Source organism: Oryzias latipes, chromosome 15 (genome assembly GCF_053564925.1).
Source record: "Oryzias latipes strain Hd-rR chromosome 15, Olatipes_Hd-rR_3.1".
NCBI lineage: Eukaryota > Metazoa > Chordata > Actinopteri > Beloniformes > Adrianichthyidae > Oryzias > Oryzias latipes.
In genome coordinates this window covers 32655934-32727036 of record NC_136251.1, presented here as the reverse complement: position 1 = coordinate 32727036, position 71103 = coordinate 32655934, and the positions used below count along the sequence as shown (strand labels likewise).

At 45.9% G+C, this 71103-nt stretch overlaps 2 protein-coding genes and 3 long non-coding RNA genes across 13 annotated transcripts in view; 3 read left to right on the top strand and 2 right to left on the bottom strand.

Moving 5' to 3' along the window:
- LOC144984204 (uncharacterized) overlaps positions 1 to 4849 on the top strand; it is a 9525-nt gene extending 4676 nt beyond the window's left edge. Inside the window, exon 3 of the long non-coding RNA XR_013647939.1 lies at positions 1995 to 4849. This is a non-coding gene — a long non-coding RNA (uncharacterized LOC144984204). The remainder of the gene's footprint in view (positions 1 to 1994) is intronic.
- Positions 4850 to 31788: 26939 nt separating this feature from the next.
- On the bottom strand, positions 31789 to 33039 carry LOC144984203 (uncharacterized). The gene is made up of 4 exons (XR_013647938.1): positions 32748 to 33039; positions 32503 to 32635; positions 32247 to 32332; positions 31789 to 32163 (listed from the first exon to the last, which is right to left on the bottom strand). It is a non-coding gene; the product is annotated as an uncharacterized LOC144984203 (long non-coding RNA).
- Positions 33040 to 34607: 1568 nt separating this feature from the next.
- LOC105358620 (uncharacterized) lies at positions 34608 to 42191 on the top strand. Of its 9 annotated transcripts, none has more exons than XR_013647936.1 (13): positions 34608 to 34881; positions 34978 to 35165; positions 35364 to 36155; positions 36260 to 36364; positions 36621 to 36759; positions 36847 to 37002; positions 39297 to 39436; positions 39550 to 39764; positions 39846 to 39918; positions 40281 to 40472; positions 40572 to 40744; positions 40821 to 41340; positions 41416 to 42191. It is a non-coding gene; the product is annotated as an uncharacterized LOC105358620 (long non-coding RNA). The 9 variants fall into 9 exon arrangements; XR_013647933.1 differs by having other exon boundaries at positions 39846 to 40026; XR_013647932.1 differs by having other exon boundaries at positions 38751 to 39436; positions 39846 to 40026.
- Positions 42192 to 48798: 6607 nt separating this feature from the next.
- On the bottom strand, positions 48799 to 55978 carry ttl (tubulin tyrosine ligase). Its single transcript, XM_004084801.4, has 7 exons — positions 55056 to 55978; positions 54894 to 54972; positions 54574 to 54806; positions 54366 to 54501; positions 54026 to 54295; positions 50870 to 51013; positions 48799 to 50671 (listed from the first exon to the last, which is right to left on the bottom strand). Exons 1-7 carry the CDS (start codon positions 55222 to 55224, stop codon positions 50473 to 50475), a joined length of 1230 nt encoding a protein of 409 aa, XP_004084849.1. The 5' UTR covers positions 55225 to 55978; the 3' UTR covers positions 48799 to 50472.
- Positions 55979 to 56076: 98 nt separating this feature from the next.
- Positions 56077 to 66104, top strand: fignl1 (fidgetin-like 1). The gene is made up of 2 exons (XM_004084800.4): positions 56077 to 56250; positions 63897 to 66104. Exon 2 carries the CDS (start codon positions 63904 to 63906, stop codon positions 65809 to 65811), a length of 1908 nt encoding a protein of 635 aa, XP_004084848.1. The 5' UTR covers positions 56077 to 56250; positions 63897 to 63903; the 3' UTR covers positions 65812 to 66104.
- Positions 66105 to 71103: the final 4999 nt, after the last annotated feature.

The following is a 71103-nucleotide window of genomic DNA, read 5'->3' as shown; positions in this document are numbered from 1 at the left end:
TTTATTCTTTGTTATCTGGTCCTTCTGATGTCAAAGGCTCTGCCTCTGTGACTCTCACTCCCCAGCACCTGCAGTGCATCGAGCAGCTGAAATCTGCTCTTTCCTCTGTGCTCTCTTTGAAACTGCCTGACTACTCTGAACCTTTTCATTTATTTTGTGACATTAAGGACGGCCACATGACTGCCGTGCTTAGTCAGAAACATGGAGTGGCTTTTCGCCCTTTGTGTTATTATTCCAAAAAACTCGATAATGTTACTCTCGGTCTTCCTCCTTGTGTTCAATCTGTTGTTGCTGCTGCAGAAGCAGTTTTGGCCAGCGCTGAGATTGTTCTGTATCACCCCCTCACGCTGCATGTTCCACACGCAGTTTCTGCATTGTTGAATCAGAATCGCATTGCATTTTTGTCCCCAGCACGACATCTGCACTGTATGACGGTCCTGTTGTCACAACCGCACATCACTGTGCGCAGATGCACAATTTTGAACCCCGCCACTCTTCTGCCCACTTCTGAAGACGGTGAAGCACATGACTGTTTAGATTGTTCCCTAAAGATTTTTTTGCCTAGGATTGATTTAACAGATAAGCCCATTCCAAACTCATTGTGGCTGTTTACTGATGGTTCGTCTTTAAAAGACGACCTTGGGGTGACACATACGGCTTATGCTGTCACTACTCTGTCTGATGTCTTGCTGACGGACACACTACCATCCTCTCACTCTGCTCAGGCTGCTGAGTTGAAAGCCATGGTTGCAGCTTTACATTACGCCTCGGGTTTTCCTGTCACAATTTATACTGACAGCAAGTATGTCTTTAATGCCTGCCACACACACACTGCTATGTGGCATTTACGACAGTTTTCAACCTCTTCTGGTGCCCCTGTAAAACATTCTGCTCTGTTGAAAGACCTTTGTCATGCCCTCACCCTCCCATCAGCCCTCGCTATCGTTCATTGCCCCGCCCATACAGGCAAAAAGGATTTAGTGTCCCTGGGAAACGCGCTAGCTGACTTATCTGCCCGTTCCCTAGCTCAGAATCTACCTGGCACGCCTGCCATGCTCTTGTTGTCAGACCCTGTTGATCACACAGTGCTATTACATCATCAGTCTCGTATGACTCCCTCTCCTGACATGTATGTTGCTCCTGACACTGGCCTCTTGATGCACAGACCCACGAACAAAATTGTTCTCCCTCCTACTTTGTATTCCTGGGCTGCATGTGTGTCACATGGTGCTTGCCACGTCACTACAAGCAAAATGACGGATGCAGTACAAAAAGTTTTTTACTGCCCTAATTTTCAGAAAACGGCTCAAAAACATGTCCGTGCATGATTCATTTGTTTACGTCATAACGTTCAGGGTGCTGTTAAAACGCGACGCGGCTCTTTTCCTCATCCCACTGAGCCTTTTCAACACATTCACATGGACTACATTGAGCTGAATAAATCCCATAACTTTAAGTATTGTCTGGTTATCGTCTGTGCGTTCAGTAAGTGGACGGAAATCCATCCCACTGCCTCAGCAACTGCAGACTTTACATGTAAGGTCCTGCAGTCCGCTATTTTTCCTCGTTTTGGTTTTCCTCAGATCATTTACTCTGATAATGGCACACATTTCACAGCGGAGTGTGTCAAAACACTGTTGACTTCTCTTGGCATTAAACATAAGTTGCATGCAGCCTATCACCCTCAGAGTGCGGGCCTTGTTGAACGACAAAATTCCACAATTAAGCAGTTGTTAGCGAAGGTTGTCGCTGACACGGAAAAATCTTGGCCTCTGTGTTTAGATGCGGTTAAATTAACCATAAACACCACCCAAAGCTCTGCGACAGGTCTGTCTCCCTTTGAATGTGTTTTTCACAAACCTTTTATTTTGCCTACCTTTTCTGCTTTTCTGCCTGATTCTCATGAAAACTCTGGTGATTTACATGATTATTTGAAGAAAGCTGTGAGTGCAAAAGAACAAATTGAGTCTGCCCAAGCCCTTTCCTCTCCACAGACTCTGAAGCCAGATCAGAAGATCTCTGTCGGTGACCTCATTTTTCTCAAGGCCGTTCAACGGACTGTTTGGTCACAACCCAGGTGGACAGGACCTTTCAAAGTTCTCCTCGCCACACCAACGGCAGTCCGCATTGCTGAGCAACCCTCCTGGATTCACGTAAGCCACTGTAAATTACTGAGAGCCTACGAGACTGACATTGTGAGACACTCCACTGACTAAACTCCCGCTGAGAGCCCTGACACTGCCCCTGGCTGAAGAGCGCCCTCTGGAGTGTCTCCCCTGACGTTGCTCTCCCCCAGCTACAGTGAGCTTTGAACCAGCTGACATGGGTCCGCCTCCCCCTCGTGTTTTCATCTGCCTGTGGTCTGCCCTGCTGCTCCTGTGCGCTCTCACCCTTTTTCTCTGGTACTATGAGACTGGTCCACAAACCCACTCCCACTCCGAACCGACAGTGATGCCAACGACGCCTGAATGGATTCCCAGAGTTAAGAGATTTTTAGTGGATCCCATTGATCATCAGGACAATTACTGGTTTCAGACGGTTAACCTCACAGCTTCTTCTTACAATGTCACTGATTGCTATGTTTGCTCTTTTGTTCCCCATCATGCACGTCACAATCCCACAATCACGCCCAGGCCTGTTTCTATGTTTAAGACGCTGATGTTTTTTGTTGAATTTACCTCTGCTTACTCTAGTATTGGTGTTAAAAGATTTTTTCCTGGTGTTAACATTTCTTTTTCTGACCAGTCCACATGGAGACAACCTGCCCACTTTTCCAACGCCACTAACAGCACAAATTTAAGGGGTTTGGCTCTCCACAGGTGGCCTGAATCTGCACCTTTCTGCATTAGGAGTAAATGTGATGCCCGTTCTACCCATTTTCTAGGCCGATCCCACTGTAAGGATGTTGTTGTCGTTCCTGGTTCAAACTTATCTGTTGCTTCTTTAGGTGGCATGCATTGGAGCTACGACGCCTCCATGCTTTCTAACCGCATCCCTCTCCTTGACACTTTGATCTTCAATTACACTGCTATAGGCATTCGCGCAGGTTTACGTACACCAGCTTTTATTCCAGCCGCACTCACTTACGTTCCAGGACCACAGGGTTTTCCCTGTCCTCCTGAGTATGTTTGGACATGCGGCCTAAACACCTATCTGTGGCTTCCTGCTGATTGGTGCGGCACCTGTTATCTGGCTGAAATTATTCCTGCGTCTCTCGTTTTTCAGAAGTCTGACCCAGACACTGCTTCGTCTATTGATCATCTGTCCAGGCGTCGTCGTGACACTGCCCATTACGAACGCCCCCCTGCTATTGGCACCGGTAAAACAGTTGCCATGGCGCTTTTCCCTTCCTACGGTGTTGTTGTTTTACGTAATGCAGTAAATGATTTATATTGGTCCCTTGATAATCTCACCGCGTCCCTTTTGCATCTGACAGAATTTCTTCATGAGGACCCCGAACGAAAGGCTATGACAACAATGATCTTACAGAACAGGATGGCGCTTGATTTCATTTTAGCTGAGCGTGGAGGTGTTTGTGCTTTAATCCATGATTACTGTTGTACTTTTATTCCCTCTACCTCCGCGAACCTCACTCACATCATCAACGAGGTCAAGACCCTCAAATCGCACATTTCTTCTCAGATGACTGACACTTATTGGTCCGATTCCCCGCTTACTTGGTTCACTTCTGGTCCCTGGTGGAGTGTGCTGATAAAACTAGTCACTCCGGTTCTCTGTGTCTTGCTTTTATTTTTCCTTCTCGTCACCTGTGTGTTTCCCTGCATCAGATCGATGGTTGACAAAGCCCTGTCAGGCCGTGCGACGTATGTCAACACCCTTTATCAACACTATGCCTATAATTCACCCGGCCCAAATCCATCCATGGTTGACACTGGTTTTTAAAGTGTTAATTTTTTTACCTTTTTTCTTTTCTTGTTGTTTTTCTTTTCTTAGATTTGCATTTCTTTGGTTTTTTATCTTTATTTCCTACTATAGTATGTAACTTTAATTAATGGTTTTGTGCCGAGGTTTGGACTGGTGATGCATGCGTATCCTTAGTGATGACTGCTGAGGGGCACAGAGTCGTTGATGAGTTTTGCCCTCCCTGACTGCTCACTGAATGTTTCACACAGATGGTATAAGTTTAGCCCTGGAGGTTTTCGCATCAACACTCATGTATCACCTACCACCTCTGATATACTCATTTATTCACGTTGATTTTAATGTTCTTGTGTATTTACCTGTATCTACACCTTTGTTTTCGATGCAGAGCCGATATGATGCCTATACTGAAATTCTTCATGAAGTGGTATATGGTTGATGATGAGAAGAGTTCTGCTGCCTTTCTGTGCACAATTTTGATAATTTTGATATGATAAACAGGGGGGTATGTTAGGAATGATTAGAAACAGAATAGTTAGAGACTCCCTTTTGCATTTTATTAAACTAACTTTTACCTTTTATTACATTAATGGCTTAACCTCGATTTACTATGTATTATCATCTCAAAATTATATTACACTCTAGACAGAGCACAACCAAGACTATTGTCTCGCAACATTCCTTTAACATCCTCCCTTTTTCATCTTTGTGGGTTCTGGCAAATGTCTGCAAGAGATCTGACACTTTAGGTGCTCTGACCTTCGAGCATCTAGCCTGCAACAGTCTGTGGGTGTGTTTTTCACACCATGATCCATCAAATGAGGTTCTGAATATGCAAATGCCAGGTATATATACCAAGCCCTTTTCTGAGTGTCTTTGTTCAGACTTTGAATGCACTTTGTTCATCTGTCTGTAACCCTGCGTACAAATCTGTGGTCTTTGTGCGGAGTAAATCTACAAAAGCTAAGTAACAGTCTCTGAGTCGTAATTCATTATTTCTGTGTGCAAGAAACTGACGGGTACGAACTAATACAAATACAGTCCTTTCTAGAAAATCCAGTTTCTTCACAGGTGCCATCCGTGGTGAGGCCAGTGGGAGCGTATAACCGAATGAAAGGCCTTTGCCTTTGCTGGATCCGACCAGAGAGACGCACCGAAGAGCAGATCAGAAGGGTCGTCATCATGGAGCAGCTGCTGCATGTGCTTTCATCCGACGTAGGGACATTAGTGAAGGAGCTCGAGCCAGAGGGGGCCCTGCTGATTCCTGGCTTATCCTGCAGTGCATCAACGTTGGACGAGGCGCCTCTGTGGAGCTTTCTGGTTGGGAAGGACGTAGTGCCAGCGCGGTGGCGGATTGCCGGTCCGGATTCCAGCACATCGTCAATCTCGCAGGAGGGGGATCTGCGAAATTGAGGATGTAAAGCAATCCGGACCGGCAATCCATTACGGCGCTGTCACCACGTCAATCCCCACCAGACAGCACCGCAGAATCCCCTCATTCGACATTGAGTCACGGCATGGAAAGCCGGGCACCAGCGAGGCCTCCCTCTTGCTCGTGCTCCTCCACCGACATCCGTACGTTGGATAAAATCACATACGGCAGCTGCTCCAGGATGACGACCCTTCTGATCTGCTCTTCGGTGCGTCACTCTGGTTGGATCCAGCAACGGCAAAGGCCCCTCAGTCGGCTACACGTCCCCGCCGGCCTCTCCCCGGATGGGACCCCAACAGAGCGAAAACCGCCGACAACAAGTCTCTGGCGACATCTCAAGCCTCACCCGGAGTGCTCCATTCATCCGTTTGTAGACGTGGGCCCGCCCCTTGTCCATCGCCGTGCAGGCCTCCGCACGCCTGGGTAGGCAGTAGTGGGACTGGGCGGTATGCCCATCTAGCCTGCGGCCATCTCCGTGTCCTGGCAGTCCGCCGCTTACCAGAAAGGGGCTGCAAGTTGGGGATAGATTCTTCCAAATGTTGAACTGCTGGAACGTTGCTGTCCTCCCGCTCTTGCCGTCCACGAAATGTGCAGCTCATCATGGACGCCAAATCGGACGCCGAAAAGTCACTTCCCGGGCCCTTGGCCCGGTCTGATGCACTGGGGGGTGGCACCCGATTCCACCCCCTCTTCCTCAGAGGATAAACCGCACCACGGATGAGATTAACTTGAGTGAGTTGGAAATGGAAAAGCTTCCATTTCCGACTCACCTCAGAAATGATGCTTCCTTTGTGCTCTTGCTGTCCATGTAGTCTGCTGCTCATCATGGACGGCGAATCGGACTCCAAAAAGTCACTTCCCGTGTCCCAGGCCAGGCTTGATGCACTGGATGAATAGAATAGAATAGAGTAGATTAGAACACAGCCACATTTAAGCTCTGCTTCAGCAAAAAAGTCATAATTCCATAACGAATTTTGGAAAAACTTAGAGAAGAACCTTCTAAAATTTGTCTTTTTTGCCCCGAATGTTTTTAGAAAAACATTTAGTAAACTAAAGAGAAAAACGAAAACATCAGCCCAGCGGCCAAAACAAGAAATAAAGAACTTACAGGTTGAAGATCTTCCTGAAGTAGTTTAGAAATTGACTCATTGGGAAGCGTTGCACTTCCAAACCTCCTTTGCTCTGCCATCTTTCAGGATTCTGACTGGACGTAGTGCTACACCAGTAACGTCTTTGTTCTGTTCTTTGTGTAATTGAGGTCCAGTTCATTTTCCTGACCAAGTGCCGGATTTCCAGCAAGGAATTCTGGGAAGTAAAGCAGAATTAGATTAGAGCCACATTCAAGCATTTCAACGCAAATTAAATTTGCCAGCAAACACAAAGCAAATTAAATTCGCAACGCAAATAAGATTCACAAAAGCAATGCAAATAAGCTTTTCAATGCAAACGCCACTCAAATGATATTCTAAATTAAAACACATTGAAAAAGATTTTCACCCCGAAAATGCATTGAAAATGAAATTTGCATTGAAAATACAATGAAAGTGCTCTTTTTCTGGAATAAAAAAATGAACGTTCTCACCTTGGCTCCTCTGCTTGCTTTATTTCCATGAAGGACCCGCCTGGTGTCAGATTTGGGATTACAGATGGCCAGCCACAAAAAGGTGGAGAAGCAGAGGTCTGGGGATGAGAAGGACACTACATCAAGCTCAGCCCCTCCGTTTTGCATTCCAGCCTCTGAGTTGGATCCGGGTGCCCCCCCCCCCCCCCAGTGCATCAGACCGGGCCAAGGGCCTGAGAAGTGATTTTCCGGGTCCTATTCGGCCTCCATGATGAGCAGCAGATTTCGTGGACGGCAAGAGCGGGAGGACAGCAACGTTTCAGCGATGCAACGTTTGGAGGCTTCTATCGCCTACATGCAGCCCCTTTCTGGTTGGCTGCGGACTTCCAAAACGCGGAGAAGGCCGGAGGCTGGATGGGCATACCGCCCGGTCCCACTGCTGTCTACCCAGGCATTGGAATCCTGCACGGCAAGGGACTAGAGGCGGGCCCACGTCTACAAACGGATGAATGGAGCCCTCCAGGTGAGGCTTGACATGTCGGCAGAGACTTGTTGTCGGCGCTCCCGCTCTGTTGGAGTGCCATCCGTGGTGAGGCCAGTGGGAGCGTATAACCGAATGAAAGGCCTTTGCCTTTGCTGGATCCGACCAGAGAGACGCACCGAAGAGCAGATCAGAAAGGTCGTCATCATGGAGCAGCTGCTGCATGTGCTTTCATCCGACGTAGGGACATTAGTGAAGGAGCTCGAGCCAGAGGGGGGCCCTGCTGATTCCTGGCTTGCCCTGCAGTGCATCAACGTTGGACGAGGCGCCTCTGTGGAGCTTTCTGGTTGGGAAGGACGTAGTGCCAGCGCGGTGGCGGATTGCCGGTCCGGATTCCAGCACATCGTCAATCTCGCAGGAGGGGGATCTGCGAAATTGAGGATGTAAAGCAATCCGGACCGGCAATCCATTACGGCGCTGTCACCACGTCAATCCCCACCAGACAGCACCGCAGAATCCCCTCATTCGACATTGAGTCACGGCATGGAAAGCCGGGCACCAGCGAGGCCTCCCTCTTGCTCGTGCTCCTCCACCGACATCCGTACGTTGGATAAAATCACATACGGCAGCTGCTCCAGGATGACGACCCTTCTGATCTGCTCTTCGGTGCGTCACTCTGGTCGGATCCAGCAACGGCAAAGGCCCCTCAGTCGGCTACACGTCCCCGCCGGCCTCTCCCCGGATGGGACCCCAACAGAGCGAAAACCGCCGACAACAAGTCTCTGGCGACATCTCAAGCCTCACCCGGAGTGCTCCATTCATCCGTTTGTAGACGTGGGCCCGGCCCTTGTCCATCGCCGTGCAGGCCTCCGCACGCCTGGGTAGGCAGTAGTGGGACTGGGCGGTATGCCCATCTAGCCTGCGGCCATCTCCGTGTCCTGGCAGTCCGCCGCTTACCAGAAAGGGGCTGCAAGTTGGGGATAGATTCTTCCAAATGTTGAACTGCTGGAACGTTGCTGTCCTCCCGCTCTTGCCGTCCACGAAATGTGCAGCTCATCATGGACGCCAAATCGGACGCCGAAAAGTCACTTCCCGGGCCCTTGGCCCGGTCTGATGCACTGGGGGGTGGCACCCGATTCCACCCCCTCTTCCTCAGAGGATAAACCGCACCACGGATGAGATTAACTTGAGTGAGTTGGAAATGGAAAAGCTTCCATTTCCGACTCACCTCAGAAATGATGCTTCCTTTGTGCTCTTGCTGTCCATGTAGTCTGCTGCTCATCATGGACGGCGAATCGGACTCCAAAAAGTCACTTCCCGTGTCCCAGGCCAGGCTTGATGCACTGGATGAATAGAATAGAATAGAGTAGATTAGAACACAGCCACATTTAAGCTCTGCTTCAGCAAAAAAGTCATAATTCCATAACGAATTTTGGAAAAACTTAGAGAAGAACCTTCTAAAATTTGTCTTTTTTGTCCCGAATGTTTTTAGAAAAACATTTAGTAAACTAAAGAGAAAAACGAAAACATCAGCCCAGCGGCCAAAACAAGAAATAAAGAACTTACAGGTTGAAGATCTTCCTGAAGTAGTTTAGAAATTGACTCATTGGGAAGCGTTGCACTTCCAAACCCCCTTTGCTCTGCCATCTTTCAGGATTCTGACTGGACGTAGTGCTACACCAGTAACGTCTTTGTTCTGTTCTTTGTGTAATTGAGGTCCAGTTCATTTTCTTGAACAAGTGCCGGATTTCCAGCAAGGAATTGTGGGAAGTAAAGCAGAATTAGATTAGAGCCACATTCAAGCATTTCAACGCAAATTAAATTTGCCAGCAAACACAAAGCAAATTAAATTCGCAACGCAAATAAGATTCACAAAAGCAATGCAAATAAGCTTTTCAATGCAAACGCCACTCAAATGATATTCTAAATTAAAACGCATTGAAAAAGATTTTCACCCCGAAAATGCATTGAAAATGAAATTTGCATTGAAAATACAATGAAAGTGCTCTTTTTCTGGAATAAAAAAATGAACGTTCTCACCTTGGCTCCTCTGCTTGCTTTATTTCCATGAAGAACCCGCCTGGTGTCAGATTTGGGATTACAGATGGCCAGCCACAAAAAGGTGGAGAAGCAGAGGTCTGGGGATGAGAAGGACACTACATCAAGCTCAGCCCCTCCGTTTTGCATTCCAGCCTCTGAGTTGGATCCGGGTGCCCCCCCCCCAGTGCATCAGACCGGGCCAAGGGCCTGAGAAGTGATTTTCCGGGTCCTATTCGGCCTCCATGATGAGCAGCAGATTTCGTGGACGGCAAGAGCGGGAGGACAGCAACGTTCCAGCAGTTCAACATTTGGAAGAATCTATCCCCAACTTGCAGCCCCTTTCTGGTAAGCGGCGGACTGCCAGGACACGGAGATGGCCGCAGGCTGGATGGGCATACCGCCCGGTCCCACTGCTGTCTACCCAGGCATTGGAATCCTGCACGGCAAGGGACTAGAGGCGGGCCCACGTCTACAAACGGATGAATGGAGCCCTCCAGGTGAGGCTTGACATGTCGCCAGAGACTTGTTGTCTGCGCTTCCGCTCTGTTGGGGTGCCATCCGTGGTGAGGCCAGTGGGAGCGTATAACCGAATGAAAGGCCTTTGCCTTTGCTGGATCCGACCAGAGAGACGCTCCGAAGAGCAGATCAGAAGGGTCGTCATCATGGAGCAGCTGCTGCATGTGCTTTCATCCGACGTAGGGACATTAGTGAAGGAGCTCGAGCCAGAGGGGGGCCCTGCTGATTCCTGGCTTGCCCTGCAGTGCATCAACGTTGGACGAGGCGCCTCTGTGGAGCTTTCTGGTTGGGAAGGACGTAGTGCCAGCGCGGTGGCGGATTGCCGGTCCGGATTCCAGCACATCGTCAATCTCGCAGGAGGGGGATCTGCGAAATTGAGGATGTAAAGCAATCCGGACCGGCAATCCATTACGGCGCTGTCACCACGTCAATCCCCACCAGACAGCACCGCAGAATCCCCTCATTCGACATTGAGTCACGGCATGGAAAGCCGGGCACCAGCGAGGCCTCCCTCTTGCTCGTGCTCCTCCACCGACATCCGTACGTTGGATAAAATCACATACGGCAGCTGCTCCAGGATGACGACCCTTCTGATCTGCTCTTCGGTGCGTCACTCTGGTCGGATCCAGCAACGGCAAAGGCCCCTCAGTCGGCTACACGTCCCCGCCGGCCTCTCCCCGGATGGGACCCCAACAGAGCGAAAACCGCCGACAACAAGTCTCTGGCGACATCTCAAGCCTCACCCGGAGTGCTCCATTCATCCGTTTGTAGACGTGGGCCCGGCCCTTGTCCATCGCCGTGCAGGCCTCCGCACGCCTGGGTAGGCAGTAGTGGGACTGGGCGGTATGCCCATCTAGCCTGCGGCCATCTCCGTGTCCTGGCAGTCCGCCGCTTACCAGAAAGGGGCTGCAAGTTGGGGATAGATTCTTCCAAATGTTGAACTGCTGGAACGTTGCTGTCCTCCCGCTCTTGCCGTCCACGAAATGTGCAGCTCATCATGGACGCCAAATCGGACGCCGAAAAGTCACTTCCCGGGCCCTTGGCCCGGTCTGATGCACTGGGGGGTGGCACCCGATTCCACCCCCTCTTCCTCAGAGGATAAACCGCACCACGGATGAGATTAACTTGAGTGAGTTGGAAATGGAAAAGCTTCCATTTCCGACTCACCTCAGAAATGATGCTTCCTTTGTGCTCTTGCTGTCCATGTAGTCTGCTGCTCATCATGGACGGCGAATCGGACTCCAAAAAGTCACTTCCCGTGTCCCAGGCCAGGCTTGATGCACTGGATGAATAGAATAGAATAGAGTAGATTAGAACACAGCCACATTTAAGCTCTGCTTCAGCAAAAAAGTCATAATTCCATAACGAATTTTGGAAAAACTTAGAGAAGAACCTTCTAAAATTTGTCTTTTTTGTCCCGAATGTTTTTAGAAAAACATTTAGTAAACTAAAGAGAAAAACGAAACCATCAGCCCAGCGGCCAAAACAAGAAATAAAGAACTTACAGGTTGAAGATCTTCCTGAAGTAGTTTAGAAATTGACTCATTGGGAAGCGTTGCACTTCCAAACCCCCTTTGCTCTGCCATCTTTCAGGATTCTGACTGGACGTAGTGCTACACCAGTAACGTCTTTGTTCTGTTCTTTGTGTAATTGAGGTCCAGTTCATTTTCTTGAACAAGTGCCGGATTTCCAGCAAGGAATTGTGGGAAGTAAAGCAGAATTAGATTAGAGCCACATTCAAGCATTTCAACGCAAATTAAATTTGCCAGCAAACACAAAGCAAATTAAATTCGCAACGCAAATAAGATTCACAAAAGCAATGCAAATAAGCTTTTCAATGCAAACGCCACTCAAATGATATTCTAAATTAAAACGCATTGAAAAAGATTTTCACCCCGAAAATGCATTGAAAATGAAATTTGCATTGAAAATACAATGAAAGTGCTTTTTTTCTGGAATAAAAAAATGAACGTTCTCACCTTGGCTCCTCTGCTTGCTTTATTTCCATGAAGAACCCGCCTGGTGTCAGATTTGGGATTACAGATGGCCAGCCACAAAAAGGTGGAGAAGCAGAGGTCTGGGGATGAGAAGGACACTACATCAAGCTCAGCCCCTCCGTTTTGCATTCCAGCCTCTGAGTTGGATCCGGGTGCCCCCCCCCCAGTGCATCAGACCGGGCCAAGGGCCTGAGAAGTGATTTTCCGGGTCCTATTCGGCCTCCATGATGAGCAGCAGATTTCGTGGACGGCAAGAGCGGGAGGACAGCAACGTTCCAGCAGTTCAACATTTGGAAGAATCTATCCCCAACTTGCAGCCCCTTTCTGGTAAGCGGCGGACTGCCAGGACACGGAGATGGCCGCAGGCTGGATGGGCATACCGCCCGGTCCCACTGCTGTCTACCCAGGCATTGGAATCCTGCACGGCAAGGGACTAGAGGCGGGCCCACGTCTACAAACGGATGAATGGAGCCCTCCAGGTGAGGCTTGACATGTCGCCAGAGACTTGTTGTCTGCGCTTCCGCTCTGTTGGGGTGCCATCCGTGGTGAGGCCAGTGGGAGCGTATAACCGAATGAAAGGCCTTTGCCTTTGCTGGATCCGACCAGAGAGACGCTCCGAAGAGCAGATCAGAAGGGTCGTCATCATGGAGCAGCTGCTGCATGTGCTTTCATCCGACGTAGGGACATTAGTGAAGGAGCTCGAGCCAGAGGGGGGCCCTGCTGATTCCTGGCTTGCCCTGCAGTGCATCAACGTTGGACGAGGCGCCTCTGTGGAGCTTTCTGGTTGGGAAGGACGTAGTGCCAGCGCGGTGGCGGATTGCCGGTCCGGATTCCAGCACATCGTCAATCTCGCAGGAGGGGGATCTGCGAAATTGAGGATGTAAAGCAATCCGGACCGGCAATCCATTACGGCGCTGTCACCACGTCAATCCCCACCAGACAGCACCGCAGAATCCCCTCATTCGACATTGAGTCACGGCATGGAAAGCCGGGCACCAGCGAGGCCTCCCTCTTGCTCGTGCTCCTCCACCGACATCCGTACGTTGGATAAAATCACATACGGCAGCTGCTCCAGGATGACGACCCTTCTGATCTGCTCTTCGGTGCTTCCCTCTGGTCGGATCCAGCAACGGCAAAGGCCCCTCAGTCGGCTACACGTCCCCGCCGGCCTCTCCCCGGATGGGACCCCAACAGAGCGAAAACCGCCGACAACAAGTCTCTGGCGACATCTCAAGCCTCACCCGGAGTGCTCCATTCATCCGTTTGTAGACGTGGGCCCGCCCCTTGTCCATCGCCGTGCAGGCCTCCGCACGCCTGGGTAGGCAGTAGTGGGACTGGGCGGTATGCCCATCTAGCCTGCGGCCATCTCCGTGTCCTGGCAGTCCGCCGCTTACCAGAAAGGGGCTGCAAGTTGGGGATAGATTCTTCCAAATGTTGAACTGCTGGAACGTTGCTGTCCTCCCGCTCTTGCCGTCCACGAAATGTGCAGCTCATCATGGACGCCAAATCGGACGCCGAAAAGTCACTTCCCGGGTCCTTGGCCCGGTCTGATGCACTGGGGGGTGGCACCCGATTCCACCCCCTCTTCCTCAGAGGATAAACCGCACCACGGATGAGATTAACTTGAGTGAGTTGGAAATGGAAAAGCTTCCATTTCCGTCTCACCTCAGAAATGATGCTTCCTTTGTGCTCTTGCTGTCCATGTAGTCTGTTGCTCATCATGGACGGCGAATCGGACTCCAAAAAGTCACTTCCCGTGTCCCAGGCCAGGCTTGATGCACTGGATGAATAGAATAGAATAGAGTAGATTAGAACACAGCCACATTTAAGCTCTGCTTCAGCAAAAAAGTCATAATTCCATAACGAATTTTGGAAAAACTTAGAGAAGAACCTTCTAAAATTTGTCTTTTTTGCCCCGAATGTTTTTAGAAAAACATTTAGTAAACTAAAGAGAAAAACAAAAACATCAGCCCAGCGGCCAAAACAAGAAATAAAGAACTTACAGATTGAAGATCTTCCTGAAGTAGTTTAGAAATTGACTCATTGGGAAGCGTTGCACTTCCAAACCCCCCTTGCTCTGCCATCTTTCAGGATTCTGACTGGACGTAGTGCTACACCAGTAACGTCTTTGTTCTGTTCTTTGTGTAATTGAGGTCCAGTTCATTTTCCTGACCAAGTGCCGGATTTCCAGCAAGGAATTCTGGGAAGTAAAGCAGAATTAGATTAGAGCCACATTCAAGCATTTCAACGCAAATTAAATTTGCCAGCAAACACAAAGCAAATTAAATTCGCAACGCAAATAAGATTCACAAAAGCAATGCAAATAAGCTTTTCAATGCAAACGCCACTCAAATGATATTCTAAATTAAAACGCATTGAAAAAGATTTTCACCCCGAAAATGCATTGAAAATGAAATTTGCATTGAAAATACAATGAAAGTGCTCTTTTTCTGGAATAAAAAAATGAACGTTCTCACCTTGGCTCCTCTGCTTGCTTTATTTCCATGAAGAACCCGCCTGGTGTCAGATTTGGGATTACAGATGGCCAGCCACAAAAAGGTGGAGAAGCAGAGGTCTGGGGATGAGAAGGACACTACATCAAGCTCAGCCCCTCCGTTTTGCATTCCAGCCTCTGAGTTGGATCCGGGTGCCCCCCCCCCAGTGCATCAGACCGGGCCAAGGGCCTGAGAAGTGATTTTCCGGGTCCTATTCGGCCTCCATGATGAGCAGCAGATTTCGTGGACGGCAAGAGCGGGAGGACAGCAACGTTTCAGCGATGCAACGTTTGGAGGCTTCTATCGCCTACATGCAGCCCCTTTCTGGTTGGCTGCGGACTTCCAAAACGCGGAGAAGGCCGGAGGCTGGATGGGCATACCGCCCGGTCCCACTGCTGTCTACCCAGGCATTGGAATCCTGCACGGCAAGGGACTAGAGGCGGGCCCACGTCTACAAACGGATGAATGGAGCCCTCCAGGTGAGGCTTGACATGTCGCCAGAGACTTGTTGTCTGCGCTTCCGCTCTGTTGGGGTGCCATCCGTGGTGAGGCCAGTGGGAGCGTATAACCGAATGAAAGGCCTTTGCCTTTGCTGGATCCGACCAGAGAGACGCTCCGAAGAGCAGATCAGAAGGGTCGTCATCATGGAGCAGCTGCTGCATGTGCTTTCATCCGACGTAGGGACATTAGTGAAGGAGCTCGAGCCAGAGGGGGGCCCTGCTGATTCCTGGCTTGCCCTGCAGTGCATCAACGTTGGACGAGGCGCCTCTGTGGAGCTTTCTGGTTGGGAAGGACGTAGTGCCAGCGCGGTGGCGGATTGCCGGTCCGGATTCCAGCACATCGTCAATCTCGCAGGAGGGGGATCTGCGAAATTGAGGATGTAAAGCAATCCGGACCGGCAATCCATTACGGCGCTGTCACCACGTCAATCCCCACCAGACAGCACCGCAGAATCCCCTCATTCGACATTGAGTCACGGCATGGAAAGCCGGGCACCAGCGAGGCCTCCCTCTTGCTCGTGCTCCTCCACCGACATCCGTACGTTGGATAAAATCACATACGGCAGCTGCTCCAGGATGACGACCCTTCTGATCTGCTCTTCGGTGCTTCCCTCTGGTCGGATCCAGCAACGGCAAAGGCCCCTCAGTCGGCTACACGTCCCCGCCGGCCTCTCCCCGGATGGGACCCCAACAGAGCGAAAACCGCCGACAACAAGTCTCTGGCGACATCTCAAGCCTCACCCGGAGTGCTCCATTCATCCGTTTGTAGACGTGGGCCCGCCCCTTGTCCATCGCCGTGCAGGCCTCCGCACGCCTGGGTAGGCAGTAGTGGGACTGGGCGGTATGCCCATCTAGCCTGCGGCCATCTCCGTGTCCTGGCAGTCCGCCGCTTACCAGAAAGGGGCTGCAAGTTGGGGATAGATTCTTCCAAATGTTGAACTGCTGGAACGTTGCTGTCCTCCCGCTCTTGCCGTCCACGAAATGTGCAGCTCATCATGGACGCCAAATCGGACGCCGAAAAGTCACTTCCCGGGCCCTTGGCCCGATCTGATGCACTGGGGGGTGGCACCCGATTCCACCCCCTCTTCCTCAGAGGATAAACCGCACCACGGATGAGATTAACTTGAGTGAGTTGGAAATGGAAAAGCTTCCATTTCCGACTCACCTCAGAAATGGAAAAGCTTCCATTTCCGACTCACCTCTGAAATGATGCTTCCTTTGTGCTCTTGCTGTCCATGTAGTCTGCTGCTCATCATGGACGGCGAATCGGACTCCAAAAAGTCACTTCCCCGTGTCCCAGGCCAGGCTTGATGCACTGGATGAATAGAATAGAATAGAGTAGATTAGAACACAGCCACATTTAAGCTCTGCTTCAGCAAAAAAGTCATAATTCCATAACGAATTTTGGAAAAACTTAGAGAAGAACCTTCTAAAATTTGTCTTTTTTGCCCCGAATGTTTTTAGAAAAACATTTAGTAAACTAAAGAGAAAAACAAAAACATCAGCCCAGCGGCCAAAACAAGAAATAAAGAACTTACAGGTTGAAGATCTTCCTGAAGTAGTTTAGAAATTGACTCATTGGGAAGCGTTGCACTTCCAAACCCCCTTTGCTCTGCCATCTTTCAGGATTCTGACTGGACGTAGTGCTACACCAGTAACGTCTTTGTTCTGTTCTTTGTGTAATTGACGTCCAGTTCATTTTCCTGAACAAGTGCCGGATTTCCAGCAAGGAATTCTGGGAAGTAAAGCAGAATTAGATTAGAGCCACATTCAAGCATTTCAACGCAAATTAAATTTGCCAGCAAACACAAAGCAAATTAAATTCGCAACGCAAATAAGATTCACAAAAGCAATGCAAATAAGCTTTTCAATGCAAACGCCACTCAAATGATATTCTAAATTAAAACGCATTGAAAAAGATTTTCACCCCGAAAATGCATTGAAAATGAAATTTGCATTGAAAATACAATGAAAGTGCTCTTTTTCTGGAATAAAAAAATGAACGTTCTCACCTTGGCTCCTCTGCTTGCTTTATTTCCATGAAGGACCCGCCTGGTGTCAGATTTGGGATTACAGATGGCCAGCCACAAAAAGGTGGAGAAGCAGAGGTCTGGGGATGAGAAGGACACTACATCAAGCTCAGCCCCTCCGTTTTGCATTCCAGCCTCTGAGTTGGATCCGGGTGCCCCCCCCCCCCCAAGTGCATCAGACCGGGCCAAGGGCCTGAGAAGTGATTTTCCGGGTCCTATTCGGCCTCCATGATGAGCAGCAGATTTCGTGGACGGCAAGAGCGGGAGGACAGCAACGTTTCAGCGATGCAACGTTTGGAGGCTTCTATCGCCTACATGCAGCCCCTTTCTGGTTGGCTGCGGACTTCCAAAACGCGGAGAAGGCCGGAGGCTGGATGGGCATACCGCCCGGTCCCACTGCTGTCTACCCAGGCATTGGAATCCTGCACGGCAAGGGACTAGAGGCGGGCCCACGTCTACAAACGGATGAATGGAGCCCTCCAGGTGAGGCTTGACATGTCGCCAGAGACTTGTTGTCGGCGCTTCCGCTCTGTTGGGGTGCCATCCGTGGTGAGGCCAGTGGGAGCGTATAACCGAATGAAAGGCCTTTGCCTTTGCTGGATCCGACCAGAGAGACGCACCGAAGAGCAGATCAGAAGGGTCGTCATCATGGAGCAGCTGCTGCATGTGCTTTCATCCGACGTAGGGACATTAGTGAAGGAGCTCGAGCCAGAGGGGGGCCCTGCTGATTCCTGGCTTGCCCTGCAGTGCATCAACGTTGGACGAGGCGCCTCTGTGGAGCTTTCTGGTTGGGAAGGACGTAGTGCCAGCGCGGTGGCGGATTGCCGGTCCGGATTCCAGCACATCGTCAATCTCGCAGGAGGGGGATCTGCGAAATTGAGGATGTAAAGCAATCCGGACCGGCAATCCATTACGGCGCTGTCACCACGTCAATCCCCACCAGACAGCACCGCAGAATCCCCTCATTCGACATTGAGTCACGGCATGGAAAGCCGGGCACCAGCGAGGCCTCCCTCTTGCTCGTGCTCCTCCACCGACATCCGTACGTTGGATAAAATCACATACGGCAGCTGCTCCAGGATGACGACCCTTCTGATCTGCTCTTCGGTTCGTCACTCTGGTCGGATCCAGCAACGGCAAAGGCCCCTCAGTCGGCTACACGTCCCCGCCGGCCTCTCCCCGGATGGGACCCCAACAGAGCGAAAACCGCCGACAACAAGTCTCTGGCGACATCTCAAGCCTCACCCGGAGTGCTCCATTCATCCGTTTGTAGACGTGGGCCCGCCCCTTGTCCATCGCCGTGCAGGCCTCCAACGCCTGGGTAGGCAGTAGTGGGACTGGGCGGTATGCCCATCTAGCCTGCGGCCATCTCCGTGTCCTGGCAGTCCGCCGCTTACCAGAAAGGGGCTGCAAGTTGGGGATAGATTCTTCCAAATGTTGAACTGCTGGAACGTTGCTGTCCTCCCGCTCTTGCCGTCCACGAAATGTGCAGCTCATCATGGACGCCAAATCGGACGCCGAAAAGTCACTTCCCGGGCCCTTGGCCCGGTCTGATGCACTGGGGGGGTGGCACCCGATTCCACCCCCTCTTCCTCAGAGGATAAACCGCACCACGGATGAGATTAACTTGAGTGAGTTGGAAATGGAAAAGCTTCCATTTCCGACTCACCTCAGAAATGATGCTTCCTTTGTGCTCTTGCTGTCCATGTAGTCTGCTGCTCATCATGGACGGCGAATCGGACTCCAAAAAGTCACTTCCCGTGTCCCAGGCCAGGCTTGATGCACTGGATGAATAGAATAGAATAGAGTAGATTAGAACACAGCCACATTTAAGCTCTGCTTCAGCAAAAAAGTCATAATTCCATAACGAATTTTGGAAAAACTTAGAGAAGAACCTTCTAAAATTTGTCTTTTTTGCCCCGAATGTTTTTAGAAAAACATTTAGTAAACTAAAGAGAAAAACAAAAACATCAGCCCAGCGGCCAAAACAAGAAATAAAGAACTTACAGATTGAAGATCTTCCTGAAGTAGTTTAGAAATTGACTCATTGGGAAGCGTTGCACTTCCAAACCCCCCTTGCTCTGCCATCTTTCAGGATTCTGACTGTACGTAGTGCTACACCAGTAACGTCTTTGTTCTGTTCTTTGTGTAATTGAGGTCCAGTTCATTTTCCTGACCAAGTGCCGGATTTCCAGCAAGGAATTCTGGGAAGTAAAGCAGAATTAGATTAGAGCCACATTCAAGCATTTCAACGCAAATTAAATTTGCCAGCAAACACAAAATAAATTAAATTCGCAACGCAAATAAGATTCACAAAAGCAATGCAAATAAGCTTTTCAATGCAAACGCCACTCAAATGATATTCTAAATTAAAACGCATTGAAAAAGATTTTCACCCCGAAAATGCATTGAAAATGAAATTTGCATTGAAAATACAATGAAAGTGCTCTTTTTCTGGAATAAAAAAATGAACGTTCTCACCTTGGCTCCTCTGCTTGCTTTATTTCCATGAAGGACCCGCCTGGTGTCAGATTTGGGATTACAGATGGCCAGCCACAAAAAGGTGGAGAAGCAGAGGTCTGGGGATGAGAAGGACACTACATCAAGCTCAGCCCCTCCGTTTTGCATTCCAGCCTCTGAGTTGGATCCGGGTGCCCCCCCCCCATTGCATCAGACCGGGCCAAGGGCCTGAGAAGTGATTTTCCGGGTCCTATTCGGCCTCCATGATGAGCAGCAGATTTCGTGGACGGCAAGAGCGGGAGGACAGCAACGTTTCAGCGATGCAACGTTTGGAGGCTTCTATCGCCTACATGCAGCACCTTTCTGGTTGGCTGCGGACTTCCAAAACGCGGAGAAGGCCGGAGGCTGGATGGGCATACCGCCCGGTCCCACTGCTGTCTACCCAGGCATTGGAATCCTGCACGGCAAGGGACTAGAGGCGGGCCCACGTCTACAAACGGATGAATGGAGCCCTCCAGGTGAGGCTTGACATGTCGCCAGAGACTTGTTGTCGGCGCTTCCGCTCTGTTGGGGTGCCATCCGTGGTGAGGCCAGTGGGAGCGTATAACCGAATGAAAGGCCTTTGCCTTTGCTGGATCCGACCAGAGAGACGCACCGAAGAGCAGATCAGAAGGGTCGTCATCATGGAGCAGCTGCTGCATGTGCTTTCATCCGACGTAGGGACATTAGTGAAGGAGCTCGAGCCAGAGGGGGGCCCTGCTGATTCCTGGCTTGCCCTGCAGTGCATCAACGTTGGACGAGGCGCCTCTGTGGAGCTTTCTGGTTGGGAAGGACGTAGTGCCAGCGCGGTGGCGGATTGCCGGTCCGGATTCCAGCACATCGTCAATCTCGCAGGAGGGGGATCTGCGAAATTGAGGATGTAAAGCAATCCGGACCGGCAATCCATTACGGCGCTGTCACCACGTCAATCCCCACCAGACAGCACCGCAGAATCCCCTCATTCGACATTGAGTCACGGCATGGAAAGCCGGGCACCAGCGAGGCCTCCCTCTTGCTCGTGCTCCTCCACCGACATCCGTACGTTGGATAAAATCACATACGGCAGCTGCTCCAGGATGACGACCCTTCTGATCTGCTCTTCGGTGCGTCACTCTGGTCGGATCCAGCAACGGCAAAGGCCCCTCAGTCGGCTACACGTCCCCGCCGGCCTCTCCCCGGATGGGACCCCAACAGAGCGAAAACCGCCGACAACAAGTCTCTGGCGACATCTCAAGCCTCACCCGGAGTGCTCCATTCATCCGTTTGTAGACGTGGGCCCGCCCCTTGTCCATCGCCGTGCAGGCCTCCAACGCCTGGGTAGGCAGTAGTGGGACTGGGCGGTATGCCCATCTAGCCTGCGGCCATCTCCGTGTCCTGGTAGTCCGCCGCTTACCAGAAAGGGGCTGCAAGTTGGGGATAGATTCTTCCAAATGTTGAACTGCTGGAACGTTGCTGTCCTCCCGCTCTTGCCGTCCACGAAATGTGCAGCTCATCATGGACGCCAAATCGGACGCCGAAAAGTCACTTCCCGGGCCCTTGGCCCGGTCTGATGCACTGGGGGGTGGCACCCGATTCCACCCCCTCTTCCTCAGAGGATAAACCGCACCACGGATGAGATTAACTTGAGTGAGTTGGAAATGGAAAAGCTTCCATTTCCGACTCACCTCAGAAATGATGCTTCCTTTGTGCTCTTGCTGTCCATGTAGTCTGCTGCTCATCATGGACGGAGAATCGGACTCCAAAAAGTCACTTCCCGTGTCCCAGGCCAGGCTTGATGCACTGGATGAATAGAATAGAATAGAGTAGATTAGAACACAGCCACATTTAAGCTCTGCTTCAGCAAAAAAGTCATAATTCCATAACGAATTTTGGAAAAACTTAGAGAAGAACCTTCTAAAATTTGTCTTTTTTGCCCCGAATGTTTTTAGAAAAACATTTAGTAAACTAAAGAGAAAAACAAAAACATCAGCCCAGCGGCCAAAACAAGAAATAAAGAACTTACAGATTGAAGATCTTCCTGAAGTAGTTTAGAAATTGACTCATTGGGAAGCGTTGCACTTCCAAACCCCCCTTGCTCTGCCATCTTTCAGGATTCTGACTGGACGTAGTGCTACACCAGTAACGTCTTTGTTCTGTTCTTTGTGTAATTGAGGTCCAGTTCATTTTCCTGATCAAGTGCCGGATTTCCAGCAAGGAATTCTGGGAAGTAAAGCAGAATTAGATTAGAGCCACATTCAAGCATTTCAACGCAAATTAAATTTGCCAGCAAACACAAAGCAAATTAAATTCGCAACGCAAATAAGATTCACAAAAGCAATGCAAATAAGCTTTTCAATGCAAACGCCACTCAAATGATATTCTAAATTAAAACGCATTGAAAAAGATTTTCACCCCGAAAATGCATTGAAAATGAAATTTGCATTGAAAATACAATGAAAGTGCTCTTTTTCTGGAATAAAAAAATGAACGTTCTCACCTTGGCTCCTCTGTTTGCTTTATTTCCATGAAGGACCCGCCTGGTGTCAGATTTGGGATTACAGATGGCCAGCCACAAAAAGGTGGAGAAGCAGAGGTCTGGGGATGAGAAGGACACTACATCAAGCTCAGCCCCTCCGTTTTGCATTCCAGCCTCTGAGTTGGATCCGGGTGCCCCCCCCCCCAGTGCATCAGACCGGGCCAAGGGCCTGAGAAGTGATTTTCCGGGTCATATTCGGCCTCCATGATGAGCAGCAGATTTCGTGGACGGCAAGAGCGGGAGGACAGCAACGTTTCAGCGATGCAACGTTTGGAGGCTTCTATCGCCTACATGCAGCCCCTTTCTGGTTGGCTGCGGACTTCCAAAACGCGGAGAAAGCCGGAGGCTGGATGGGCATACCGCCCGGTCCCACTGCTGTCTACCCAGGCATTGGAATCCTGCACGGCAAGGGACTAGAGGCGGGCCCACGTCTACAAACGGATGAATGGAGCCCTCCAGGTGAGGCTTGACATGTCGCCAGAGACTTGTTGTCGGCGCTTCCGCTCTGTTGGGGTGCCATCCGTGGTGAGGCCAGTGGGAGCGTATAACCGAATGAAAGGCCTTTGCCTTTGCTGGATCCGACCAGAGAGACGCACCGAAGAGCAGATCAGAAGGGTCGTCATCATGGAGCAGCTGCTGCATGTGCTTTCATCCGACGTAGGGACATTAGTGAAGGAGCTCGAGCCAGAGGGGGGCCCTGCTGATTCCTGGCTTGCCCTGCAGTGCATCAACGTTGGACGAGGCGCCTCTGTGGAGCTTTCTGGTTGGGAAGGACGTAGTGCCAGCGCGGTGGCGGATTGCCGGTCCGGATTCCAGCACATCGTCAATCTCGCAGGAGGGGGATCTGCGAGATTGAGGATGTAAAGCAATCCGGACCGGCAATCCATTACGGCGCTGTCACCACGTCAATCCCCACCAGACAGCACCGCAGAATCCCCTCATTCGACATTGAGTCACGGCATGGAAAGCCGGGCACCAGCGAGGCCTCCCTCTTGCTCGTGCTCCTCCACGGACATCCGTACGTTGGATAAAATCACATACGGCAGCTGCTCCAGGATGACGACCCTTCTGATCTGCTCTTCGGTGCGTCACTGTGGTCGGATCCAGCAACGGCAAAGGCCCCTCAGTCGGCTACACGTCCCCGCCGGCCTCTCCCCGGATGGGACCCCAACAGAGCGAAAACCGCCGACAACAAGTCTCTGGCGACATCCCAAGCCTCACCCGGAGTGCTCCATTCATCCGTTTGTAGACGTGGGCCCGCCCCTTGTCCATCGCCGTGCAGGCCTCCAACGCCTGGGTAGGCAGTAGTGGGACTGGGCGGTATGCCCATCTAGCCTGCGGCCATCTTCGTGTCCTGGCAGTCCGCCGCTTACCAGAAAGGGGCTGCAAGTTGGGGATAGATTCTTCCAAATGTTGAACTGCTGGAACGTTGCTGTCCTCCCGCTCTTGCCGTCCACGAAATGTGCAGCTCATCATGAACGCCAAATCGGACGCCGAAAAGTCACTTCCCGGGCCCTTGGCCCGGTCTGATGCACTGGGGGGTGGCACCTGATTCCACCCCCTCTTCCTCAGAGGATAAACCGCACCACGGATGAGATTAACTTGAGTGAGTTGGAAATGGAAAAGCTTCCATTTCCGACTCACCTCAGAAATGATGCTTCCTTTGTGCTCTTGCTGTCCATGTAGTCTGCTGCTCATCATGGACGGCGAATCGGACTCCAAAAAGTCACTTCCCGTGTCCCAGGCCAGGCTTGATGCACTGGATGAATAGAATAGAATAGAGTAGATTAGAACACAGCCACATTTAAGCTCTGCTTCAGCAAAAAAGTCATAATTCCATAACGAATTTTGGAAAAACTTAGAGAAGAACCTTCTAAAATTTGTCTTTTTTGCCCCGAATGTTTTTAGAAAAACATTTAGTAAACTAAAGAGAAAAACTAAAACATCAGCCCAGCGGTCAAAACAAGAAATAAAGAACTTACAGATTGAAGATCTTCCTGAAGTAGTTTAGAAATTGACTCATTGGGAAGCGTTGCACTTCCGAACCCCCCTTGCTCTGCCATCTTTCAGGATTCTGACTGGACGTAGTGCTACACCAGTAACGTCTTTGTTCTGTTCTTTGTGTAATTGAGGTCCAGTTCATTTTCCTGACCAAGTGCCGGATTTCCAGCAAGGAATTCTGGGAAGTAAAGCAGAATTAGATTAGAGCCACATTCAAGCATTTCAACGCAAATTAAATTTGCCAGCAAACACAAAGCAAATTAAATTCGCAACGCAAATAAGATTCACAAAAGCAATGCAAATAAGCTTTTCAATGCAAACGCCACTCAAATGATATTCTAAATTAAAACGCATTGAAAAAGATTTTCACCCCGAAAATGCATTGAAAATGAAATTTGCATTGAAAATACAATGAAAGTGCTCTTTTTCTGGAATAAAAAAATGAACGTTCTCACCTTGGCTCCTCTGCTTGCTTTATTTCCATGAAGGACCCGCCTGGTGTCAGATTTGGGATTACAGATGGCCAGCCACAAAAAGGTGGAGAAGCAGAGGTCTGGGGATGAGAAGGACACTACATCAAGCTCAGCCCCTCCGTTTTGCATTCTAGCCTCTGAGTTGGATCCGGGTGCCCCCACCCACAGTGCATCAGACCGGGCCAAGGGCCTGAGAAGTGATTTTCCGGGTCCTATTCGGCCTCCATGATGAGCAGCAGATTTCGTGGACGGCAAGAGCGGGAGGACAGCAACGTTTCAGCGATGCAACGTTTGGAGGCTTCTATCGCCTACATGCAGCCCCTTTCTGGTTGGCTGCGGACTTCCAAAACGCGGAGAAGGCCGGAGGCTGGATGGGCATACCGCCCGGTCCCACTGCTGTCTACCCAGGCATTGGAATCCTGCACGGCAAGGGACTAGAGGCGGGCCCACGTCTACAAACGGATGAATGGAGCCCTCCAGGTGAGGCTTGACATGTCGCCAGAGACTTGTTGTCGGCGCTTCCGCTCTGTTGGGGTGCCATCCGTGGTGAGGCCAGTGGGAGCGTATAACCGAATGAAAGGCCTTTGCCTTTGCTGGATCCGACCAGAGAGACGCACCGAAGAGCAGATCAGAAGGGTCGTCATCATGGAGCAGCTGCTGCATGTGCTTTCATCCGACGTAGGGACATTAGTGAAGGAGCTCGAGCCAGAGGGGGGCCCTGCTGATTCCTGGCTTGCCCTGCAGTGCATCAACGTTGGACGAGGCGCCTCTGTGGAGCTTTCTGGTTGGGAAGGACGTAGTGCCAGCGCGGTGGCGGATTGCCGGTCCGGATTCCAGCACATCGTCAATCTCGCAGGAGGGGGATCTGCGAAATTGAGGATGTAAAGCAATCCGGACCGGCAATCCATTACGGCGCTGTCACCACGTCAATCCCCACCAGACAGCACCGCAGAATCCCCTCATTCGACATTGAGTCACGGCATGGAAAGCCGGGCACCAGCGAGGCCTCCCTCTTGCTCGTGCTCCTCCACAGACATCCGTACGTTGGATAAAATCACATACGGCAGCTGCTCCAGGATGACGACCCTTCTGATCTGCTCTTCGGTGCGTCACTCTGGTCGGATCCAGCAATGGCAAAGGCCCCTCAGTCGGCTACACGTCCCCGCCGGCCTCTCCCCAGATGGGACCCCAACAGAGCGAAAACCGCAGACAACAAGTCTCTGGCGACATCTCAAGCCTCACCCGGAGTGCTCCATTCATCCGTTTGTAGACGTGGGCCCGCCCCTTGTCCATCGCCGTGCAGGCCTCCAACGCCTGGGTAGGCAGTAGTGGGACTGGGCGGTATGCCCATCTAGCCTGCGGCCATCTTCGTGTCCTGGCAGTCCGCCGCTTACCAGAAAGGTGCTGCAAGTTGGGGATAGATTCTTCCAAATGTTGAACTGCTGGAACGTTGCTGTCCTCCCGCTCTTGCCGTCCACGAAATGTGCAGCTCATCATGGACGCCAAATCGGACGCCGAAAAGTCACTTCCCGGGCCCTTGGCCCGGTCTGATGCACTGGGGGGTGGCACCCGATTCCACCCCCTCTTCCTCAGAGGATAAACCGCACCACGGATGAGATTAACTTGAGTGAGTTGGAAATGGAAAAGCTTCCATTTCCGACTCACCTCAGAAATGATGCTTCCTTTGTGCTCTTGCTGTCCATGTAGTCTGCTGCTCATCATGGACGGCGAATCGGACTCCAAAAAGTCACTTCCCGTGTCCCAGGCCAGGCTTGATGCACTGGATGAATAGAATAGAATAGAGTAGATTAGAACACAGCCACATTTAAGCTCTGCTTCAGCAAAAAAGTCATAATTCCATAACGAATTTTGGAAAAACTTAGAGAAGAACCTTTTAAAATTTGTCTTTTTTGCCCCGAATGTTTTTAGAAAAACATTTAGTAAACTAAAGAGAAAAACGAAAACATCAGCCCAGCGGCCAAAACAAGAAATAAAGAACTTACAGGTTGAAGATCTTCCTGAAGTAGTTTAGAAATTGACTCATTAGGAAGCGTTGCACTTCCAAACCCCCTTTGCTCTGCCATCTTTCAGGATTCTGACTGGACGTAGTGCTACACCAGTAACGTCTTTGTTCTGTTCTTTGTGTAATTGAGGTCCAGTTCATTTTCCTGAACAAGTGCCGGATTTCCAGCAAGGAATTCTGGGAAGTAAAGCAGAATTAGATTAGAGCCACATTCAAGCATTTCAACGCAAATTTAATTTGCCAGCAAACACAAAGCAAATTAAATTCGCAACGCAAATAAGATTCACAAAAGCAATGCAAATAAGCTTTTCAATGCAAACGCCACTCAAATGATATTCTAAATTAAAACGCATTGAAAAAGATTTTCACCCCGAAAATGCATTGAAAATGAAATTTGCATTGAAAATACAATGAAAGTGCTCTTTTTCTGGAATAAAAAAATGAACGTTCTCACCTTGGCTCCTCTGCTTGCTTTGTTTCCATGAAGGACCCGCCTGGTGTCTGATTTGGGATTACAGATGGCCAGCCACAAAAAGGTGGAGAAGCAGAGGTCTGGGGATGAGAAGGACACTACATCAAGCTCAGCCCCTCCGTTTTGCATTCCAGCCTCTGAGTTGGATCCGGGTGCCCCCCCCCCAGTGCATCAGACCGGGCCAAGGGCCTGAGAAGTGATTTTCCGGGTCCTATTCGGCCTCCATGATGAGCAGCAGATTTCGTGGACGGCAAGAGCGGGAGGACAGCAACGTTTCAGCGATGCAACGTTTGGAGGCTTCTATCGCCTACATGCAGCACCTTTCTGGTTGGCTGCGGACTTCCAAAACGCGGAGAAGGCCGGAGGCTGGATGGGCATACCGCCCGGTCCCACTGCTGTCTACCCAGGCATTGGAATCCTGCACGGCAAGGGACTAGAGGCGGGCCCACGTCTACAAACGGATGAATGGAGCCCTCCAAGTGAGGCTTGACATGTCGCCAGAGACTTGTTGTCGGCGCTTCCGCTCTGTTGGGGTGCCATCCGTGGTGAGGCCAGTGGGAGCGTATAACCGAATGAAAGGCCTTTGCCTTTGCTGGATCCGACCAGAGAGACGCACCGAAGAGCAGATCAGAAGGGTCGTCATCATGGAGCAGCTGCTGCATGTGCTTTCATCCGACGTAGGGACATTAGTGAAGGAGCTCGAGCCAGAGGGGGGCCCTGCTGATTCCTGGCTTGCCCTGCAGTGCATCAACGTTGGACGAGGCGCCTCTGTGGAGCTTTCTGGTTGGGAAGGACGTAGTGCCAGCGCGGTGGCAGATTGCCGGTCCGGATTCCAGCACATCGTCAATCTCGCAGGAGGGGGATCTGCGAAATTGAGGATGTAAAGCAATCCGGACCGGCAATCCATTACGGCGCTGTCACCACGTCAATCCCCACCAGACAGCACCGCAGAATCCCCTCATTCGACATTGAGTCACGGCATGGAAAGCCGGGCACCAGCGAGGCCTCCCTCTTGCTCGTGCTCCTCCACGGACATCCGTACGTTGGATAAAATCACATACGGCAGCTGCTCCAGGATGACGACCCTTCTGATCTGCTCTTCGGTGCGTCACTCTGGTTGGATCCAGCAACGGCAAAGGCCCCTCAGTCGGCTACACGTCCCCGCCGGCCTCTCCCCGGATGGGACCCCAACAGAGCGAAAACCGCCGACAACAAGTCTCTGGCGACATCTCAAGCCTCACCCGGAGTGCTCCATTCATCCGTTTGTAGACGTGGGCCCGCCCCTTGTCCATCGCCGTGCAGGCCTCCAACGCCTGGGTAGGCAGCAGTGGGACTGGGCGGTATGCCCATCTAGCCTCCGGCCATCTCCGTGTTCTGGCAGTCCGCCGCCAACCAGAAAGGTGCTGCAATTTGGGGATAGTTGCTTCCAGACGTTGAACCGCTGAAACGATGCTGTCCTACCGCTCTTGCTGTCCACGAAATCTGCTGCACATCATGGATGCCGAATCAGACACCGAAAAGTCACTTCCCAGGCCCTTGGTCAGGTCTGCTGCACTGGGGGGGGCACCCGATTCCACCCCCTCTTGGAGGATAAACCGCACGACGGAGCGACCCGAGCCTGAGTGAGTGGGAAAGGGAAAAGCTTCGATTTCCGACTCACCGCAGAAACCATTCTGTCCTCCCGCTCTTGCTGTCCACGTAGTCTGCTGCTCATCATGGACGGCGAATCGGATGCCAAAAAGTCACTTCCCTGGTCCCAGTCCAGGCTTGATGCACTGGCTGAATAGAATAGAGTAGATTAGAAACTCTGCTTCAGCAAAAAAAGTCATAACAAATTTTGGAAATATTTAGTGCAAAACAGACTAAAAATTTAGTCTTTTTTGCCCCAAACATGTTTAGGAAAACATTTAGTCAACTAAAGAGAAAGACGAAAACTTCGGCACAGCGGCCAAACCAAGAAATGGAGAACTTACAGGTTGAAGATCGTCCTGAAGTAGTGTAGAAGTTGACCCATTGAAGGAGCTGCACTTCCAAAACCGCCAAGCTCGGCCATCTTTCAGGTTCCTGATTGGACGTAGTGATACACCAGTAACCTCTGTGTTCAGTTCATTGTGTGCTTGGGGTCCAGTTCATTTTCCTGAACAGGTGCCGGATTTCCAGCAAGGAATTCTGGGATGTAAAGCAGAATTATATTACAGCCACATTCAAACATTTCAACGCAAATGAAATTTGCCAGCAAACACAAAGCAAATAAAATTCGCAACGCAAATAAGATTCACAAAAGCAATGCAAATAAGCTTTTTAATGCAACCGCCACGTAAATGATATTCTCAATTAAAACGCAATGAAAAAGATATTCACCCCGAAAATGCATTGAAAATGAAATTTGCATTGACAATACATTGAAAATAGAATTTATAATAAAAATGCATTGGATATGTAATTAAAATTTAATGAAAATGAAATTTTCTATGAAATTGCATTGAAAATGATATTTCCCATGAAAATACAATGAAAGTGCTCTTGTTCTGGAAAAAAAAATGAACGGTCTCACCTTGGCTCCTCTGCTTTCTTTTTTTCCACGAGGGACCCGCCTGGTGTCAGATTTGGGGTTGCAGATGGCCAGCCAAAAAAGGTGGAGAAGCAGAGGTCTGGGGATGAAAAGAACACTACAGTAAGCTCAGGCCCTCCGTTGTCGTCAATCTCGCAGGAGGGGGATCTGCTAGATTGACGATGTGCAGCTATCCGGGCTGGCAATCCACCACAGCGCTGTCACCAGGATTTCCAACTCACTGCATTTAACCTCTGCTTTAGCAAGAAAAGTTATAACTCCATAACAAATTTTGGAAATATTTAGAGCAAAACCCACTAAAAATTTAGTGGGTTTTGTACAAGTAAAGCAGAATTAGAATACAGCCATATTTAAGCTGTGCTCCAGCAAGAAAAATCATAACTGCATAAAGAATTTCAAAATTCAAAATACTTTTCTTTATATAGCACCTTTCATGTTCACCCTTGTGCAATCTTAGATGACCCCACCCTTACTTTGTTCTGTTATTCCTACCATCACAAAGGTGGATAATGGTGGAAAGATTTCATGTAATCCATGGACACCAGTGAAGATCACAAATCATTGAAGAAAAAAGGTTCAGAGCTCTGTCTAGTGGGTCTAGATGACCCAACTCCCAACGTTAAAGTGCTTAGGACAGCGCAAGGGTTACGAAAACAGCTCAAGGTGCTGTATATAAAAAACAAACAAGGATGCACCATTGCAAAAAAGTTTAAACAAAATAGTAAGCAGCTCCTAATAAAATACACAAAAACAAACACAAGTAAAAGAGGAATGATTTAAAAAAAACCTTAAGAGAGAACCTCCTGTTGGCCCGGAAGTCAGCATAGACAGACACCCTGCCAAGCGTGACAAACACTCTCAAACAGTCTGAAATGTAAGCGTGATCATTAAAAAAGTGAAAATAGAAAAACAGCTAAAATATAAAAACTTCAGATAAATTATTCATTTCCTGTACCGCTTCGTCCCTTTCGGGGTCACGGGGCTGTCTTAGCCTATCCCGGCTACTTGGGCGTAGGCAGGGGATGCCCTGGACAGGTCGCCAGTCTGTCGCAGGGTAGAACGTCCACAATCACACACCCGTGCACTCTCACATTCACACCTATGGACAATTTAGAGTTGCCAATTAACCTATGAAGCATGTTTTTGGACAGCGGGAGGAAGCCGGAGATCCCGGAGAGAACCCACGCACGCACGGGGAGAACATGCAAACTCCACACAGAAAGGTCCCCCATTGATGTATTTTTCATGTCCCCCAGCCGGGACTTGAACCAGGGGCCTTCTTGCTGTGAGGCAAGAGCGCTAACCACTGCACCACCGTGCAGCCCATCCAGATAAATTACTGCATAAAAATTAGGGAAGAAAATCGAAGCCCCGTGAAGCTCTCATGGGGCTTCATGTAAATGTGCCAGAAAAATGAATGAAGCATTTGGGGATTTGAAACCACACAGAACAGCGGCATCTGGTGGCGGACTGGATGTTTATCATCTACTCCACTAAGCTTGTTGCCCTTGTAACACTTCAGTGCGGAATTAAAATATAAAGATAATGTTTGAAGATTTGTGAGAAGTGCTTGTGTCACATTGTGAATGCCAACTATAAAGTGAGAATGAGTGCTTGTGAACCAGGGTCTATCTAGAATGACTGGGTGGGATAGATGTTTTATTTAAAACTGTATTTTCTCCACTGTGCTGGGCTTCTTCCCGTTTTGTATTTTTTGCTTACTATTTCGCCAGCCTTGGAGAAGATCCAACAAGAGGAGGAAGGTCTGTATTGAGGGTGGCCAGAGCTGCCCCCAGTGGCTCCCTCTTCTTAAACAGCCTTTCTAACATTAAATGTGCTGTTCCATCTCATTTCCACCACAGACAAGACGACAAGCACGTTTTAAGGAGAGAAGAAAACACAACAACAATAACTGCAAACAAATGTAAAATCTTAGTTAAAAGAAAATAGTAATCACCTCTTGTATTAATTTGTGCTCTGGTGTGGCCAGCTGTCGCTGTATCTCTGACAGCTTCTCCTTCGCTGTGGTGCTGGATTTAGCAAGACCAACAATCCTACGCCCCTTACTTCGGATGTCCTCTAGTTCAGGGGTTTTTCACCACCAAATGAAGCATATGTGCAAAACACATTATGTGCCGAAGTAGTAATATATTAGCACATGCAACCATGTTGGGAGCACAGTCTGTAACAAGGCCCGTCACCTGGAAAAAAGATTACAACACGTTCACAAATCGTGTACATTAGGTAGTGGGAGGCCATATTGATGAATGATCTTGTACTTTATTGAACTGGCACCAACCTTTCCTTTAATTCCCCATTCTTCCATGAGGAGATTTTTGGCCTAAGTCAAGTGAGCTGCAGTGTGGGTTTGGAGAAACTTAAGAACCCCCAAGACCAAAGAGGCCAGCTCCACCTAGAATGAACAAAACCAAACTGAGATACATAAATTAAAGCAGGGGATACCTACCTCCTCGGTGATAAAATGGCATGTTACAGCCAAGTAAGCATCCATGTTAATTGATGTCCATATGTCTGCTCTCAGGCTGACAGCAGAGGCCCTGCTGACCACAGCTAAGGCCTTCTCCTTTTAGGCTTTGTACTTTTCCTCCACCATTGTCCTCAAGGCCTTCCTATTAGGAATTATGTAGGAGTGGTCCATTAGGTTGACAAAAGCCTAATGGTGACAAATAAAATACAGCTTATTATGTACACAAAAGCATAAATAATGTAAATGCTATATAACATTAGCCACCTTACCTTGAAGCCCTTCTCTCCAACCATTGAAAATGGGTGTGCATCCATTACAATCATATCCACCAATGCAGAATGGTGGATTCTGGACACTGAAAAACATCCATCATATTAAGTTTAAAAAAATAAAAAATAAATCATACGAGTTGAGCATCAAACTCATGAACTGAGGTTGCACATGCCTCTAAATGTACCACTGAGCCATCTGTTTAACCCCCTGTAACATGTGCCATTTGTTATATATTTATATTATTATTCTTACCGACATGAGGAGGATTGAAGGTTTGGTTTGCCAACTGCGGAGTTTCAAAATGATGAACGGAGCGGAGAGGTTTCATCATGGAGGATGTACTGTCATTAAATGCCAATTCACGTTTGTGAATCAAACATTGCACCTAAAAAAGAAATGGAAAGAATAAAAATGATTCATTTAAACTGAAAGACATACCTATAAATCTAATGTAATCAGCAATGGCTACTAATAAAATAACGTTAATAGTGTATTACCTTCTTAGGAGAATTCTTAGGAAATATCCACCAATGCAGCATCAAGTTCTTGCTTTCTGGAAGCCTTTGTTTTCAACAATTGAAAATGTTTGTGCATCACAAACACTTTTTAACAAAGGTTAAAATATAAAAACAGTTAAAATATAAAAACTTAAGATAAGTTAATGCATAAAAAGCCTAAAACACCTGAAATATAAAAAGAACAAGTTGGTATGTTTAAACAAAGACTAAATAATTAGATAAATAATAATAATAACAACACACATCAAACAAATCAAAAATGAACTGAGTCCAAACCAGTGCACCTGCACCCAAACAAATTTATGAGCAGGTGTGTTGAGCACGTGACCATGCGCTCTTCGGGGACCAATCCGTTTGAAGTTTGGATAGCCACGCCTTCTTGCGCAAAAATACTCGCCAAAAAAGAAGTTCCGGTATAAGTCACATTATGTAATGTCCGTTGGTCAGATGACGTGTCAGTGATCTGGACAAATTATGATACTACCATTGAAAAATATTTTATGTGGTCCTTTCTAAACAAACAGAGCTCCGACGTGGAGCTAGATTATCTTCTAAACGTGCTCTTAGTATTATTTAGTGCATTTCCGCTACACAGTTCGTCCCAGTGGTTCCACCCTGTAACAACGTTGTAGTTACTGATAAATATTCCACAGCATCGGCGTGTGGATGTGATGGTCTAGCGATAAAAGCATTGGTTTGCGAATATAGAGGTTTGGGGATCGAATCCCGTGTGGAACTCTTTTTTAATGGAAGCCTGAAACTGTATATTTGTAAAACGGCAAGATATGCAATAAAGTTTGTTAAAAAAACGGTTTTTGCAGACCGAACTTTTTATTCATTGGCATTAAGACGTTTATTTTATATTGTAAGGACCCAGAGTTTGGACAGAGCTGCGGGCGCCCTCTTTATTATTCATTATGGGAGTGTCTAAACAAATGAGGCAATCACTCCCAGCTGCGTTGTTGGCTGAGCGTGAAGTCAGAGAAAGAGGAATTGTTTGAATTTGGAGAAATTTATCAAAGTTAAAAGTTGACACGGTAGTCCAGGTGCCACGCAGTGTAACAAGTGTTAGGTTAGTATACGTTTAATTCCGCCAAATCCATCGTAAGTTTGCACCAGAGTATTAATCGGTCTGAGGGTACTTGAACTCACCACAAGCACGCTAGCTGGTGCTAATGCGCATGCGCGCTCAGACTGCTGCAAGCTGTGTCCGAGGTAAGACGTGAATCTGCGTGTGTTCGCCCTAACTAGTTTTAGTTTTCTGTCAATTGTTTGTTAGTTTGTTGCAATCATAACTCACAAAGTCGGGAATTGTGTGGTGTCAATTTTACGTAGTTTGTGTGGTTTTATTTATTTTTTGTCGCTCTATATTTGCACATTTGCACTGTTTCGTGGGAGCTAGTTGAGGTTCGTGCCATTTTCTTTGATGTTTAAGTTAACTCTTCTTTATTTCTTTTTGTGCATTTTTCAATTGTTAAGGGGGGAAAAACACAGAAGAAACTCTGGACAGCATTGTGAATTTTTGTTTTCTGTTAACCAGGATTGAAAGACATTGACTCAGCAGCATCCAAGCGTGGTCTTCTATTCACTGGAACACAACGCAGAGCAGAAAACTCCAGCCAGTTCCAGCATCACAGCACCGCAGTGCAGCTACCAACCTGCTAACAGGTTCTGGGCCCAGGAGACGCCTGAGACCATGAAGTGTGTTTTCCACTTTAGTGAGGAAGTTGACACCATGAGCAGACGAACAGCTGATACAAGCCGCTGGTCTCCGCTTCTGTTCCATGGAGATGAGATGAACTATGGGAAACCAAGTTGTTGGATCACCTTTGACTACAGGGATGGAAAGACGCCATTCTGAATGACCCCGACGATGAGGATCCAGCTACAAATGCGGAGGCATGTGCTGAACTGATGACAAGATCCTGTCGCTGGTGACGCGTGAGGCAGCAGACGACGGCTGCAAGGCGCTACAGATCCACAATAAAGGAAAAGACCAATCAGATCCGAACCGGCGTCCAGCAGACTGCAGCTGTGAAGGCACTCTTAGGACTTGGCAAAAATATCCCTACTTCTTATCTTATTAAAAAACTCACATCACCAGCTAAGCACCGTGAGTATACATGCATATTTATTTGTTCTCAGAGCAATTCCACGTGCATCCATCCATTCAGCAATATGCTAAAAATGTCCATTTGCTCTTTTTTAGATCCTGTAGTGCCTCCTCCCAGAGGAGGAGAACCTCCAGCCAAACATTTGGCCCAAAGGCAGCTTTTGACTGCTGGGGATTAAGTTTGTCTGTGTGTGTTTCTTAGAGTAATATGTTTCTCATTTCCTCTAGACACTTCCATGACGAGGAGCTGCTTCTTGCTGCAGCACAATGTGAAGCACAGCTAAGTGCGTCTGTGTAGTAGTCTGGGCAATAAAGGATACAGTTTTTTTGAATCAAAAACACATTTAGAAGCATTTTAACAATAGTTTGTTTGCCAAAAAGCCTAGTTTAGAGTCTCATTTCTTTGATCCTCTCTCTGTTCTCCACTGTCATTTATGGAATTTATGAAATGGCCGCTGGAAGAGTCATTCTTGTTTCCTCAGAGGCCTGTCCTGGTCCCTCTCCATCTGTGGCAGCAGCAAAGTCAGCGCTGGAGCTTCCAGTCCACTGGAAAGAACAACTGCCTCGCTTCCAGCACCAGTGGATTGCAAAGATGGAAAGAACCGGCAAAGCAGATCTTGTGTCGCGGCTAAAGCTTTGGTGGCATCCTCCTGAGCCCGCTCTGGTTCACACTCAGCCTCCCGCCTCACCAGACATCTTCTTGTGGACGCCACAGAAAATGTGGTCATTTCTTTTTGTCCCCAAAAGTGATGTACGTGGACAGAGACTGCTGCAGCAGATGCGGCCAGTCTCTGGTGAAGACCCCATTTTCAGAGTGGGATGAGCTTGAGGTGCGCCTGGACATCTGGCATTTCATGCGGCAATTTGCTGCAGGTGTCACGACAGAGGCTCATCCGCTCTACGGGTCTGTCTGCGTGCATTTTTGAGTGGGATCCAGAAGATGTGGCTGCTCTTTGCTGTGCCAAGGAGGCCCTCAAAGAAAAGTGGCCATGTTTCTAGAAGGACAGTCAGTGCTCCACTCCACTGTGGGAGGAGGACCAGGGGAGTGGAGGAGACTGCAGCATTGATTGGAGCACTCATCCATCCACCGTGCAGATGGGAAGGACACCCTTGGACCACGAACGGATCCAACAGATTTGGAAGGAACAGCCAAACCACCATCCGAGGACGTCCCACTCTACGTGAAGACGGGAACACTAAAGAGAGGAGGCGTGGAGCTGTCTCGCTACAGGTGTCCCCGTGGGTCGACCTCCACCTGAACCGTTTTCTACCAGGTAATGTGTGCTGAACATCTGGATTCCTAACCTTTCTGTAAACATTTCTAACATTTCCTTTCATATGGTTCAGAGACTTTTGAAACCCTGTTTGTTTCACTCAGGAGCCAGTGACGCACATTTCCAGCCATATCTCCTTCAGGGTTTGATGCCTGAAATCTCTGGATGTGTCTGCTGAGCTCCTCATCAAACACACGGCTGAGTCTGAGGTGACTGATCAGAAGATTCAGACTGAAGAAACTTCCTTTGTAAAGTTGATAATTTACATTTGTAACATGTTACAAAAAAGTTTTTTCCTGAATCAAAAAATCCCACTTTAGGTTCAAAGTACATTTTGGGGCTTTTTTTAAATACCTAATGTAATTCTAACATTCTTGTTGTGTTTTTTAGCAGGAGTCAGTGACAGAAAAATGTTTAGACACACCTGAAATGTGAGTATTTGATAAATGTGTTTGTCTTTTCCAGTCATCATGAACCTGCAGCTGCTGGATTCTCAGTCGACTTTTCCAGAGTGAGGATGCAGGATTTGAACAATTGGTCTAGACGCTACACACAGACAGTCAGCACCATCCTCAGCAAACATTGTTCCAGCTCCAGAGGACAGGTACACTCTGCTGTTCTCTGTTCATCGATAGGAAATGATATTTGGAGGAGGTTTCTGTTTTTCATGTTGTGTGTTTCTGCCTCTAAGAATCTTCAAGGGGGGGCTCCATCTGCCAGGTGCTGCATCCCTTCCTCTTCCAACACGGTCCATGAAGACATGGAGGACAGTCTGGTGGGATGACCTGGACTGACCTGCACAGAGTCTGAACTGGATGGGTTAGTGGGGGACGACACTTCAGTTCATGTGAGTCAAGGCAGGTGAGCGTATACTTTTGGTACTATAGTGTACATGTGAGTACATCACAGAGATGCTCTGCAAAGTTCCTCAGCAGCTGGTGGCAGATAAATTCTGATGCTGCAGGTTTCCTGCTCTGCAGTGGCCTGGAGTGAGAAACCTGATGTAGTTTGTTGCTGCATGAAGGTCTTTGAGGATGCTTTATTGTCTAAAGTTCTGTCCTTGTTCTGAGGAGAACAAAGTAGCAGGATCTTCCAGAAATAATTTTAACAATTTTTATTTACAAGTATTTACAAATACATTTATATTAACAGATATAATTAATACGGAGCCCGTGTCCTGACATTAAGATATAAAAATATATCTTGTTCCCACAGATTATCTCGTTCGCACAAATACTATTGCGTTCCCTCAAAATACTATTGCGTTCCCTCAAAATACTATTGCGTTCCATCAAAATACTATTGCGTTCCCTCAAAATACTATTGCGTTCCCTCAAAATACTATTGCGTTCCATCAAAATACTATTCCGTTCCCTCGAAATGATTAACTCGTGCGAACGCAATAATTATGTCGTTCGAACGCAATAATTAATCCGTTCGAACGCAATAATTATTCACGTCATAAGTCATTCACGCGGATATGCTCTCTGTACGCCAGCAAAAGCCGCTTTCAGCGGTAACTTCCGTGTCTCTGTGACCCATATTCGTTCAAAAAAGGAACATGAAAAAAAAATGATCACTTTATTACTGTCTCAATGAATATAAGAAAAATATCAAAAGATTTATGATAACTAGGCTGCTTTGTCATTCGATAGCTCCTGCTAGGCTACTACTAGCGCCGCCGCAGAGCTCTTTGATGTATGCCGGCATTTGGGCAACTGGCTGGTCGGTTGACAGACAGCTGATATTGTAGTTCACATTCACACACTGGTGGTCGCTCCGCTGCCAAACACAGGCGCCCGCCTACCACCAGAGGCAAGGTGGGGTTCAGTGTCTTGCCCAAGGACACTTCGACTCATGGGCGTGCAAGGCGGGAATCGAACCTGTAATCTTATGATCATGGGTCGACCGCCCTACCGCTGCACCACGGCCGCCCGACTAATTATTGCATTCGAACGGATTAATTATTGCGTTCGAACGACATAATTATTGCGTTCGCACGACATAATTATTGCGTTCGCACGAGTTAATCATTTCGAGGGAACGGAATAGTATTTTGAGGGAACGCAATAGTATCTTGTGGGAACGGAATAGTATTTCGTGCGAACGAGATAATAATCTGTGGGAACAAGATATTAATCTGTGGGAACAAGATATATTTTTATATCTTAATGTCAGGACACGGGCTCCGTAATTTAAAGATTTACATATTTATTCGCTTTGTTCACTCTGAGTGTAGTACATTTTTTGTCCACTAGATGGTGCCAAAAGTGGTGAACAAAATAGCTGGTTCCCCCCAGTTAAAGAAAGTCCTCAATGCTCATTGAAATGACTTGAAACGTTCAAAAGTAACTTTAAAAAAAAAAAAAAAAATACAACCTAGCGTTGCAGCTAAAGTAACAATAAATTAAAATGTATTGAAAGTTAAATAATCACAATCAGCCATTAATTTTGAGTTGATTAACAGAATTATTTGAAAAACAAACTAATGAAATAGGGCTGGACCAAAATGATGGTACCCACAACCTTTTGAGGCAATCACTGCAATGAAACGGTTTCTGTATTTGTCAATGAGCCTTCTGCACCTGTCCACAGGTATTCTGGCCCCCTCCTCATCAGCAAACTGCTCCAGTTGTCTCAGGTTTGACGGTGTCTTCTCCAAATGGCATGTTTCAGCTCCTTCCACTGATGTTCAATGGGATTCAGATCTGGACTCATAGAATCCACTTCAGAATAGTCCAACACTTTTCTCTGAGCCATTCTTGGGGGTTTCTGGCTGTGTGTTTTGGATGGTTGTCCTGTTGGAAGACCCATGACCTGAGACTGAGACCAAGCTTTCTGACACTAGACAGCACATTTCTACCCAGAATGCCTTGATCATCTGGAGATTTCATTTGACCTTCATAACTTCCAGACAGCCTATTCCAGATGCAGCAAAGCAGCCCCAAACAGAACTGAGCCTCCTCCATGTTTCACAGTAGGGACAGTGTTCTTTTGGTTGGAGAGTCTACCAACATAGAGCTGATGTTTCTTACCAAAAAGCTCCAGTTTGGTCTCATCATTTTCCCAGAAGCTTTGTGGCTTGTCAACATGCATGTTTGCAAATTCCAGTCTGGCTTTTTTCTGATTTCCTTTCAACAGTGGTGTCCTCCTTGGTCGTCTCCCATGAAGTCCACTCTGGCTGAAACAACCATGAATGGTGCCATCTGACACTGATGTACCTTGATCTAGGAGTTCACCTTTAATGTCTTTGGAGGTTGTTCTGGGCTCTTTGGATACAGGTCCAACTATCTGTCTCCTCAGTTTGTCATCAATGTTCCTCTTCATCCAGGGAGGTTGGCTACTGTCCCGTGGGTCTTAAACTTCTGACTAATATGTGCCACTGTCGTTACAGGAACTTCCAGCTGCTTAGAGATGCGGAGCAGATGTGGCCTGTGACGTCTGCACTGGAAAAAACGACACGCCCTGAAGTCCTGTCTGACCTGCCTTGCTCCTTCCTGGGAGGAACACCTTCAGCCTCATTTGAAAGCAGCTGCATTGAAGAAACACAAGCTGGTGGAACCCTCCAAGAACCTGCAGGAGAACATCTGCTCCTCCAGTCATGATGAGGTGATGAGGATGTTCTGTCGCACTGATCACAATCTGTTCTCTCTGCTCTGTGGAAGAACATAACACTGTCTCATCTCACAGCTGCTTCAACAGCAGGTGGAGGAGAGTCGGGAGGTCTTCACTGAGATGATCCGTCTCATCCAGAAGAGAGGAGGTGAAGTGAAGAACAAGATCAGATTCCAACAGCTAACTGAAGTGAGGCGGGTCAAAGGTCTTCAGAAGGAGCTGCAGCAGGAGATGACTGAGCTGATGAGGAGATGCTGTGAGCGTCAGCAGAGACGGGATGACAAAGCAGTTATCTGTCACTTAAACCTGTGTTCTTTATGATGTGAATAAATCAAGTCAGCGTGGTATTTTGTCATTTTATCACTGAGTGAAGATGCCTGAATGCTTCCCATAACCTGCAATGATTGACATGTAATTGTGTGATAGTGATTGACAATTTTCACCTTTTGTAAGAATTCAAAACACTTTCTGTGTGAACATGACTTTTGAAACCCTGTTTGTTTCACTCAGGACGCACATTTCCAGCCATATCTCCTTGAGGGTTCGATGTGCTGGAATGATGAAGGGATGGAGGACGCTGTCAAAGGAAATTCCTCTTTCCGGTTATTTGAAACTACAATGAGAGAGGCCGTGGAGCAACTCAGCCAAGCAGAGCTTGGAAGCCCTGGGATGAGCGTTATCGTCCTCCTGGAGCATAAACAGGTAAGAAATATATACATTAGTTATTCTGCAATTGATCTATTTAGCTCCTAATGTCACGCCAGCACTAAGAGCTTTTTTTACTTTGTGTGGGTGCTCCAGACCCCTGAAGAGGAGGACAGGCTGCTGGAGTCGATGAGCAGGACTTCCAGGACACCATGGAGGACATCACTGTTAGATGACCCCCACCTTGATGTTGTTGCCAGCCCCTCATCTTCACCTCAGCCACAACCGCACCAACTGAGACTGAAAGCAGCCCTTCAGACGAGGCAGAGGTGAAACGTTTTAATCTGTTTATAGGACCGTCCTTTCATTTCAGTCTCATTCCTAACATTCTTTTGCATTTATTAGTGGGCTGTTGTTGGACCCGATGGCATAGCTGGCTGGGACAAAGTCCAGGATCTGGCTTCTTACTCGGTGGGACTCCGTAAGGCTCCTTACCTCACTGACCCCCAAGTTACAGAGGCCATTGGATCATGGACGGCTCTCCTGGATGTGGATAAAGAGCGAGTCAACTACCAGCCCCGGCACCAGCCTCAACTTACACACGGCCGCTTTAAGGCACCAAAACGCTCCGGGGTGACACCAGGAGTGGAAAGTGTCAAAAGGTGTCTCAGTGGACATTCTGGGGTCCAGCTCAGTGGCCAAGCACCAGCCGCTTGGTTCAATTCAGTTTTATTTGTATAGCCCAAATTCACAGCATGTTGAGGCTGTATGCATCAAGCTTAGCAGATTACATGAGACTCCCACCAAAAAGGTTGGAGGTGGTCCAAAACCCTCACGGATTACTACCATACCCAGGATTTAGTGCAGAGGCTGATGGATCCATGATCCAGCTGTTTGAGCTCAATCAGAGGAAACTCCTTCAGTGGTGAGCACAGCTCGTTATTTTCTTCTATTTCACAGACTTTTCCAACATTATCATAATACCTTTGATTCATTTCAGGTTTCAGCGGCGGCAGAAAAACCAAGAAATGAGGCCGAGGACACTCATTGACTCCACCCGAGCCAGTTGCTGTAGCTGCAAGCGACCTTCCAGCTCCAAGGGATAAAATGGATGAGGCACCACATCCACATCTGGGCCAAACTTCAAATGGATTCTCCCTCTAAATAGAGCAGGACAGGCTCCTGTTCTGAGACCTGCTGCTGCTGCTGACAGGATGAAGTGCCCCATCACACCTGCCAGCAGTGTAAGTGGAATGATTCCACCTGTGTCGGCACCTGGCTTACTGTTGGGGCCATCATTCTAAACCCAGGTGCCCACCGCTTATGCATTTCCTGGAGCCACAACATGCAGTGGCGGCTTCATTCCCCCTGCTTCACCTGCTGTCCCTGCGTCACGCTCCACACAAAGGAACAGGCAAAGACGGGCCTTAGAGGAAGAAAGCGGCCTCCACAAAAGGAAATGCATACGAGGAGTGAACTATAATACCTGCAGCAAATGTGGACAGCCCAAAAGAAAAGAATAGTCGCTCCAAAAATGCCACATTTAGCTCCAAGGCTTCAAATGGACGATCATTTGGATGGTTGGCAGAACAGCACAAAGGCAGATCAGCTCCTCCTCTTCAGTAATACCATCGTCATGTAGATATTACATTATTGTTGGATGTACATCTATTCTTTAGTTCTATTTTCTAAATTGTACTTTTGAAACGTGTGTGATTCATGGAAGTTTACTGTGTTCATTTTAATAACATTTGATGTATTAAATCAAAAAAATAAGCTTACAGTTTCCCAGAATTTGTTGTCAAGAAAAAAATGTTTTTAAATCAGTTATGTTTGATAAAGTAAACATGTCAAAGGCTTGTTTTTTTTGGAAAAATAACTCAGCATTCTTAGTGATTAGGGCTGCGCGATATGAGGAAAACTTGCGATATGCGATATTAGTGATCAATAATGCGATAATGATAAATTTGCGGTAAATAAACAAATAGAAAAATAAACAAAAACATCATTCCCATTTCATTGCAACAGTTTAAAAAATATACTCCAAATGACCCTCATCAACATGGGGGCCAAAAATCTACCATCATAGGCCTCCATCTGATTGGTCAACAATGGGAAGGCGTCCATCTGATTGGTCAAAGCATAAAGGGATTTATTTGATTCCTTAAATGCTTCAAGCTGCTTGAAGATTGTTTTAACACATTTTGGGTTTGCGATTTATTACAATTGGATATTGCGATAACGATAAATTTGCGGTATATTGTGCAGGCCTATTAGTGATCCAAACTTGGGTAGAGGGATCCCCGCCCTGGACAGGATTAGGTCCTCCACCAGGAGACAGTGCTGGATGCAGTCAGACGCTTTGAGGATGTTGGTCTTCTCCGGGCTGCTTTGAGGGTTAGCCGTGAGGTGTCTGCAGCCACAACACTTTCACCAGTGTGTACATCAGCTTGTCTTGCTCAGCTGGTGCATACCGTTTAGCCATTTTGACTTTCTGGATCTTCAACAAGATCGTCCCTCTTGGTCCTGCAGGACAGGGTGTTGTGTCCTGTCCAGCTGGTGTAACTTCTGCGGCTGCTTATCGTGTTCCTCCACGGCGTTCCAGGCTTCCACAACCTCTGCTCTGTGCTGAGGGACAGCTTGTTCTCTGTCATGCCAATCAGGAAGAAGATTCGCACTGCAGACATCCTCCTGTTGAAAGAACAAAAGTTAAAAACGTTTCAGAGACTTGCAGTCTGTTTAAATATTTAAAAAGAAGCTACTCACAAAGGCTGGAGGGTGGAGGTGTCGTGGCTGGTGATGTTGATGTGGGCTGGGGTGGCGTGGAGAACGTCACTGTGGTAGGCCTCATCCTCCACTTCTCCTCTTCCTGCTCCATCTTCCTGTCAATCAGCGGAGCAGAGTACGTCCTGTGCCTCCAAAAAGGGCATCTGCGCTCCTGTCAGAGTTCCACCGAGCAATGCGATGGTAAACCTGCCATGGACGTGCAGCACAGTGCGGCCCTGTGTGGTGACACCTCATTTTTAATAACATATCAAGCGCTGCTTCTGTGCATCCCAGAGTGTTCTTCCTGGAATCAGCACTTTGTGGAAACCCTCCAAGCTGTTGCTTCCTCAAAGTTATTTGTAAAAAGGCACATCCACACCACTGATGTTGGTAACACAAGACACGCACATGTCTGGTGGATCCTGAATGCAGTCCAGATGCCGCTGCTGGCAGGCCCACACCTCTACAAATACAGAAAGGAGTTCAGAAATAAGGCAGTTCAGTCAAAACACACTCTACACAAACAGGGACGATTGTGAATTGTTTTTTTTTCATTTTAGTTATGTTTTCAGGTTGTCAGTCAAAACAGCTGCTTTGAGTTAACAATCCTCAGTGGGTTCAGTTGTTTGGTACTCAGATTAAATGCTAACAAACATTCAACATTTAGCTGTATAGTAATTGGATAGTTCACTAAGAAAGCTTTCTGTTTACCTGGTGTCTTGAAGAGGCTCACTCCACTTTCTTTCAGACCAGCAGGACCTTTCGGCTCCTCGATCGCCCCCTGGATGAGCTGGAAGGTTTCCTGTGGTCCTAGAGTCACCCTCCGCACGTGGTGCTTCTGCTGACCCCTGGAGTCACCCGACAAAGACTTCAAGGCTTCCCCTTTAGCGACACAAAACATCCAGCACCCTAGAGAGGGTGTAGAGCTGTTATACTGTTCCACGACCAGGAAGGAAACCGAACTGTTGTTCCTGGATCTGAGGTTCGACTTTCGGACGGACTCTCTTCTCCAGTACTGTGGCGTAGACTTTCCCAGGGAGGCTGAGGAGTGTGATTCCCCGGTAGTTGGAACACAACTAAATCAAAAACAGATCTTCAAAAATGTTATCAATGTACTGTGAAAAGTAAGAGATTGGACTCCGGTATTCATAAACTTTGGCGTCACCTTGATAGGCAGGGTGCCCTGGTAGCACAGGTGTAAACCTGTTATGATGCACGTTTAAAAAAACACAAAAAAATCAAGTTAATTAAAAAAATAACAATTATTTTTTCCTGAATCTCATAATTTTTATCATCTGAAAGCTCAAAATCTGAATCTCTCTCAACTATCTGGTATAGAATCCTCTCTGCTTCACTTTTTCATCCAAAAATCATGTGCAGCCATTAAATACATTAAAATGGTCCCGGTGTCCTCTACAGTGGACATTCATTAAATGCCTGCTGTTTTAAAACCGAAAACATGAAACTTTTTTCAGATCTAAAAATATTGTTCCTAACATTTTTATGACCAAGAATATATATAATTATCATGGTAAAAAAAGGAATAAATACAGAATATTTGACTTGACTTTCACCTTACCATAAAAATAGGTAAATGGTATGGCAGACATCTTTGTAGTGGTAAAACTTAAAGTTCCCAGCATTCAAACTCATCACATGAAACATCAATGGAAAGCCCAGGATGTCCTCTACAGAGTAGAATAGGATTTGGAAAGGTATCTTTTAATTCCTTAGAAATATACAGGTAAACAAAATGTCCATTATAGAATACATAAATGACTGGGCCGGGTCTCAGGAGGATATGTTACCCTTAGGAAACATAATCAGGAAACACAGCATTAATTTTCATTGTTATGCCGACGATACGCAGTTGTATTTATCTATGAAACCTGACCAGAATGACGATGTAGAGAAACTGAACGCCTACATCAGTGACATCAAGACCTGGATGAAAATTAATGACCTCCTCCTGAACCCAGAAAAAACTGAGGTCATTATACTAGGTCCTAAAAACCTCAGAGATGCTCTGTCTGCTCAGATAGTCTCCCTGGATGGCATAAGTATAGCCCCCAATTCCACAGTTAGAAACCTTGGGGTTTTATTTCACCAGGATTTATCATTTAAGGCTCACATATCTCAGGCGTGTAGAACTGCCTTTTTTCACCTGCGGAATATTGCTATGATGCTGAAAAACTCATCCATGCATTTGTTACGTCGAGGCTGGATTACTGTAACTCCTTGTTAGCAGCGTGTCCTAAGAGTTCCTTAAGAAGTCTCCAGCTTGTTCAGAACGCAGCAGCTAGATTGTTAGCAGGAACTAGCAGAAGAGATCACATCACTCCTGTGTTAGTTTCACTCCACTGGATCCCAGTTGATTCCAGAATCAAGTTCAAGATCCTCCTGTTAACCTATAAGGCCTTACATGGAATGGCCCCGTCCTATATTAAGGACCTCATAGTCCCTTACCATCCAATGAGAACACTTCACTCACTAACAGCAGGACTGCTTGTGGTTCCTAAATCAGTAAAAGTACGGTTGGAGGTAGAGCGTTTAGTCACCAAGCCCCTGTCTTTTGGAATAAACTCCCAGCTCATGGAAGAGAGGCCGACTCAGTTTCTACATTCAAAGCTAGACTGAAAACATTCCTCTGTGGACAGGCTTATTGTCAGACTAGTTAGTATTCAGAGATTATTTAACTTAATGTTAATGTGTTTAAATTAAACTTAATAATAACTATTTGTTTTAAAAGGCTGCTAGAAGTTGAAGCTGGGGTAACTATGGTGCTCTGGGGTTCTGTCCTCTTTTCTCATCTACTTCTACCCTTCCTCTCTTCTCTATTCTTGAGAATAGAGAAGAGAGTCCTATGAGTTCGACATCATTCATCATTTAGTTCTCCATGTCTCTGTTTGGTGCAGTGATTCATGTATTGTCCCTCTTTCCCTCTCCCCTCCTGGGGAGTGGGAGTGCTTCCAGACTCCAGTTGGCTCATCCATGCTCCAGTTCCTGACCGAGTACCTCGCCTCTGCTCCTGCTCCTACACCTGGCTGTGGATCCTGTCTCCGGCTCGACTCGCGCCTTTGACTGTCCCCCCCAACCACAGCTGGATGAAGCTCGTCTGCTGGACTTTATATATGTAGTTGTAGAGTTAGATAAGTTAATTCTTCTCTAAGAGTTCTAGTAAATCACCTGTCCGTCCTGGGGGAGGATCCCTCCTCCATGTGTGCACCCCTGAGGTTTCTTCGTTTTTTCCTGATCCAGTTTTTTTGTTTTTTAGGAGTTTTTCCTTACCGTGAAGGGGGGTCTAAGGGCAGGGATGCCAGTATAGCTTAGTCAGTTTGTTAGTTCATTTTAGTATTTTCCTATTGAACTCTTTGTATTTGTGATCCTTTTGATTTCATGTTTTACTTCGAAGCCCATCGAGACGACTGTTGTTGTGATTTTGGGCTATACAAATAAAATTGAATTGAATTGAATTGGTTTTCCAGCGTCCTCACTTGCGAACCATGGAATCATTATTTTCGATTCTCTGGCAGCTGAGGTTCGATAAAGTTAGAAAGATGTTCACAGATTCAGACTTCAATAACTCCTCTGATCAACGTTCAAATGTGTCAGCAAATATCTCAATCCTTTTGTATTAACAAAGAGAGTGAACCACAAGTGCATTTCTGAAGAAAAAATATCGGTTTTTTTGCCTTTTAATCAGAATTGTCCGCTTAAAGCTGTGAATGCAGACATGCTGCGAGCCGGCATCAGTCTTTATTTTGTTCTGGACACCACTGGAAACACAAATCCATATGATGGTTTCTCAGATCGCAGCAGCATTTCCGCCTTCAGCGATCATCGGAGCTTCGCGCTCCGCTATGCGAAGGCAGCTGGCGGTCCGCAGAACAAAGCTTGTCCGGGGTGCGTCAGGAGGAGGACCGCAGAAGGCGGACATGCTGCTATGTAGTCCCGAGAAGCTGTGGAAACTCATCAGAAGTTCATAACCATCACAAAGCCGTTTTCTCTGCCGCTAACACAGTCTGCTCCTGGTGTGTATGTGTCTGTCAGCGGCCGGACACACGGAGAAAGCAGTGACGTCATCGCCCCGCCTCCCCTCTGCTAATGCTTTTCAGCAGGCTGCAGCCAGGTGTAGTTGGAATATTGAGACAAGTTTCCCAGGGTGGATGTGAAAATGCAAATGCAATCTCCTCTTTGCATTTTCGTTTCAATTATGACACAGAATAAACGGTTTTAAGTATAAAATGAAAAAGCATTTGGAAATATTGCTTTTTAATTTTAATTTTGAGTCATTTGATGCAGCTTCATTTTGAAAATGAAAAAGCATTTCTATTCCATTCCATCTATTCCATAAAGCATTTCTAATCCATTTTAATTGTCAAATTAGACATTTCTAAATGAATTATGGTACACATTTACCAGAGACTTTTTTGAAAATAAAATGTCAAATACCATTTTCATTATCATTTTAATTAAGTGACAGAAAAAGCAGTGTTGAGGACGGAAATGAAAAAGCATTTCTGGTTTTGACTTTTAATTTTAATTATGCTACAGAATCCCTTCCATACAAAAAACACCCACACACACAGTCTCACTCTTCGTTTATGTGGATGCCCAACCCCAGATGGACGACATTTCAGGGATGCTGAACAAATTGTGATTACCCACCTGAAAGGGCATAATCGAAAGATTCTTTAACAACCTCAATATTAGAATTTATATTTCATCTGGTCCAATTCTTCTACCCCCATGCTCTGTGTACACAGCATGGAGCTCTACATTCTCTAATCCTAACCCCAAACCCTTAGTTTTATTCAAACAGTCGAATTTCCCTGGTCTGCACCAGTTCTGAGTCAGCTGCTAGGCCAGTAATATGGTTGGTTCCGTGCTGCTGCAGTGGGTGGACAGGGTGCTGTCCTAGGAGCCGGTGGACGTTGCTCCCACTTGGTTCCCCTGCTGGAGCAGCAGGCAGTTTGTGTTTTTGCTGCTTCACCCCGTTCTGAGACAAGTGTTTCAGAGCAGAGACTCATCAGTCAGGCGCCCCCTCTGCCAGAACTCAATGGAGGAACATTTATTTTGTCTGGGAAACTGCACTGAATTATAGACAACAGTTTTATCTTGGAAAGGACCTTGAGTCTCTATTTAGGGCACACATTTGGAGAATCACATCTCCAACCAATCCTTTGATGAAGTGCGATGTCACCAAAGACATTACAAATGTAAACGTTTATTTAAGCTCCAACAGCAGCCTTTAGCACATCTGAATGTGCAACGGCTGACCTGCTTCAGACAACCAGGCACCATCTGAACATTTAGTTAGCCCTTGTGCTATCTTAGATGACCCCCCCCCCCTTCCATTGAGGTGTTCTCCCTACCATGACAAAGGTGGATAAAGGTGGAAAGATTTCATGTAATCCATGGACACCAGTGAAGATCACAAATCATTGAAGAAAAAAAAGTTCAGAGCACTGTCTAGTGGGTCTAGATGACCCAACTCCCAACGTTAAAGTGCCTAGGATAGAACAAGGGTTACAGTAAAGTTTTAAGTCTCACATCTTTGCATTTTTGAGCGATGTCTCAAATCACTTCATAGAAAAAACACTTCATAGACAAAACATCTGGGTATTTTTGTTTATTTTATATTTTTTGAATTCGACTACACATGCAGGCTTTCATTTAAAAAGGCTAACGTTTCTGTTTTCTAGTTTTAGAACACACTCGGCCTTACTAGAGGTCATTTCTAGACTGCTTAAAGTACAAAACATAAGAATCCTTTGCAGGGTTTAATTATAAACCATACAGTCTTTGGTGAGAACAGGGTAAAGGAAATAAAGCATACATAAAAAACACAAAGGAAAACAAATAGGCAAAACTTTATTTCAATAGTTAAATGAACAAATCTGAAAAGAGGTTTTAACAGAATTAATTATATTTAATGCTGGAGTTGCATATTTTTTTATTGTTTCTTTTGCAGCTTTCTCTTCCTTTTAATGAGAAATTACCCTTTGCTGACTTTGACATCATAATTCAAATTTATTTTCATTGCAACATGTTTCCTAGTCACAGGGAATATCCTAAGTTTCTGTAACCCGAGTAAAAAAATCTGAATGAACCTTTTTCTTCAAAGCAATTAAATTGTAAAAATAAACGTTCCCTTTTTAAAAACACAAAGTTTCACACTACTGGAGGCAGTTATGAGGAAAAACAGCAAAAATTAGCACACAATGACAGTAACAATAACTAAAATATTTCTTAGTTCATTGGAGCTCCTGGGTAATTAAACACTTGAAGCTTTCAAAAGTTCAAATGAAGTCAAAAAAAGATTTGTACATGTTGCAGTCTCATGTGCTCAAAGATTTGACAAACTAAGGCTACGTTCACACTGCAGGCTGAAACGACCCAACTCCATTTTTTTGCCCCTATGCGACCTGTATCTGATCTTTTCATGACAGTCTGAACGACACAGATCCCATCTTTTCAAATGCGACCCAAGCCAGTTGGGTATGTGGTCCTGAATCCGATACGTATCCCATTTTTTCAAATGCGACCTCCGTCTGAACGGCCAGGCCACATGAATCCGACCCGTACGTCATCGATACGCTACAAACGTCATCATTCTGCGTTGAAGTAGGCGGGAACGAGAACATAAACATCAACCATGGCGGACGATGCTGCTGAGACCAGTCAGTGGAAGGGAAGCCATGCATGTCACATCCAGACAGCTGCACAGTCGCTTTTTATGTTCCTCCTTTCTCCTGGGTGATGGAGACATTGGCAACACAAGAAGAGTTTACGCACCCGTTTTCCAGAAGAAAAAGAGGACAATCCTAAGCAACCAACATAACCTAACTAGTGCAAATGAAAAAAAGGAAACAGAGGTTTGCTCCAAGAACAAGTTTTCAATAAAGTGTATACTGGGAGGACCTTGGGTTAGCTTGGTAGCTCCAGGTGTGTTACAAATGATTCTAAGAAAACAAAGCGTCCAATGAGAATACAGCTCCCACAGCTGTAGTAACTGAAGAAAATCTGAATGTGTTCGACTTCTGGTTTTCTTAGCCTGGCATTCATTTTGTTGGGTAATAGTGCAAAGGCTTTCAGATACAATCAAGAGAAAACTCGAGAAAACTCAGGCACTCTTCAGTCTCAACTAGAGAACATCTGCAGACCACCTTAAAGAAAGACTGACGTTAAAGAGACAATAGAAGGTCGGTTTACCAGGAAAATTGGTTGTCTCAACCGTCTGACACTTTTCAAGAAGAGTTTGGGAATGGAACATCCACCGTGTTTTGTGCTAGAGTCGAGTAAAAGGTCCCACATGAAGCGGGGCTCTGAGTTTGGGAGAGGAGCAGGAGTTGGTGGTGAAGAGTGCAGACGGGGAGGAAGAGTATGGTGAAGAGGAAGCGGGTGAGGAATCACTGCCGCAGTTCAGGAGGAAGACACTGGAAATGGCTACATCCACAATACCTTGACAGAGCTCCGGATAAAGCTTCCTGGAGGAATGAAAAACACAACCTGATATTTATTCAGACCCACCCCTGTCATACAAACATGCATTTAATCAAACTCAGTACAACATAAACCAATGCTGAAACTCAAACCCACTGCAGAACATGTGACCATCTGTTTGGAAGCTTAGTTGAAAAAAGAGAAAAACTAAAGCTGGTAATGTTACGGTGCATGATACTGACTGTGCACAGGCTGGAGCTCCGTTTATCTCGATGAGCCAAACTCTGAAGCTGTCATCCACCATGAAGTCAAAGCCGAAGAGCTGGAAGCTCTGGTAGGACAGGTGTTTGGTGCTGATTGCAGGTTCGATACATGTCAGACAGCTCCTTGAAAACACAATTTTTCTCTGAACATTGATGGTCTCAAACATGAGTAGCAGACTCAGCCTTTGCAGAGATGGCAGCAAAATCTGTGATTCAAAAACAGCGCTTGGCAACAACCAGGTTTAAAATGACAGCAGGATATTATCAAAGGGTCTATATCCCGCTTTTCTTCAGTCTTTCAGAGTACTATCTCCATGTCTATGATTATGTGCCTCATGTCAGAATGCTGTTCATCGTCTTCATTTCCGCTTTCAATACTGTCATCCCCCAGCAGCTCATCCACAAGCTGGACCAGCTAGGACTCAACACCTCCCCGTGCAACTGGCTGCTGGACTTTCTGACAGGGAGACCACAGGCAGTCCGTGTCGGCAACAACACCTCCAGCACCATCACAATTAACACAGGGGTCCCCCAAGAATGTGTGCTGAGCTCCCTTCTCTCCACTCTGCTGACTCACGACTGCACCCCAACATCGAGCTCCAACCTCTTCATCAAGTTTGCGGATGACACAACAGTGGTGGGTCTCATCAACAACAACGATGAGACCCCCTGCAGGAGTGAGGTGAGCAGGCTGCTCTGTGGTGCAAAGACAATAATCTCCACCTGAATGTGGAGAAGACAAAGGAGACGGTGGTGGACTTCAGGAGAACTCACAGCCAGCACGCTCCACTGATCACCAATGGTACTGCTGTGGAAAGGGTGAGCGACCTTCTACAGGGGCGCCATCGAGAGCTTCCTGACCAGCTGCATCACCGTGTGGTACGGAGCCTGCACCGCGTCCTGCCGGAAGACTCTGCAGCACATTGTGAAAACGGCTGAGAAGATCATCGGTGTCCCTCTCACTGGCCTCTCGGAAATTTATCACCCCCGCCTCACCTGCAAAGCCATCAGGATTGCAGGGGACCCCTCCCACCCATCCCAGACACACTTCAACCTGCTGCCATCAGGGAGGAGGCTGCAAAGTCTGCAGGCCAAAACCAGCAGACTAAAAGACAGTTTCCTCCATCAGGCGATAAGCAAACTCAACTCCCTCCCTGGCCTCCCCCCTCCACTCCCTGCTACAAACTTACACTGAAACACTTTCAAACCAGTTCCGAACATAATCTTCACCAAAGACTGCCATCACAGACTCATCTACTTACTTATTGACTTTGATAATCATAGACCTTTGAAAGTTATTTTTGGTAACTTTTCTTACCCGGAAGCAAGACGCCTCTATCTCTGAGGCACCGCCTTTCGCTCCTTGTCCATTTCATGACGTCGACCTAGAGGGTTTGGCAGCGTGTCTGCGTTTCGCCCAAAACCAACATCAATTCTTTTTCAAAGATGGATGTGCATATTGTGCATGTGCCTTAAGTAGCCCGGGCGTTCATTCCAAAAATTTGGCTGGTGGCCTAGCATTTATTAGAGATAGGGCTTTCCTCCATGATACAGAGAACGGTGATGGCCAAGTGATGAGGACACCTGATTCTGGTCATTTGGATGGGTTAGCCAATACTTTTGGTAATATACAGTATGTGACAACAGATTAACAGAAAGTTAACCTGAAACCATCCATCACTGCAAAGCCAGTATAACTCAGTTCTATGTTTAGAATATTATTTCCATTGATTGGAAGTAATTAAGTTTTAAATATCACGGTTTTTGACATAATCAAGCGTGACATAATAAACAGTGGAGGCCAGGCCGCTGGTGTTACTACAGTCTCTTTTTGACAGTGGCACTGACGTGCAAATTACCAGAACAAACTGCACGAGGCAAAAACATTTGAAATACAACGAAAATCAAAAAACCAAAACAAATATTTAAACAACTGCATTACATTTTAGAAAAAACAAAATTCAAGAAACCAAAACATAAAAAAAAAGTTTTCAAAAAAATTAATTTTTCAGAAAAATAAAATTAAAAGTATAGAAATCAACACAATAAGAAATCAGAAAAGGAAGGTACTGTGGGACTTCGCTGATTGGATGATGTTTGTCCATCATTTCAATCGAATGCTATTTGACAGGAAGCAATACTGGATATCATCATCCAATCAGCGATGTCCCACAGTACCTACCTTTTGTGGTTCCTCTGTGTTTTTCTTTTTTAAACATTTCATTTTGTTTTCTTGAAATTCACCCCCCCCCCCCCGATGTTTTTTTTATTTTGTCTTTTTGGTTTTTAAGTTTTAGTCTCTGAAATTTTGTTTTGTTTTCTAAAATGTTAATGCTGTTTTTGTTTTTTTGCTTCTTTAAGTTTTGAGATCTTTTGTTTTTGCGTCAGGTGATTTGTTTATGCTATTTGCACCTCAGGGCCACCGTACTTTTTACTGACCCACAATCTAAGAGCAGAAAGCAATGTCAATGATATTTGTTTAAATACATTACATTAGTCAAAGCAGAGCAAATAATCTTAAATATGAAACATTTGATCTTGTTTGCAATTTTTGTCATAGTTTCAATAATAAATATTAAGAACATACGCTTTCAGTCTGATAGTACATACTATAGTATGTATAGGATATCTTCCCCGTGTTAAACAAAGGCCATGGAGTTCCTATCCAGCAGTAAAGCTCTGGCTCTGAAGTCCCAGCAGATATTGTTGGAATGAGGCCACTGGTTATGGTCTGGTCCTTCTGGACAAACTGGAGAACACAGCAGTTCCTAGAAGCCACTGTCTACTCTGGGAGCACACTCTGAAATACTTTCTGTGTGAATAGAGACTGAAATGAACACAGTTCTTATATATTATATATGTTTGCGGTTCTCATATGCATTTGAATGTTCTGTAGGTTGTGCTTTTAACCGCCTGCAGCTAGTTCATAACCAGCTTTAGCATTTATGGCCCTTAATTGCTCAATGTTCCATTAGAGCAGATGGAGAAAAACACCCATCACTTCATTTCATAGCTATAATGTTACCCTACCCTCATTTCATACATTTTCTGTTCTATAGCTGCTTTTGGAGTTACCATTGAGATAAACCATGTACAAAACTCCAATGAAACAGTTTTTTGATGAGATGTACCTACTTTATAATGTGTTTCATCTGTGGTAGGATGCTGCTCTCCAAGCTGACGTTGTGAATGTTCAGCAGGTACAGTCTGAACTCATCAAAGAACATTTCGTTCCCCTCCTCGTATCGTCCGTAGTTCTGGGAGTGCTCCATCTGAATGCAGTGGTTGGTTAGGTGGCTGGTCATGTCCTGAAGGTCCGAGCTGTTGTATGGTTCTGACGAGGTGCGCAGCACACCCTCTCGGTATAAATAGATATTATACTGATGGTCTACAAGCACCCAACTCCTATCAATGGGATAACACACAATTTCAAGCCATATTCTGTATGGATTTGCACTTTAAACAGAAGACCAACCTGATGTCAAACTTCCGATGACCTGGCTCCAGCAGTAGCGGTCTTTCTAGGTACTTCTGAATAACGTGAACTTGTCCTTGATTGTCGATGTACTCCAGCAACTGATTGGCATCATGAGATATCAAAATACCAGCACCTGTTGCAATGACAGCATATAGGTCTCAATATGTACTGAACTCTGACATAATTGGGCAAAATATGTGTTCACCTTTAGCCCCAGCAGAAGATTTAGCAATCCACACGGTGCCTTCCCCATTTTCTTTTTTTGCATGGTATGAGGCCAAGAAAACTTCTCGCTCATCGGTTTTAGGATTGCTCTTCAAATGACTGATGCCATTAGCAGCTGGAGCGACAGGAGTGTTGAGGTTTGTGGGATAGATGATGTAGGACTCTGGAAACCAGCTACTGGAGTCAGACAGCTCTGGGCTGGTTTTGATCAGCCTAATGGCACAAGAGAGAGAACAGAGGTGAGATCAGCTCAGCACTTCCATGGGTGACACAAATACACACCTGACCAAAGACACACACCTGACCAAAGAGGCCTTTCTGCAGAGCTTGTCAGCCCCTCTGTAGTAATTTACCAGCTGCACCAGTCCTGGCTCGTGCCCTGATGAGTCAGAGTAGGGAGACTGTAAAAGCACTAATATCTGCACATTGAGAATGAACACAACCCAAACATCCATCCTGTACCGAGGCGTCCAAAGGGTAGCCGGTTCCGTTCACCGAGCATCAGGTTGAATCTGGGGTTGTCTCTTTTCAGCCGTTTCCAGTGTCCGGTTGACAGAAGGATTTTAGCGACCTCTGCATAAACGCTGCTGATGTCGTCGCGGGAAACAAATGTGTAGATTGCAGCATTCATAGTGACACACCGAACGGGCCACTATTGACTTCACAGTGACGTCACGTCTGTGTCAAAACGAGTCGGACCGATGTTCCGATCATGAGCCGGTCATTCAGAACCCCCCACTTTCCGGTTCGCTCAAAAGATTCAACCTGTTTCTGTCAGATGAGCTGAAAAACACGCATTTTAGAAGTTTCCACAGGCTTCTCCAGACAAGCTGCTCCCACCGCCAGTTGTTGGTCCCGCCCGGGGTAGTTACGTCCCGAAGCCGCTAGAGCTAGCTGCTAACGGTCCGCCACCGATAACTGTGAAACGGGCCCATGAACATAGAACAATACATCCGGTATCGAACCATAAAGGCACAGACAACCTACTACGAGGGCAAATCCTTCAATAAATCAGCCACACCGACCGTACACCCGACGCGATGGCTTTATTTTACAATGCTCTCTGCAGCGTCTCATTCACCGTCCTCCGCACAAGCCAACACTGCGCACCGGCATTGTGGGTATTGTAGTTTATTCTCTCATCTATGCAGTTTAAAAAAAAAACTTTAAATAGCCTGCAGCAGTGCATGAATAATAATAAAATTACAACAATAATAATATAGTGAAAGTCTAGTTCTTTACATTAGTTTTTTTCAACAAAATGACTACATTTCCCCAAAACAATGGCTGTGTGACTTAGACCGAGTCATAACCATTGCTTGCGTATTGCGACCATTAGGTGGCGATGTAGATCAGAAAAACTCCTACATAGCTTCTCTCCTTGTCCTCTGAGGTCTGCTAGACATTTATCTTCAAATAATTATCAATAATGGAAAGAAAAAACCCACAACACTGGGGGCTTTACACACGGGGTCACGCGCCGTTTAAGGGTAACGTGCATATGCTCGACGTACCGGAACCAAAACACAAAGAGACCGGAAGTCGAGTTCAGGAAGCAAATGAAGACGCAAGTGGCGGGAATGAGCCAAACAGAAAATTAAAGCCTGATCTTCTATTTGAGCCTGTTTCTCCGTAACGTCGTCAGGATTAATAGCAGGTAAGTTTTCTTCATCAATAAAATATGTTGAGTTTTTATGACATATTCTAAATGTGTAAAAACGTTCTTACATTTGCTAAAGGTGGTAGAGTAGCCCAATTTTTAATCAGTTCTATTAATTACCAATAAAAAAGTTAAAAGTACAAAAAATAATTCGAATTATTTTTTGAATTATTAATTGAATTCGAAAATGTTTAATGGGTTTAATAAGAGTGATGTTCAGAGTAACAGTGTAAACTTAACATCTGAATTATTGTTCAAACTTTAGAAAATCTGTCAGAACACATAAATAAATTGTAGTTCTGGTAGAACTGGAAAATCAAACAAGTAAAATTGACATTCCTTTTCTTTAACTTCTTTTTTTATTTGATTAATTATGGACTTCATGCAATATGCAGACAAGTGTGGCTCTCCCTGTGCTGGGGGGGGGGGGGGGGGGGTGGGTGTTTCAAAGCAGGGGGGTATTCCAGAAAGTAGGTTATGCTAGCTCTCACGGTAAGTTTGAGGCTAAGGAAGTTGATAACCTCAGCTTTCAGTTCCAGAAATGGAGGTATGTTTCAGGGTAGGTCAAGTTGCCATGGCAACTCATGCTCTGAACATAACCTGGTCGGGAGCAGGTTTAGTTGAAGCTTAGTTTGTTTTCAGAGAGGTGAAGCAGCATGGCGTGTCCATTTGAAGATGATTTAGTGGATGAAGAAGCTCAGATAATACTTTATCCACCATGAGAGGGTGATAAGACCACGTATGGATGTTAAAGGAAAACTTTTTACTTTGATCTAACTTAATTATTTGCTTCAGTTAAGATAAATCATTTTTTTGTAAGTCGGTTTAAAAATTACACGTAGTTTTCAGACGGTTATTTTACTTTCATTCAAAGTAATTCAATTAAGAAGGTGTACCTTTGGTGCTGCTGTTAGAGCGGCACCGCAAAGGATTGTGGGATATCATTCCCTTTGCCTGTCTGGACGGATTTGGGTTTAAGTGTGGGTTTTTTACAAAATGTGTTTAGTTGTTTAGCTGTTTTACTGTGTTTTGCCATGCTTCGCCGAGTTATTTTGCCGTACTGAGCTTACGTCTCTGCACCATGAGTGAGAGTGAAGGAGAGGATGGTTAGTTTATATAGCACCCCTACAGATTGGAATTGTAATGATGATCAAGGTAAATTCTTTAACGATTTTTTGCACTCCGTGCATTATTCCCCCCGTCTTTTTTATTGTTATAAAAATGAGTACATCTGCCGGCTCAAACTTAGACATTTGAGAGTTCAAGAAATATAATTAATTAAGATGGAAAAAAATATTAATTGAATTGGAGTAATATGACATTTAGTTAGATAAATACGTAAATTTGAGTTGTATAAACAATTATTGAGTTTTATAGACGTAAGAAATTAGGTTGAATAAATTTAACTCAATTTTTGTGACCAATAGAAGTAATTCATTTAAGTTGGCAAAATTGGATAAGTTATATATGTATGTGCGTCACAAGGAAAATGGAAATAAGATCAGAAACTCGTGCGGTTACTTTGTCTGCTCTTTTGCTCCAAGCAGAAACTCTTTTTTTTGATGATGCAGCCGTGTTATTTTTTTGATGGACGTGTAATCTTCATACGCAGTCATTAAAATCTTTATGTACCTGCCGTGCACGCCCATTAACCCAGGGTTACCAAGTCGGGCGTAATTACGCCAACTCATATCCGGTCTTTTGGAACCGACATACCCAGAGTGAGCAAGTTCAGGCGGATTTCAGCCAGAGTTCAGGCTTAAAGTCAGGCTAGTTTAAACATGCTTCCTGGAATACCCCCCAGGTCATGCTAGCTCCCACGGTGAGTTTGAGGCGAAGGAAGTGTATAACCTCAGCTTTCTGTTCCAAAAACAGAGGTATGTTTCAGGGTATGTCAAGTCACTATAGCAACTCATGCTCTGAGTATTACTTCTTTGATGGACGTATAATCTTCATCCGCTGTCATTAAAATCTCAGACTCCGTCTCACTGAAGTATAGCTCTCTCTTTTTTTTCTCCACGCGTTTCCCTGGTGACTTTTGAAGGAATTTATTTTTTGTGGTTCTCATTTCTCCTAGGCTTTTATCTTATCTTTATTTCATTGAAGGTTTCCTTCAGGTTTACTGTGTGTGGTTCCTTTGAAATTTCAAAGGGGCTTCCTGAACATTGCATATGTAAAGAGGTTGTGATGCTGCAGCTCCAATCTCAACCCCCTGCAGGAGAAAACGGTCTTTGATCTTCTGAGGCCATTTGGTTGTAGGTCTGACTTGGATCATAAATCAATCATCTCTGAGACTGATTTCCATCCCTGGGAATCGCCACAGGCATCTGCTCCCGTGTGGGGAACAAAGGTGTATTGGCTACTGTATGTTAAGAAGATCCGGCCACATGGGGGGGCCACCTAGGGAGCCATTTGGTTGCGGGACCATGTCAGTCTGGGAGGTGACTTCAGACGCGGGAAACGGATGCTGACTCCTAATATGGACTGACAGAAGTAGGCAGGCTCCCTGCCAGCCAATTTGAGCGTCCAGAGGAGGAGTCTGGACGCCATGCTGTGTTACGAAGGAGGAGGCTGAAACCGAGATGTTAAAACAGCTGGACGGAGGAACTTTCGCTGTTCCCAACAGGCTGACACGTTAAGACGTTTGTAATTCGGCGCTGTGTAAGCTCTGAAACTTTGGGAACCCAGATGATCTGTTTTATTTTGTTTTACTCTGTTTTTAGAAATATTGTTAGGGAATAAATTTGTTAAACTTAATCCGGTCGAATCCCGTGGTTTTCTCCTTCTCGACTTTATTGAACATGCAACAAGGAAAGTAATCTCAAAGCGACAGATTATATTTCCAACACTCTGAAAATTGGCGATCCATTGAGAATGTCTTTATGTACTTGCTGTGCACGTACATTAACCCAGGGTTACCAAGTGGAGCGTAATGACGCCAACTCATATCCGGTCTTTTGGAACCGACATACCCAGAGTAAGCAAGTTCAGGCGGATTTCAGCCAGAGTTCAGGGTTAAAGTCAGGGGAGTTTAAACATGCTTCCTGGAATACCCCCTAGTCCCCAGCCGGGATAAAATACAGCAGGGGTCTCAAACTCGCGGCCCCCAAGAGGATATTTTGCGGCCCCCGCATCAATATGAAAGTCTAATGTGAATGCGGCCCGCCAGTCTGTGTGAATGAAACCTTTTCAGTGTTTGCGGAGCTGACAACCAACCAATCACCGTGGGGTAAATGACTCTTGGGGGGGGGGGACATTTACCGGGCTTGAAAGCAGGAAAACATTTAAGACAAGAAACCTGACAGCCCCAAAGGGCCCCTCCCCGGACCACATTAAGGAGTTCTTTCCTTTCCTTATTAGAACGTATTTATTCGCTCGTAATTTTCTAGATCCATGCAGCGGTTGCTGAACTTGTTTCTGGCTCGCATGGACCCGGAAGAGGGTTATGGTTACGGTTAGGCGCGCGGCGACGTTCAACGCAACCAAACGGGTCTCTCCGCTCCCACAGGAGAGTCGGGTCGCTGCGCAGAAAAATGTCCCACACGTACATGCGTGACACCTAACGGGGCTCTAAAATTAAACAAGTGCTAGAAGACAACACGATTTAGTCTTAGACACACTGAAAATACGTCTGACGTGTGAAAATGCAACGGTAGAGGTGTTTGAGATGAAACAGCGCCGCGCCTGTATGTTGGGGAGACCAGGCGCGCGCGGGGGGGGGGGGGGGGGGGGGGTGAAGGCGAATCTGCGGTGAGACTGAAGGAGGACAGGAAGTTGGAGTTGTCCTTAACATTCAATTCAGGGCTCGACATAGCCATTTGTCCGCTGGCCCGGTCCTGTTTTTCGAGCAGTGCGGACCACAAGACTTTACTTTTCACTTGTCCGCTCGGGCCACTAAAATATCTAACGGTTTATATATTCTTCACCTTTTTCAATAAAGTAAATTTTGCGAAAACGTGTAGATTTACCTCGTCTTCATAATTTAGTTTTTCTGCTAGTCCTGTGTTCAGACAAGGGTTTCTATGGGAAACCTTTGATCACTTCTCCTTCTCTCCCGCCTGCGCGCGCGCGGCTTTCACTGCCGAGCACCACGCGGCACGCGCTCACTACTTTTTTTTTTCAAACTTTATTGAATGTAACAATTCAATACAAAACAATGTTAAACAGCAACAACGAAGGCACAAGCCAGTGGGTTATTATTACATTTGATTATAAATCCGACACCGTCACTGAAGAGAGACTGAAGCATGTCAGAGATGTGGAAGACATGGCAGGAATAGAAAGGAATATGTTAGATGGAGTAATGGGTATAATTAGTAGTATGGACAGCAAGATATTTAATGAATGCATTGAAGATGAAACTGTATCCACTAAGCTTTAAGCTGAATGTCAAAGAATCAAAGGCAACTCCAAATACCTGAATCTCAGACTCAAATGCAGTAGAATGTTAAACTACTTAATTTAGTTTTTCTTTACAACACTCTAAGTAGTAAGTATTTCTAGTTAGCTGAATGATCTCAGTTAGACCTGCACAATATGAGGAAAACTCGCGATATGCGATATCAGAGATTAAAATTGCGATAACGATATAATTTGCGGTATATAAACAAACAGGAAAATAACCAAATAACCATTCCCAGTTTAAAAATTATACTCCAAATGACCCACGTTGACATAGGTTACAAACATCTAACATAACAGGGCTCCATCTGATTGGCCAACAATGTGAAGGCGTCCATCCGATTGGTCAAATGCATTAAGGGATTTATTTGATTCGTTAAATGGTTCAAGCTGCCATTAGATTGTTTTAACACATTTAAGGTTTATGATTTATTGCGATATTTGCCGTTAGAAGCACCATGAAAACTTCTGAACTAGTGTTACCTACTACACTTCAAAACATCTGAAACAGACTAGAGCAGATTTAAGTTTGATATGGTCTATTTTCAGTCATTGAAAAGTGTAGAAATAAGTGATGTCACCAGAATGCACCATATTAAAAGTTTCCGGGGGGGCATGCCCCCGGACCCTCCTAAAGTTGCAAGCACCTGCGGAGCGGCGGGTCCCGCTATGCGCGGTGTCGGGCCAGTAAGTTTCAGGCAGGGCCAGTAAGTTTCAAAAACTACTGGCCCTGTGGGCCAGTGCAAATTTCTGGGCTATGTCAACCCCTGCAATTTAGTTTTAATATGCCTCTCCCCCTCAGTATGATCTGTGTTATGTCTTTTATATTGATTTTAATGTTTTGTAATGTATGTAGCCTTATTTCAATCAATAGGTATTTTAAATGATTTTAATTGATCACTCAACTACAAAAACCGTCAGGACACTTTTTCCCACAATGCATTGTTTTGTAGTCAATTGGCGGCTTGCAGTCAGTACAGTATTACATTTCCAGCTGCGTTCGCTCAGGTGGAGGCCTTGCTGCTCCCGCCCCTTTCTCCTGATATTTTTGTGATGATTGACAGGTGATGTTGGAGCGAAAGCAAAAACATCCGTCTCACACCAGGTGATCAGTGCAGCGTTTCGTCCACCTGGGTGATCTCAAACACGCTTATAGTGCATCTTGGCTGTACATATTTAGTGTCACCAACATGAATGTTCATCCGTTTTTTATAAAAATATAGGATTGTCTGACCGGCTGCTCTACAGTAACTTGTGACCAGGGTTTAAATGTGCAAAAAGTCATAAGATAGAAAATCCAAAAATGGTTACTAAATTTTGCTTCTCCTTTACTGATTTGTGGTTTAAAGAGTAAACTTAAAAAAAAAAAAAAAACAGACTCAGAATTGGGAGCACATCCTCTCTGACGTCTCCACCTTCAATTTCAATAAGTCCAGTCCACTTAATGAAAATCATCTTCATCCACACTGAGGGTCTCAGCTGTTTGGGAGGAAGTGCTGCCAAGTGTCCATCAGTAAGAAGAAGACAAGAGAAACCGTGTTCAGAAGAACCATTGATGGATTTACAGAACTGTAGAATTTAAGTCTTCTTTAGTGTTCAATAGTTAGAATTCAACAGTGTTACTGAACTGTGTTAATAAGCACGTTTAAATGAGAAAACAGCAGATATAGAAGAATAAATGAACAGAAATTTATTTCTGATTTATTTTATTATTGATTTTTTTTATTTACGTATTTTATTTAAATTAGAGTTTTATAAGTAAATTTTGTGCAGAAAACAGTTAATAATAGAGTATAGTAATAGTATAGTACATGTTCCATACAAATTTATTGGCTCTCAGACACTCACTACTTGAGTGTGTGTGTTGAAGTTGCGGCCCTCCCTCAGCTAGACCCTGCCTTAAGTGGCCCCCAGGTGAATTGAGTTTGAGACCCCTGAAATACAGGGTTGTGTCAGGAAGGACGTCCGGCGTTCAAATGTCTGCCCAACCTCCTGTGTGAATCAGTGGAAGCTGATTGGCTGGGTGACCCCTGGAGGGATGTGCTGAAATGTAAACCTAACTAAATTTATTATATCACTACATGCCTCTATTTTATGTGTCAATGTACATATATAATCATTTATCTGTTTGAGAATAAAATATTTTTGAATAGGCCTGCACAATATGCCGCAAATTTATCGTTATCGCAACATCAAGCTGTGCAATATGCATACCGCAAAAGATGTCAAAAATGGCAATAAATGGTTACCTTAAATGTGCTAAAACAAACTAAGAATAAGTCCCTTTATGCATTTAACCAATCAGAAGGATCCGTTTACGTTGTTGACCAATCAGATGAGCCCTTTTATGTTTGATGTTTGCCTCCTACATCGACAAGGGTCATTTGGAGTATAATTTTTAAACTGTTGCAGTGAAATGGGATTGATGTTTTTGGTTGTTTGCCATTTGTTTATATACCGCAAATTATATCGTTATCGCAATATTAATCACCAATATCGCATATCGTGAGTTTTCCTCATATCGTGCAGCCCTATTTTTGAATATTTTGATCACATCTGAAACAATACCTTTTATGATTTGAAGTTTTATTTCTCAGTTCTCGGACAAGATGCCACGCAGGCATAGAGCAGCTGCACCTCTCAACTCTACCTGAAAAGAATCTATCTGATCAGAACCGGATTACAGAAACTATGTAAAGCTATCAAATAAATGAACTCAGTATGGGTGGAGCAAGCAATATATAAAGCTCTACTTGACTTTAGTTATCATGTCTGTAGTGAGTTTGATAAATCTGTGTAAATTCTTTATTGGTTTGACTACAATACTTGAAATAAATCAATAAATAAAATTAAAAAAAGCAAAAATAAATCAAGTTGTCTTTTATCAAAGAAAAATAATCGAGACAAATACAGAATGTAACTCAAACAACCTAAAAAACCTTTGCATAAAAACTGCTAAGAGGCAGTTTAGGAAAGTTGAGAGGTGTAGTTTGGAGAATCCAAAAAAACAAGAATATTAAGACATTACATTTTGTGATCGGCTGAAAGGAAAAAAATGAAAGGTTGTCACAATAAACTGAAGATGATTTTATTAAATTGTTACTCAACAAGTTGGATGTTCCAGAAACGGTTAGGTAAGCGCTTAACTTGGTGTGTGTTTGTTCAGCTGTAGTGTGTACTGTAGTTTTTACTGATATGTATTTTTAATTACTTTTCCTCTCTCCTTCACCTTACCGGCATAGGCCAGGCATGAGCAGCGCACACCTGGACGAATGGCAGAGGAGGTCCTTTGACATTTCATCTGGCAGCTGTGCGCCTGAACAGAAGGCAGATGCCTACCGAGCCTACCTCCTATCCATTCAGTATGCATGGGCAAACTCGCAGCTCTCCCGGGCCAGCGTGGCCAGCCTGCTCAGGACCTACTCTGAGAGGTATGCTGCAGTCCTGGACTCAGATGACCCCCGCACTGGGCTTAACAACTATGCAGAGACCACGCTCCACTTAGTCCGGAATCAGAAGAACCACAGTGACAAATGGGAGTCTTCCCTCAGCATGGACAGTGTGCTGCAGCTGCCTTCTGTGCAGCAGATGAACGCAAAAAGAGCTGCAGTGAACTTCCCAGTCACGCCAGCAGATGTCAACAGAACTGTGGGACAAGAAATCAAAACTGTCCATCCTTCTAGGCCCCGTACTGAAGACAAGCCAGAGGTGCCGTGGTCCAAAACCATGACACCACAGAAGCCTTATTTAAGCGTTAACTCTGCCAGTAACCTTACTGTTAGCTTTCCTGAAAGGCCCAGAACATCTGGCAGTTCAAATGCATACTTTCAACCTCCAGTTCGACCTCAGTCTTCTTCAGCTTTCCCACAGGGAAACCCTGGAACCGAAGGCCCACAGAATTATCAGTCTTCCTTCTTTCCTACCTCCAACCCAACTAAAAGGAAGAATTTTTACAAGCACGATCAATGTGACAATGTCAGAGGTCAACAGGGAGACGAAGGAGGCCCCAGCCTGCGACTAGGAAGCAACTTCAAAACGGCGCGTGAGCAATTTATTGTTGATCAACAGAAAAAATGTTCTCAGCAGTCGCGGGGAGCCCAGGCCTTTGGGATGACTGCAACTGTGAAGAAATCTCTGGGCGCCAACAGGCCTCGGGGCACATTCTCAAAATTTGTGTCACCCATCCCACGACAGGAGGATGAAGACAATGCGGCAAGTCAAAGTTCCACACAGGAACCTCCAATCCTGGACGAGCGTCTGAAAAACTTTGAGCCAAAGATAATTGAGCTGATCATGAGTGAGATCATGGACCACGGGCCTCCCATTGGCTGGGATGACATCGCGGGGCTGGAGTTTGCCAAGAACACCATCAAGGAGATAGTGGTCTGGCCAATGCTCCGACCTGATATCTTTACTGGTCTCAGAGGGCCCCCCAAAGGTATCCTGTTGTTCGGGCCCCCAGGAACTGGAAAAACTCTTATTGGAAAATGCATTGCTTGTCAGTCAGGCGCCACTTTCTTTAGCATCAGCGCTTCGTCCCTTACATCCAAGTGGGTGGGTGAAGGAGAAAAAATGGTGCGAGCCCTATTTGCCATTGCTGGCTGTCACCAACCTGCCGTCATCTTCATCGATGAAATCGACTCCCTGTTGTCCCAGCGTACAGACGGGGAGCACGACTCTTCGCGCAGGATCAAGACAGAGTTCTTGGTTCAACTGGACGGTGCAGCCACTGCATCAGAGGACCGCATCCTGGTGGTGGGGGCCACTAACCGGCCCCAGGAGATTGATGAGGCCGCTCGCAGACGTTTGGCCAAGCGGCTCTATATCCCCCTTCCTGAAGCAGCAGCCCGACGGCAGATAGTGTTCAACCTCATGGCCCAAGAGAAAAGCCAGTTGAGAGAGCCGGAGCTGGAAAGCGTGGTGAGGGCCACAGAGGGCTTCTCCGGCGCTGACATGACGCAGCTCTGCAGGGAGGCAGCTTTGGGACCAATTCGCAGCATCCAGCTTAGTGACATCGCCACCATCACTGCAGATCAGGTGCGGCCGATTCTATTCAGTGACTTCCAGGAGGCTCTGAAGACTGTTCGACCCAGTGTCTCTGCCAAAGACCTGGAGCTCTATGAGGAGTGGAATCAGACTTTTGGATGTGGACGCTAAACCAAACTTTTATTTTGGTGTGTGTGTGGGGGGGGTTCGCTGCTGCTCAGTGTTTGTAGTGCAACCATTAATGATGCTGCATTCCTCTTTAATGGACACCTGAATCCAAATGTTTCAGTTAAACTCTATCAAAAGAACTTTGAAAAGGTTTTTAACACTTTCAAACTCTGAATTAACCCCGTTATCATTATTCACTTCATTTGAATAGTTTTGTCTATTTCTCATTTTCTAGAAATCTGTAAAAGCATTTCTGTTATGCTGTAAAATATATATTAAAGTGTAACTCTTTGAAATGTGGTGTCTCAGATCTGAATATGCTCACATTGCATGCAGTACATGTTCCTGCAGCCCTTTCCAAAAGGATCCTGGTGCTGGATGACAACTCCCCAGCCTCAACACTGACAAAATCCTGGGTCCTGTGTTGAGAAATCCTTTTTTTTCCCTGGCGGGGGGAACCAGGCCCTCCGCAACGGCGGCCATGTCCCTTGGGTGCTGGCTTCCTGGGACCGAGGGCTCTCTCTCCACGCAGACCAAGAGCCGGGGATCACATCTGAGCCTGGGGGTGTCCGTGTCCCTGTGATGGGGATTCTAGCCCCCAATTCTTCTCCAAAATTCCAACTGTGGGTGATGGCCTGGCGGTCGGTTGTTTTCTATCTGCTACCGTGTGGGTGTTGGGGAGGGTTCTGGCTGCCACTGCTGCTGCAGCGGGGGTCTTAGTGTGGGGATGACTAGACACCCCCTCTTTCTTTTTACATTCTATCATCCACTTTGGATGAACATGAACACTCACTAGAGCACAGGTGCTATCTCACCTTTGCACAAATAGTTTGCTTGACTGAATGAAATGTTTGACATGTGGGTCTGAAGGCACAAGTGTGTGTGTGTGTGTGTGAACATTAGTTGTATTTTAGTGTGCGTGTGTGAACATTAGTTGTATTTTAGTGTGCGTGTGTGAACATTAGTTGTATTTTAGTGTGCGTGTGTGAACATTAGTTGTATTTTAGTGTGGGTGTGTGAACATTAGTTGTATTTTAGTGTGCGTGTGTGAACATTAGTTGTATTTTAGTGTGCGTGTGTGAACATTAGTTGTATTTTAGTGTGCGTGTGTGAACATTAGTTGTATTTTAGTGTGCGTGTGTGAACATTAGTTGTATTTTAGTGTGTGTGTGTGTGAACATTAGTTGTATTTTAGTGTGCGTGTGTGAACATTAGTTGTATTTTAGTTTGCGTGTGTGAACATTAGTTGTATTTTAGTGTGCGTGTGTGAACATTAGTTGTATTTTAGTGTGCGTGTGTGAACATTAGTTGTATTTTAGTGTGCGTGTGTGAACATTAGTTGTATTTTAGTGTGCGTGTGTGAACATTAGTTGTATTTTAGTGTGCGTGTGTGAACATTAGTTGTATTTTAGTGTGCGTGTGTGAACATTAGTTGTATTTTAGTGTGCGTGTGTGAACATTAGTTGTATTTTAGTGTGTGTGTGTGTGAACATTAGTTGTATTTTAGTGTGCGTGTGTGAACATTAGTTGTATTTTAGTGTGCGTGTGTGAACATTAGTTGTATTTTAGTGTGCGTGTGTGAACATTAGTTGTATTTTAGTGTGCGTGTGTGAACATTAGTTGTATTTTAGTGTGCGTGTGTGAACATTAGTTGTATTTTAGTGTGCGTGTGTGAACATTAGTTGTATTTTAGTGTGTGTGTGTGTGAACATTAGTTGTATTTTAGTTTGCGTGTGTGAACATTAGTTGTATTTTAGTGTGCGTGTGTGAACATTAGTTGTATTTTAGTTTGCGTGTGTGAACATTAGTTGTATTTTAGTGTGCGTGTGTGAACATTAGTTGTATTTTAGTTTGCGTGTGTGAACATTAGTTGTATTTTAGTGTGCGTGTGTGAACATTAGTTGTATTTTAGTGTGCGTGTGTGAACATTAGTTGTATTTTAGTGTGCGTGTGTGAACATTAGTTGTATTTTAGTGTGCGTGTGTGAACATTAGTTGTATTTTAGTGTGCGTGTGTGAACATTAGTTGTATTTTAGTGTGCGTGTGTGAACATTAGTTGTATTTTAGTGTGCGTGTGTGAACATTAGTTGTATTTTAGTGTGGGTGTGTGAACATTAGTTGTATTTTAGTGTGCGTGTGTGAACATTAGTTGTATTTTAGTGTGCGTGTGTGAACATTAGTTGTATTTTAGTGTGCGTGTGTGAACTTTAGTTGTATTTTAGTGTGGGTGTGTGAACATTAGTTGTATTTTAGTGTGCGTGTGTGAACATGAGTTGTATTTTAGTGTGCGTGTGTGAACATTAGTTGTATTTTAGTGTGCGTGTGTGAACTTTAGTTGTATTTTAGTGTGCGTGTGTGAACATTAGTTGTATTTTAGTGTGCGTGTGTGAACATTAGTTGTATTTTAGTGTGCGTGTGTGAACATTAGTTGTATTTTAGTGTGCGTGTGTGAACATTAGTTGTATTTTAGTGTGGGTGTGTGAACATTAGTTGTATTTTAGTGTGCGTGTGTGAACATTAGTTGTATTTTAGTGTGCGTGTGTGAACATTAGTTGTATTTTAGTGTGCGTGTGTGAACATTAGTTGTATTTTAGTGTGCGTGTGTGAACATTAGTTGTATTTTAGTGTGCGTGTGTGAACATTAGTTGTATTTTAGTGTGCGTGTGTGAACATTAGTTGTATTTTAGTGTGGGTGTGTGAACATTAGTTGTATTTTAGTGTGCGTGTGTGAACATTAGTTGTATTTTAGTGTGGGTGTGTGAACATTAGTTGTATTTTAGTGTGCGTGTGTGAACATTAGTTGTATTTTAGTGTGCGTGTGTGAACATTAGTTGTATTGTGTACATGTTGACCTGTGAACATTTTTGGAGCCAACAGGTATGTTTGTAACATTTGAGTGTGTGTATGGACAGACCCCACCCCTTTAAGATTTTTGATAGATCTACACCTGAGAGGAATGGTTTAACCCCCCTCCTTCTATAATCACCCTCCTACCCCCCCTCTCTAGCATCCCTCCCCCCCTTTTTCTTTTCTATCCGGTCGAACAAAAAAGTGTTATGAATATATCCATCAATCATTTTCTTAAGCGTTTTTCCCTTTCGGGGTCACGGGGGTGCTGGGGCCTATTCCAGCCACTTGTGGGCGAAGGCAGGGGACAACCTGGACAGGTCGCCAGTCTGTCGCCGGGTAGAATGTCCACAAACACACCCATTCACTCCTAGAGACAATTTAGAGTTTCCAATTAAGCTATGTAGCATGTTTTTGGACGGTGGGAGGAAGCCAGAGATCCCGGAGAAAACCCACGCATACACAGGGAGAACATGCAAACTCCACACAGAAAGGTCACCATAGATGTTGCTTTTCACGTCCTCCAGCCGGGACTTGAACCGGAGGCCTTCTTGCTGTGAGGCAAGAGCGCTTACCACTGCGCCACCGTGCAGTCCAAATATAATTAAGATTAATAAAGTTTAGTCTAAATTACAAAAGGGGTTCATTAAATTATACACCTTGTGTGTCAGAAGATTCATAATCCATATTGTAGCAGTAAAAAATGTCCAACACAAGAGGCTTTCAGCTCTCATCTGTTTGCTCAGCTGTTGGACAGGACAAGTTAGGAAAAAATAAAAGGAAAAGTTCTTCTTTGAAGAAGAAAGTACCTTCCTGTAAGTGATAAAGAAAGTAGTTACTGCAACCTCTGAATATCGGAGCAAAAACCTGAACTTCTCATCCTAACTGAAGATCCGTTGAAAACATTTCCTTCAGTTTTTCTGGCATTTTTCAGCATTCTGAAACTTTTAACTGCAAGTTTTTAATAAGATATTTTCAATTTGAAGGCATCACTGCTTCATACGCGCTTCATACACACCATTATAGATTGTACACACATGAAATGAAATTCTCATGAAAATTTAATGAGCAAATCAGTAAATCTGGAAGAACATGAAAAAAGGCTTTCATTTATTTTTCATTTTTTTGTCAAGTCCCTAATAAATATTTCAGACCTGTGTGCTTTGGCCACTGTGTGAAAACTTTGTTGAATTAGCCAGCAGCGACGGTAGACCCCTCGACCCCCATGGCTTTCTCCGAACACGGGGGCTCCTCACAGCTGGACTGGGACAGATGTGCAGAATTCCTCTGGTACTGAATGGATCTTAGGGGTCCACTGAGTCTAGGCTGCAAATGTGCCATGTGGTGTGATCAGACTGTGGCTGTGCAGCAGCGGACGCACGGGGACTGTAAATAAAACATTTAATCACTAAAAGAGTGGAAAACAGATCAAGTTGATTAGTAACAACTGAAACAGAAGAGGAAACAAACCATAACAACCAATAAACTTCCAGTACGAGCTGTAACCCCCCCAAACACACACACATAAGTCAGGGGGGGGGCACACCTGCAAACAGGACTCTACCCGTAGAAGATTGGAGGACTGATTTGGTTCAGGGTGTTGATGATGGAGAGTTATGGATAACTGACAGCAGCTGTCTTTGGGTCTCCGGGCGACGCCATCAGCTCAGCTGCAGAGCTGCCAGGAGACGCTTCCCTGTGCTTCAGAAACTCCGTTTATACTCCAGTACTTCAGCATATTTTTGACATTTGCAGCACATAGGTCATTTTAAATTCACATTTAGTGGATATACTCGCATCAACAACAACTTTAATTCTTGATCTTTATTTGAATTCAGCATGGATATGCATAGCTCAAAGGCTACATTGATTTATTCCTCAAGTGCTTCACATCAGAGTTCTTCACAACAATAAAGCTACAGATATTCCACAGAGCACAGATGTTTATTTCAAAAAATAAAGTTTGACAACATGGCTATTGTTGGTTTTTATGTCTTTCTTTGTGTCACCAACAATTCCAATTTATGTTTTCTTTTTATAAACCCACAACCAGATGGTTCTGTTTTGCAGATAAAAGTTAGTTTTAATATTTGTATCAAGCTTGAATCTTAAAAACCAATGAAGTGCTGTTGGAGCCAGTAAAAGGCGCTCCTTTCATAGCAGCCATGTGCAGTTTACTGATGGAAAATCATTTCACCGTCAAAAATAACATCTTTATATTTTGTTGTTCCTGTACTAAATTAATCAGTTTTAAGATATTTTCCAACAAAAATGATAAATGATACATAATAAAAAATCAAAACTTGTTAAACTACTTTCACTCTGTTAAAAAAGATTGAGGAATTGTCATTATTCCATATATTTCCACATTTCTTAATGTCACCACCAAATATTGGCAAAAAGCTTCTTAGTGTTTTAATCAATACTAATAATATAGTGCGTATATTA

Bases quoted from the DNA above. Each gene is read 5' to 3' on its own strand.
- fignl1 (XM_004084800.4), top strand. From the start codon at position 63,904: ATGAGCAGCGCACACCTGGACGAATGGCAGAGGAGGTCCTTTGACATT.
- ttl (XM_004084801.4), bottom strand. From the start codon at position 55,224: ATGAATGCTGCAATCTACACATTTGTTTCCCGCGACGACATCAGCAGC. The intron at 54,807-54,893 runs GTGTGTGTCTTT...TTGTGCCATTAG, and splicing joins AGAAAGGCCTCTTTGGTCAG to GCTGATCAAAACCAGCCCAG. The intron at 54,502-54,573 runs GTGAACACATAT...TCATTGCAACAG, and splicing joins ATCTTCTGCTGGGGCTAAAG to GTGCTGGTATTTTGATATCT.